At 48.8% G+C, this 71,466-nt stretch overlaps 1 protein-coding gene across 2 annotated transcripts; it reads right to left on the bottom strand.

The window, feature by feature from the left end:
- Positions 1 to 32,384: 32,384 nt before the first annotated feature.
- EDN3 (endothelin 3) lies at positions 32,385 to 57,734 on the bottom strand. 2 transcript variants are annotated; one of them, XM_012467560.2, is made up of 4 exons: positions 57,480 to 57,734; positions 56,675 to 56,963; positions 36,922 to 37,098; positions 32,385 to 34,045 (listed from the first exon to the last, which is right to left on the bottom strand). In XM_012467560.2, the coding sequence occupies exons 1-4, from the start codon at positions 57,529 to 57,531 to the stop codon at positions 34,042 to 34,044; spliced, it is 522 nt and encodes a 173-aa protein (XP_012322983.1). In that variant the 5' UTR covers positions 57,532 to 57,734; the 3' UTR covers positions 32,385 to 34,041. The 2 variants fall into 2 exon arrangements, with proteins under 2 accessions (XP_012322983.1, XP_012322982.1); XM_012467559.2 differs by having other exon boundaries at positions 32,385 to 34,041.
- Between the last annotated feature and the right edge of the window lie 13,732 nt (positions 57,735 to 71,466).

Raw genomic sequence — 71,466 nt, 5'->3', positions numbered from 1 at the left:
GCTGGAACCGCACCAGCACCAAGTTCAGAAGCTGACAGATGCTAGTCAGTGAGCCCCGAGTCCGTTCTCTGAGCCTGGCTGGCACTCAAGCTTAGGACAGCATAACTATTTAACTGATGGCTGCTGTCTTCATTGAAATGACGCTTGCCATGTCAGAAATGAATGCCCATTGACACTGACTCTGTCACTGTGACAAAGTGCACCTGTGTTTATCCTTCTGCTGCTAAGGCTGAGAGTTCAATATTTTGTCCATTTATTTGTAACACTTTTTTTTTAAGTGGGACTTAGGTGAGGGAATGAAGAGGCCATCACTTTCCCAGGACATAGCCTTTCTGCCTCTGCCCTCTCCCGGGATTCTGCTGGAAGCCTGGTTAGAGCCATGCCCCCAAAGGCCTTGCCACTCAGAGGCCATGCTCTCCCAAAGCTCTAGCTTTCTAACAGCCAGGGGACACTCCTGCTTGTGTCCAAACATGTACAGTTCTAGTAGGAATATCCCTCTGTACTTAGAAAATGCCCAAAGCTTGCCACGGCTTCCAGGCTGCCTGCCGCACCCCTCACTCAGCCTTCTTGGGCCACCAGGTACCCATTTCATGCCATGCTTTGTCCCCTCAACAAAGGTGCTCTGGTTGAACCAGTTAATTCTGTCTCTAGGACCCTCTGTCATGGCTTCGTCTTCTACAAGCTCACGCCCTGTAGGGAAGGAGAGAGTGACTCTGACATAGCCCATTGATTCATTCATCAACTCTAATAATTTCCTGCTGAGTGTCAGGTACTGGACTGGATTTCCTAGTGGGGAACCTGGTGATGAGCACATCAGATGGGGCCGGGCACAGTGGCTCACACCTGTAATCACAGCACTTTGGGAGGCTGAAGCAGGAGGATCACTTGAGGCCATATGTTCAGGACCAGCCTGGCCAACATGGTGAAACTCCATCTCTACTAAAAATAATTAGCTGGGTGTGGTGGCGCATGCCTGTAATCCCAGCTACTCAGGAGGCTGAGGCAGGAGAATTGCGTCAACACGGGAGGCAGAGGTTGCGGTGAGCCGAGATTGAGATTGTGCCACTGCACTCCAGCCTGGGTGACAGTGTGAGACTCTGTCTCAAAAACCAAAAAACAAACAAATAAAAACACTTCAGATGGAACCCTCCCCACAGGGCTCAGCTCAGTGATGGTGATGGAACAGTGGGAAGGAGAAGGGTTTCCCCAGTGCAACCAGAGCTTCAGGTGGACACCCCTGCCCTACCTCCCGCCCCACCTCGACCGTGGTGCTAGAAGCAAAATGATGCCCAGCACAACAGGCAGACAGTGGGGCCAGAGGGAAGGGAGGGCTGCTGAGGAGCTGCAGGCATTGAGCGGCTTCCCGGGGCTGCAGCGCGGCTCCTGGGCTGCACTCACACCCATGCAGCTGCTGTTTCCTGTCCTGTATCCACACTGCCAGGGCTTAGGGGCGCTCTCTTGGGGAAGTGCTCCCTGACTCCAGTCCCCCAGGCCTGGACCTTGTTTGCCCTTAACCTCTCGGGCCTCCACTTCCTTATGTGAATGACCAGATGGAAACAGCTGCCATTTTGAATGTCTCCTTGTGCCTGGCTGTCTGCTAAGCCCTCTCTGTGCCCTGTCCCTGTGGGTCAGTCACCCCAGCTGTCTGCTAAGCCCTCTCTGTGCCTTGTCCCTGTGGGTCAGTCACCCCAGCAGCCTGCGTGGCCGGCTACACCTTTGCCCCCACAGCACAATGAGCAAACAATGTCCTGCCTGATCCCTCCACCAGGATGGGATGAGGACTGGCTGAGATGCTGTGGGAGAAAGCCTGGGCTTGCCCCGGGAAGGCCCAGTAACAGCTTCCTTCCTTCCCTCCACTGGATCCGCTGGAGGGGACGTGCCCCCCTTGTCTGGTTAGCGTGAAATACACCACCGATGACCTGACCCCACAGCTCCCACCGCATCTAGGATGTGGCCTTGGAGGAGTGCCCAGAGGGCTCCCCTCTAGAATTCCAGCACTGTGCCATATGTAACCCCCAGATGGAGGTCCCCTGGATTTTCACAGAGCATCTCCAAGCCCACCCCCAGGACACCATGTGGCAGCCACAGGGGCCACCTCCACCCTCTGGAGGAAACTCCCTGGTATTTCATGGCCTTTAGTTCCTTACAGTGTGAGCCCTGGTTCCTGTGAGCAGGAGGAAACAGGGAGACAGAGAGACAGGAGAGTGGGGAGAGGGGAAGAGGGAGAGAGGCGAGTGGGAGAGAGGGAAGTCGGGGAGAGGGGAGGGAAAGAGGAGAGGAGGGAAGAGAGGAGGGGGAGAGAGGAGAGGAAAGGGGAGAAGAGAAGGTGGGGCGGAGAGGAGGGAGGGAGAGAGGAGGGAGAGAGAGGGGGAGAGGAAGGAGGGAGAGAGGAGGGAGGAGAGAGGAGGGAGGAGAGAGGGAGAGAGGAGGGAGGGAGAGAGGAGGGAGGGAGAGAGGAGGGAGGGAGAGAGGAGGGAGGGGGAGGGGGAGAGGGTTGCATTCATCACAAAGACAATGGTAAGCAGAGAAGAGGAAGCCAGGCCCAGCTTGAACTCCCACCTTCCACAGTAGCTGAGTGTGGCGGGGGAGACAGGCAGGGGTCGTTGGAAAAGCCGAGTGGCATGCCCTCTTGCTTTCCTGGATCCCAGCAGTTCCTTGGCAAATGTTCCTGCAGTTCTTGAAGCTATCCCCAAGGCCCAGTGATAACACCCGTGACAAGGAGGGTCCCTTGAGACCGCCCCCTGCCCCGACTCCTGTGCACCACCAGTAACAGTACTAATAAGCATATTAGAACTGGCCGCAGTCCCTGTGGCTCCCGTCCTGCCTAAGGCACGGTGATCATTCCACAGAGTGCTCACCTCAGCCCCACGGGAGAGGCTGCGTGGTCGCGTCCATTTTTGAGATGAGCAAGCTGAGGCTCGGTGAGTTCTGTGGCTGCCGCCCAAGGTCACAGAGCGAGGAGAGGCAGGGCTAGCGTCGTGGTGCAGCGTGGGAGCCCATGCCTTAACGCCCCCTGAGCCGCGTTCACCATCTCACTGACCGCATTCCCTCGGCCCTCTGTGGTGCCAGGCTTGGGAGTGCTGGGGTCTGTGCTCTCCGCGGTGACTTTCCACTGAGAGATGGATGTGCCGGGAAAGGCAGCAGGTGGGGCCCATCTTCTGAGAAAGGTCTGCCGCCTGCGCTAGAGCGGCTGCACCTGAAGCAGGAACCCGCCGGCTCCTGAGGCCCGAGGCCTCGTGCGAGGGAGTTACAGGAGCCAAAACCCAGCCTGTTCGGATTGGGCTTAGCTTTACCAGGTGATCCAATCAATACCTTGGTATAATTATGCTTAATTGAGGAGGAAATGGGCTTTTATTGCAAAAGGCAAAGATCTGATTTTGCTTTTAATTTAAAAAGTTTTCTTCATCTCAAAGAGCAAAACAAAAAGCCGAAAGGGGGATATTTAGGCTAAGGCAGGAGGTGGTGAGCTAGAGTAGGGGGTGCGCGCTCCAGGCAGAGAGACGAGCAGGCGGGGCCTTACCCGCTGGGTGCACACACGCAGGCCTGCCCAACGCCGGCCCTGGGCACACAAGGCAAACGAGGCACTGTGGCACCGCAGAAAATGCCCAGCATCAAGGCCACGCTGTTCCAAAGTGGGCATGATTCAGGCCTGGCCGGACCTAGGCCTGAATCCTGTGACCTGAATCCTGTGACCTGAGAAGGTCCCTGAGACCTGGTGTCCTCATCCATCAAGTGGGGTGGCCACAAGGATTCCATGAGGCACTGTGGGCCCAGAGGAAGAGTGCAGGAGAGCTGCATGAGGGAGGGGAACATCTCCTCTCCAGGCTTCCCTCCCTTCTGGCCCCACCCACCTCCCCAGGCCTCACATGTCACTGACAGTGAGAAGACGACACACACACACCAGGGGCGTGCACTGGGTTAGATTCCGTGATGAGAAAATTGCTGCCACCTTGATCAATAAATGAGGCCATGGCTGCCAGGTGCAGAGACTGGGTGACGCAGAGCAGGAGAAAAGGGCCTGTTCCCCGGGCTCTCGAGCTCCTCACAGCCAGGGAGCATCTCGGGCCACATCTCAGCGGGGCAAGAACTAAGCAGGCTCCTACTTCTCCCCTGTGCCAGCTGGATGGTACCATGGGGCTCCCCCAGGACTGTGCTGAGGTCCAAGCCGGCCCCAAAGCACAGGAGAGATCCTTATGGCGGGGGCCACCTGTCCACATGGCTCACCAAAGAGGTGTCCATTGCCCCAGTGTTGGGACCAGGCTGATACAGCTCCTACAGGCATCTGACCTCTCTCAGCCAGCCCGTCACGGTCCCTGAGTGAGGAATGAATGGCCTTCCATATTCCCCATCTTTTTCCCATCTCTGCCAAATTGCCCCCCTCCCTTTCTCCTCCAGGACACCCCACTTTAGTTCTGTAAATGCCCACAGCTAGGTGGGGAGAGTGGCAAGCAAGCAGGAACATGCCTCCTGAAGGCGCCAGCCGGTCCCCAGCACCAGCCTATTGTTGCCAGGTGAAGACACAGGACCAGACTACCTAGTTCCTTGGGAAAGTCAGGAATCCTGGGTTTTAGGTAAAAACTCTGAAATGCACATGGCCAATTCATTACAGGTTTGTTTTTCTGGAAGGGAGGAAGATTTGGTAAGTGACTTCCACCTGGGCTCCTGTAACATGCCTGCCTGGAGGTGTGGGGATGCAGAGGGGCCCAGTGAGCTGCCGGAAATGGGAGAAGCAAAAATATTTGGAAAACCAGCTTGAATGACTAAAGAAATAACCTGTCACACTATCAGGGGAGGCAAGCCACCAACGGGAGCAGAGGAGGATATGTCATGATTCGGGCTGGAGACTCCGAAAGTCTGTGAACCATCACTGGAAAGAAATAGAGCCGTCCAGGGGTGCAGGGTGAACTGTGCTCTGGGACAGGGTAAGAGGGAAAACTTCCACCAAGCGAGATGCTGTCAGCTCCACCATCTCCTGGGAACTAATTACTAACTACTCAGATTAATTCCAGTGATATCAGCCCCAGAGTCCTCTGAGATTCCACACCGATGTCAAGACCCAGGTGGATAACTAGCTCTGCCTTGAGAGGAAGGAGTCAGCGTCCGTATCGTTTCGGATAAAAGATTTTCAGAGTAGCGCCCATGGTGTTCTAGCCATGCTCCGTTAGATAAAGCAAGTTTAAACTCTCCCAAGCCCTCAGGATCATGAAGAGCTGCTGCAGTTTCAGAGGAAGATAAAGTCACTTTTTATCTTTTAGTTTTTGGGGGACAGGATCTTGTCGTGTCACACAGGCTGGAGTACAGTGGTATGATCAGAGTTCACTGCAGCCTCAAAAATCCTGAACTTGAACAATTCTCCCACCTTAGCCTCTGAAGTAGCTAGGACTACAGGCATGCACCACCTTTGCTTGGCTTTTTTTTTTTTTTTTTTTTTTTTTTTTGAGACCAGCTCTTGTTACGATGCCCAGGCTGGTCTTGAACACCTGGGCTCAAGCAATTCTCCTGCCTTGGCCTCCCAAAGTGCTGGAATTACAGGCATAAGTCACCATACCCAGCTCGTTTTTCTTTTCTTTGTTTCTTTTTTACTCTTAAATCTTCATTTTGCTTTCTATAGCCTGCACTAGAGTTTCCTTGAGCTAACAAGTTGGGTCCAAGCTCAACGATCTGGCACATGAGACCCATCCAATTTGCTTCTCCTGCCTGCTTCCCTCTAGCCAGCTACCACCTCCCCTCGGGACAACAGGCCCCTCCCTCTCCTGGGCTCCAAGATCTCTGTTAGCACCCTTAATCTGACTGGGTTGAAATACAGATATTTATTTGATTATCTTTTCCCACTATGATTAGCTAAGGATCTCCTGAAAGGGTCACTGTTGTGGACCCAAGAGCCTCATACACAGCCTTCCATCATAAAATACTTAGTGATTGTTGGGTGGATGGATGGTTTGATGGCTGGATGGAAGGAAGGGAGGGAGGGAGAAAAGATAAAATGATGGATAGACAAATGATTTATGGATAATGGGATGACCTGGCAATAATTCAGATGGGTGGTTATCACATTTAGAGTGCAAATTCCTCATCTCTAAAAGAAAAATAGTAAGAACACCTCTGAGTTGGGGACTATTATTAGCCCCACTTTGCAGATGAGAAGATGTGAAGTAACACTACCCAAGGTCCCACAGAGACTGTCTCCTGGAAACCTTCCCAGAGCCCTCATCTCTCTCTGTACCGAATGAATCCGTGTCCCAAGAAGTTCAAGTCTCACGGGGAAGGAGATGGGCGGTAAAGATACAAGCACATGAGTCATTTGTTTACGACCTGGGGTAAGGTTACGAAGGAGCAGGGCAAGATGCAACAATGGGTTTAAGATGAGAATCAACGTGGTGGGGCAGGGATGGGGTGGGTGTGGGGATGACCCAGATGGTTCTTGGACTCCACTGCCATGGTGCTCGTGTACTTTGCTTTGATTGGCTCAGAGTCACCCTGATAACTGTAAAACAGTGACCTGGTCCAGTGAATTTTGTCCACAGTATCATGCCCTGAAAGGAGAGGCTGCAGGGAGGAATTTCTATAAAAGAGCCAGAGGCCAACTCTGAAGTTGCCCATTTTTGAGTCTCTGTGTCCTCACTAACATCTTCAAGGACTGCGTTGCCTCCTGGGTGGCCCACAGACCCGTATCTTTTCTGGCATGTTAAATGGTTTCCCTGTTAAAGGGGCCTGCTTGGCCAAAGATCCTTGGGGGAGGAGAGGAGAGAGACATTCATGAACCCATTGTGAAGCTGTGCTTCTTCGAGGACAGTGATAAATCATCCAGGGCCTCGAGCATGCTACATTAAGCTCTCATCTCACCATTTCTGGTTTTTGCTTCTTACATATTTGTTTAGATTACAACATAATCCCTGGAAAAGGTAAAAGGCCCTTCCGGAGTTTGTTTTTAAGATCCACCCTTTGGCGTTCAAATGGAAAAATAGAACCTGGGGTTAATCAACTGCTTGACTCATGTTTGTTTTAACTCAGTGTCCTAGAAAGTCAGTGCTAGAAGCAGCTTTGACGATCTCTCAATCCAAGCCCTGAGCTTTACAGACGGGGGAGCCAAGGCTCCTGGACCACAGAGTCCTATGGTAAACTTGGTGTAACCATGTGGTGAGGTGCAAGAAGATGTCACTGAAGAAATACCAAAGTGTGTGAAGAGTCACTTTTTCATATGAATTAGAGTAGGCTCAGGACTACCTGTCTAAGCAAAATCATTTCCTGGAATTCCAATAGGTTCTCTTGTGAAGGAGAGGACCCGGGGCTCCAGGTGGTTCTCCAGTGTCACACACCTGACAGCTGTCAGTCAGCTGCACATGCTGGACGTCCAGCTTCCAAGGAGTCCCATCCACTGTGCTTGGCATGGAGTGAGTGTCTGAAAACATGAAGTGTCTTGCTCGAGATCACACGCCAGTCACTGGAAGAGTGGACATGAACTCCATGATGCACAGACACATTAGTGCTCCACCCACATGCCTCTGATCCCCCTGACGTGTGTCCCCCTGCCCCCCACCCCTGGCTTCTGTGTGTTTACTCCTAACAGCTCACAGTGTCAGTCTCCTCTAGAGGATGGGCTCACTTGGACTGAGAGCCAAAGTGCTGGAATTATAGGCATGCATCATCTTTGCTTGGTACACACCCTCATCCCCTCATCCCCCAGGGAAGGTCAGAGCCAAACCCTCATCCCCTAGGGAAGGTCAGAGCCAAGGACAGATTGATGCAGGAATGCAGAAGCCCAGCTCCTTTGTCTTGAGCAAGACGAACCTCAAGAAAACATTTGTGAGCCAGAGCTCCCCACAGGCTCAGGCAGAGGCTGGGACTCAGGTGAAGCCTTACCCTTCCGTGGTCTCTTCCCCTTCCCACTCCAGTTTCTGTCTCTATCTTCTATCTCTACCTGACCAGTTTTTTTTTTTGGGGGGGTGCCCCTTTAATGAATCACTTATATACAAACCCTTATCTCAGGGGTTGCTTCTCGGACACTTGACCTAAAACAAACTTCAAGTTCTCAATTTCCAGTTCCACACATGCTTCCTGGCCCACTCAGCAATAACATGTGAGCCAAATAAATACTCCCAAGATGAAAGTCTTCCAAATGTAACTCTAATACTGTAGGCCTCAGTAGACAGAGATGATGATGGTAATCATCACTGTCATTATCATCATTATCAACATCAATCATCATCATTATTACCATCATCATCGTCATCAATCATCACCATAATCATCTTCCATCATGTCCTCATTATCATCTTCACCATCATCCTCACCATCATCATCACTGTCATCATCGGTCACCATCATCATCTTCATTATCAACATCAATCATCACCATTATCATTGTCATAGTCATCATCACCAGTCATCATTATAATCTTCATCCATCGTTATCATCATCAATATCTTCATCCTCCTCCTCATCATCATCACCAATCATCACCATAATCATAATCCATCACTGTCATCATCATCATTATCAATATCATCATTGTTGACATTCCATAGGGCCCTTACTATGTGCCAATCATGGTTATAATGAAATGAATTAATTTATTGATCCTCACCATAACCCTTTAAGGCAGGTACTATGATTATTATTTCTCCATACTTCAAAGATGAGCAAATTAATGCTTGAAGGAGTTACATGCTTGGCCCAAGGCCACAGGGCTACAGTCAGCAGAGCAGAAAAAAGAACAGCTCTAATCTAGACCCTCTCCACTTTTCTGTGCCTCGACAACCTGTAGTAGACACCCATGGGGACACGTGAACATTTGCGCTAAGATGTGATGCTGGTTATGAACCTCAGTACATAGCCAGGACCCAATCTAGCCCCTTACAAAGCCCCCAGGTATTTCTGGATGACCCTGGAGCCTGCCAGCTTCAGTTCTCTCAAAGGACTCTCCCTGCTTTGCCCTTCTGTCTCTGCCTCCTCATGTGCATGCCAATGTCTTCCCTCTCCAGGAGGTGCCCAAGGGACTCTCAACGCTAGCAGGGGTGATAGATACATTTGCCAAAGGAACTGCCTTCCAGGAACCCCAGCTCCACAAATCCCGGAAAAGCAAGAGTTAGGATGGCTTCCTCTCCCCAACTTGGGATCATAATTTGTCAGCTGGGCAGAAAAATGGGGCTGCTTGAGCCCAGAGTCTTTCAAAATCCATCTGAAAACCAATGTCTTTTGTTCTTGGCATTAAAACCTCTCACCATCCAGACTTTAAATCCAGGCCAGAGGGCTAGTGAGGCACCATCAAGGGTGCTGTCATCCTCCTTCTCTCCTCTGCTAAGTGTCCCACACAGTTTACATGCTCCTTCTCCAGAAAGCCAGAGCTCCAATGCTTTACTCATAAAAAGAATCCCCCATCCCAGGAGGAAGTGCAGAAGGTGACCAGACAATCTAAATGCATTGCAAATGTTTCAGATAACCACACAGAAAGGGGAAGGTACTGACCTTAGTAACTCTGAAAATGAGTGAAGTCAGTAAGACTGAAGATAGCTGGTAAGGTCGCCTCCCACAAGGTCAAGGGAAATACCAGTGAATAATTCTGATACTAATATCTATGTTTCTGGCAACTGAATCATGAAGTAAATGGACAGGAGGCAGTGAACACCAGCTTCTCAGCATTGGAGTGAGATAAGCAAGGGGTGGAGGCCAAATGATCCATGTGGTAATGGATTAGAATTGGAGGCATCAGTGTGAACTCATATTGAGCTTTACACGGATATGAGTGGTTCCATATAAAAACATTGATATATCTGTGCATATACACGGGTTAATGTGCACACGTGGATCCCCTGTCTCTGTCAGCTGAGTGGGCCTACAGGCAACAGCATTCCTGTAGCAATGAGCCCACCTGTACCCAGATCTTGGTTTATAATATTATTGTCCAGTAAAAGGAACAAAGGCTCCTTGGGAAGTAGCTTCATGTAGGACTGGTACAAGATGAACTTGGGATGTCTTATAATGCCAGAAAGTAAGGCAATACTAAAGCAAGTAATAAAGACCCTGCTCACAATGATGATACTATGTCAGGGGGACACAGGAGCCAGCTGAAAGAGCTCCCCATGGCCAAAGTTGGGACAATTTGTGCAACAAAATACATAAAATGTTATTGAATCGTAAACCAAAGTAAAAATAAATATCCGTGAGACCATACTGATTAAATAAACGATTGAATAAGTAAACAAATTGGAGAGCAGAGATAAATCTCTCATGCAGAAGAATTCCAGATTGTTTATGTAGATACTGGACCCTCAGGGACATGGAGGATGACCGTTACTTCTTAAGTGTGGCTGCACAGTGACCTTCTTCCAAAGTGTGTAATGAAGGACCTGACCTAACGTTGGAGGATAAGAGGCTGTCTTGATACTTCAGACAAGATCTGAGGACGAGAAGGAATTAGCTGACTTGGTGCTTGGTGGTGGAGATGCAGGGAAGCGCATCCCAGGCACACGGAACAGCATGCACTAAGACTCCGAGGCAGGGAGGAAGCATCCTTTGAAGGAACAGTGAGAAAATCAGAGATGGGATTCAAACTACAAGCACACGTACACAGTGGGCACCATCCGTTAGAACAACACGTGCGTAGGCTTTCATGGGGTTCCAGAGCTCTCCAGACAGACAAGCTTTATCCATGGGTGGGAGAGGTCCTGAAGGCTCCTGGGGAGGATTGGAAGCAGGCATTTGGGACCTCAGGGTGGTGGTTATTCAATAACCAGCAGGGGAGGCTGCGCTATTCTGAATGGGGGTGGGAGAGACAGGAAATCTTTCTGTAAAAGGCCATATAGTATGTATCTTAGACGTTGTGAGTCACATGATTATTAAAACTACTCAACTCTGCCATTGTATCAAGAAAGCAGCCACAATCGGCAGATGAACAGGCATAGATGTGCTACAACTGAACTTCATTTGTGGACACCAGAATTCGAGTTGCATATCATTACTTGTGTCAAAGAATATTCTCCTTTTGACTTTTTAAAAATCAATATCACAAGCCTTATCAGAGAATTGGTCTTTTATCACAAAGGCAAGGGGACCTTGAGTGCAATTTTGGAAGCAAGCTCTGGACCCAGACCACAGGCACTTTAAGTCCTATTCCAGCCCTCTTGGTGCCAAGCCATGGGTGAGTCTTTGCCCCAAATTGTCCCTTTGGACATTCCAGAATCCCACAGAATGGCACACAGGAGGAGGGGGCTGTGCTTGTGGCTCCTGCTGCCCAGGGAGACTGGGAGAGCAGCAGGGGACCATTTGCTGCTGGCCTGGGAATTTTGACGTTTGATTCTACTCTATTAGGTTGGTACAAAAGCAGTTGTGGTTTTTGCCATTAAAGGAGTGGCAAAAAATGTGTTTTTTTGCCATTACTCAGAGTGAATTACAATTTGGTTGGCTCTGGAATGTAGCTGGGGTCTAAATTCACGTCTTTAACAGTCACCCTTCACCACCCCCACCCTACACACACACACACATCTGTTCTTGATCAATCTTGAAAGAATGAGAGAGGAGGTAATTTCCCCCCAGAAGGAAATCACCAGCCACAAAATATACTGTTTCTAAAGCACAGTTGTGGAAACGGTGCCATGGTGTGGAAATGGCTTGCCTTTAGAATGTGAAGTGTGTGATGATAAGGGCCCCCCAAACCTGCTCCTTCTCTGCACATCTATGCAGTGCTCATGGCTGTTACCCAGAAGCACAAGCCAGAATCCAGCAGCCAGGCCGTGGTGCCAGTTGTCTGGCCAAACACTCACTGAAATGTTGCGGGGAAGATATTTTGTAGAAGTGACTCACTTTTGTAATCAGTTGACTTTAAGGAGGTTACCCTCAATAATGGGGATGATCCTCAGCCAATAAGTTGGAGGCCCGAAGAGCAAAACTGAGGCTTCCTGAATAAGAAGAAATTCTGCCTTGAGATTGTGACATAGAAATGCTACCTCAGTTTCCACCCTGCTGGCCTGCCTCACAGAGGTCAGACATGCCAACTCTCACAGTTGTGGGAGCCAGTTCATTATATGTGTATATATAGCCTACTTGGTCTGTGATTTGATTTGGCTGTGTCCCCACCCAAATCTCATCTAGAATTGTAATAATCCTCACATGGCAAGGGCAGGACCAGGTGGAGATAATTGAATCATGGGCGTGATTTCTCCATACAGTAATAATAAGTGAGATCAGATAGTTTCATAAGGGGCTTCCCCCTTCACTTTGCTCTCAGTTCTCTTCCTGCCGCCATGTGAAGAAGGACATATTTGCTTCCCCTCCTGCCATGGTTGTAAGTTTCCTGAGGCCTCCCCAGCCATGCTGAACTCTGAGTCAATTAAACCTCTTTCCTTTATAAACGACCTAGCCTCAACTATGTCTTTATTAGCAGCGTGAGAACAGATGAATACAGTCTGTTTCTCTGTATTCATGGAAATACAGAGAAAGCTCTGATGATGTGGTATTCAAAGCACCACTTGGCACATAGTAGGTATTCACTGATTGACGACTATTTTTCTCAGTAAACTCAACCACGATTTATCCAGAGCCTGTCACATGACCGTGCTAAAGCACTAGGGTAGGGGAGTCTGGGGAAGAGGCTTACCATGGGCTCTGTCCATAATCACTGTCCTTGGATTCTTGTGGTCAAATGCTCCCTCCCTTTTACAATGACAAAAACAAGGCTCCAAAAGTTAAGTTACTTATCCAGGTTGACGCAACTCTTAAGAGGCAAGAACCATACCAGACCTAAAGTCCACAGACTTTACCATGATCATACACTTTTCTATAGAGTCCTTTTGTCTTTCAGGAACACTGTTCTCTTGCTTCTTTGCCTATTGGGGAAGGACAATTATGTTACCAAGGAAAAGCTGAGATCAGAGAAGTTCTGCAGGATGGCACTGAGTTCAAGCTGCTACTCGACCACCCACCTTCCCCCTAGTCCTCCGTTTGCGATGCACAGCCTTGGCTCCCTAGGGTCAAGCCCCCAAATCAGGGAAAAGCATTCACATCTCCCCCACTGAGCCTTGCCTTTCCAGAACAGCAAGATCCACCCAGCCTCATGTTCCATGAAGGGAGCTTTGCTGTTACTTCGATTAGAGCTGCTTTTGGAATCCTTGCCTCTATTGCATTTCTCTTGCCTCAGTGCAGCCCAAGATGCTCATTTCCATGAGCCAGGAGCCCCCACAAAGTGCTAAGAAATAGAGTCTGAGCTGTAAACATGTCTGGATGTTCTCTTGCTGCTCAGCCTGCAACTGCATAGATTCTGGGCCACGGGCAGTCATGATGTGAAGTTTATTTCCACAGGAAGTTTTTAAAGGTTGTTGAATTAAACCCCTTATTAACTCTGGCTATGTTATTATGGGAACTGACTTCACTAGGGTCAGGGTCTGCACTCTGGATCCAACACCGACTAGTAATGTGACTTGGAGCAAATCATCTCTTCTTTCTGTGCCTTGATGTATTCACTTGGCTTTTGCTGCATAACAAGCCCCAATCTTAATGTTACAAAATAAGACACATGGATCATTGTTTGTGAGTCTGGGGATCAGCAGGGTGGTTCTTCTAGACTCTCTGGACTTACTCATCTGTGGTCAGGTATAGTTCAGATGCACAGCTCTGCTGTACTTGACTGGGCTCTCTCTCACCTTTGAGGTTTGGCTGGCTGTCAGCGGACGAGGGTGGCCTTGACTGGGCCAGCTGGCTCTCCTCTTCCTGATTCCTCACCCTCTGCAGCCCACTCCAGGCTTGTTCTCATGGCAGCTAGACAGGGTTTTGAGAGAGAGTTCAGAATCGAGCAAGCCTCCCGATGTGTGGAACTCTAGGCTGGCTATCATTCATTCTAAGCTGGTTGTCATTCATTCTAGGCTGGCTGTCATTCATTCTGCCCCTTGACCAAAGCAAGCCCCAGACCAGCCTGTATTCAAGAGCCAGCAAACAGACTGCACTCGTTGATGGGAGACGCCACCAAGTCACACTGCTAATTGTATGGCTACAGGGGGAGAGTAACACCACAGAGACTGGTGACCAGTCTGTCTCATCTGTGCAGCAGCCATTGGCTTCTCTTCTTTGTATTTTTGCTGTTCAGCATTCATTTCCTCTTCCTCACACTGTCACACAGTGGCTGGGATGAAGAACCTTCAGCAGACATGGCTGCACTTCTGTGGGATTCTTTCCAGAGGTGAACAGCTGGAACAAAGAACACATGAACTTCAAGTCTGAGCCTCAGCTCCCGATGACAGGGGGCTTTATTCTGACTTCTGCCAGCAGAGTGTTGTGTTGCCCACGTCCCCACACTCTCATCAGCCTCTGCAGACAACTTTCTAGATCCCTGGGATCTCATCACCCTCTCAACCCCTCAGACAGCTTAGCCTGAGTGTGACCCAAGGCTTGCTTGAGTGGCACGAGGCCAGGGATGCTGCTAAACACCCACAGTACACAGGACAGCCCCACCACAGCAGACAATCTGCACAAAATGTCAGGAGTGCCGAGGCTGAGAAACTCTCACCTAAAGAAATGGCGACAAAGCCAAGCTTGTGAGCTCTCAAGTCCAAGGTCCAAAGTCCAAAATCAGCATCACCCACTTCCTCCTGAATTTTACTCCTTTCCCCAGTTCCCACACCTGCAGAAGGGAGTCAGAGATCGTTCCATCCCTGGAGGGCCGTGGTGAGGTTCAGTGAGACAGGACATGGTGAGCACACAGCCCAGGGCCTGCACGCAGATTCAGTAATGGACGGCGAGAGTCGAGAATTGCATCTCCAAGCATGTACCGGAGCGTCTACTCCCCACAGGGCTGAGCCAGCTCACATACCCAGCAAAGGGGCAACATGGGCCCAGCGCAAAGCGGATGCTGCGCCACCCTCATGGCATCCTCAACACTCCTTGTTCTCATTTCCTTCCCCAGCAGCACACCCAGCTGCCGGGGCCTGGACCAGGTGCAGATGAGAGAAGGACACACCAGGGCCCCTGGCCATCTGCAGGGACATCCAGTGACTCCTCCAAATCCAAGCCATCCTGTCATATGGCGGGCCCCTTGTCACCCTGGCTACCTGGTGGCACCTTGTTTCACAGAACAACTTGGGGCTTCCCCAAAGCTCTGCTCAGCTGAGAGGTTCTAGACTGTCTGAGAGAAAACTGTGCTCTGCTTAAGCCCAAGTCAGGAGCAGCCAAGCTCCCCCTACAAAGGACAGAGAGCTGTCGCAGCCACCAGCCATAAATCTCTTGGGAGGAGGATTTCCCTATGAGCACACAGGCGCTGCCGGAGGGCCCAGCTGGGAAAGTAGCCTCCTTCTAGGTGGCGCAGGCTCTGCACACAGCCTCTGTCCCCTATTGTCTGCTTGGCTATTGTTCTTGTGCCCAACCACACCCCCATGGTGAAACCAAATGAGGACCTGACACCACCACCCCAGCCTCAGTGCTTCCAAACCAGGTTTATTCCCTAAGGCCTGCAGAGGAAGCCCCAGAGCCTGTCACATGACTGCATAAACCCCAAACGTGCTTCCCTTTTTGTCTCCTGCTGCTCACTAATGCTAGGTTCTCTCCCCCAGCAACAGACACACACACACATGCACATGCACACACGTATGTACACAGGTCACACACACTCATGCACTCATGTGCACACACAAGCACACAAACATACACACATGCACACTCATAGAAGCACACACACATCCATGCACACACACACATGCACACACTCACACAAGCACATACACACATGCACACATGTATGTATGCACAGGCCACACACTCATGCACTCATGTGCACACACACAAGCACACAAACACACATGCACACTCACATGCACATACTCACATAAGCACATACACACATGCACACACGTATGTACACACAGGTCACACACACTCATGCACTCGTGCACACACAAAGCACACAGTCAAATACACACATGCACACTCATACAAGCACACACATCCATGCACACTCACACACATGCACTTATACACTCAGATGCACACAAACTCTCACACACAATGCACACACACACTCAAACACACCCCACCCCCAAATCCTAGCCGTGGGACCGTATACACGCTTTCCCTCTGTCTAGATGCCCCTCTGTCCCGAGGTGCACCTCCTCATCCTTTGAGGCCCTACTCAAGGGCTCCCTCCTCCAAGAAGCCTTCCCAGTGCCTGCTGGTATACTGAGGCAGAAGAGTGATCACAGGGAGCTGCACCAGCTTTTAAAACACTTACCATCTCATTGAACCCTCACAAGAACTGCAGAGAAGGAAACCAGGGCACAGACAGGTTGAATTACTGGCCTCAAGTCAAAAAGTCTTTCAGGTAGGAACCAGGGTTTGCACCCAGCACCCCTCCTCTGGGCCCCCAGGCTTAATTGCCACATGCGCTGTGGCCTCTGGAATGGATTAGCACCCTAGGGCTCCTGCAATAGCTTCTCATCTCTTAGAGCCTTGACTACCTTGCAGAAGGCTTCCCGGATGCTGCTGCCCATAGGATCAGCTTCTAGAAAGCGAGGACCATCCCCAGCGCACCAGGGCCGTGCTCCATCAGCTCTGTGTAATTGTTACCACAAGGCCGTCTTGGCTGCGGTGTCTTTTTGAGCTGTTTGAAGGACTGGCTGCAAGACTTCCTTTTCATCAGGATCCATCTCCCCAACTGCCCCCTAGCAAACACCCTCAGTCTCCCCATGCTGGGTGCAGATGTTGTTTTGCTACAAAGTGAGCTTGTCCCCACACAGCTGAACCCTGACACCCTCCCCGCTCATCAGCATCCCATCTCTTCTCTTGCAACACACCATTATTTGCAAAGACGACACCTCTGGGCCACCCAGTCTGACACAGGACATGTCCCAGTCACCCAGAGAGTCCTTCTCCAGCCAGCTTGCATCCCCGTCAAGATTTAGAGAGGCCCTGAAGTGACTTTTCCTCCACATGATGGGGCCACCGTATGGTGATGAGTGTGACACTGTTTCATGGCAGACACATGAAAAGATTGCAAGGCACACCCCCTTCTTCTTGTCTCCTCCTCCTCATTATTTTTATTGATAACACGTGCCCAGCACATATTGTTCTAAGCACATATGTGCATTATCTCATTTAGTTCTCACAGCCGTCCCATGAGAAAGTGTTATCACTATCCTTGCAGTGCAGATGGAAAAATTGAGGCAGAGATCAGTCAAAGAACTTGCCATGGCACTCGGAGGAGTGAGGCCAAGTTTCCAGGCCAGAGCACTCAGGCCTCTGCAGGCGGTGTTGGCAAAGATGGTGCCCACGCATGTCTGGGGCGAGAGCTGGCTCCTGTTAGTGGTAGATTAACGCCTCCTTGGAAGAAAACGGCAATGCTGCTTTTAAATATTAAAGTCTCTTCTGAATGATCCCAGCCTGCATGTGCAGCTAAAGGAGAGGTAACATTTACCAGACCTAACTAACTGGCTCCTCCTACCACCACCCACACAGGTAGAATCTCTGGGGCGCCCCATGGCCATCTCGAGGAGTACAGCCAGCCAGTCCACTGGCCATCATCCTCTGGTCCCAGCAGCCTTTTCAGGACAGCCTCCTTCTCCTCCTTCGAGAAATTCCACAAGAAAACAAACATGCAGAGTACAGTGGTTGCTGAGAAGGTAATGTGCTTGGGCCCCAGGCACTCTGCCTTTCTAGTCCCTCTCCTCCATAAAAAGGATTCCCAAGTCTATTTCCAGCAGCACTGGTGTAAAGAGCATACAATCCAGCTGCTTCCAAACTTGGCGCGAGTGTGGTTCCCACAGAGCCCAGGAAGGGTGGGGTGCGGTGGATGGGTCTGTTCCTGGAGTGAGCAGGGAACTCCCTCTGACCCACTGACTTCAGAGCTGAATTTTTATTAAAAAAAATTCAAACTTTTTTTAATTATAAAATAACATATGCTCATGGTAGTGCAAAACCAAATGAATCATGACTGAAGGATATTACAATAGGAAGAAAAAGCCTCCTACTTCTTTCACCCCCACATTGCATTTTCCAGAGCTTTCCCACTTATACACACGCGGTATGTTCATCTTATATTCCAGCAACTACAGCGGATCCTCCGTGTATGCCAGTCTGCACTGGATCCTGCTCTGGTTGAAAGATAAGACGGACATTTCTTTTCCCTGGTGGATCACTGGGACCTCTCTCCACATTAGCTTCCATGGGGTGGAGGAGGTCCTGTCTGTCTTGGTCCCTGGCACAGTTCTGTTTTTGTCCAGGAAATATTTCCATTGAGTGGAGGGCACAGCTCAGCCCCTGCCCACCTGCTGTGGAGTCAGAGCCTCCTCGCTCGAGGCTGGGGTGTGGGCGGCCGTAACCAGTTCTGTTACAGCAGAGCCTTGTGTCTTAGATGTGTGCACTAGTGCGCTGGGAGGGCAAATTCCTAGAAGGGCGTCGTGACATCAAAGGGTGCACATGCTTTTAATTATGATGGATGTTGTCAGGTTGCTGCACGTCTGAGGAGGCAGCGGATCCTTGACTCCTGGCACAGTTTCAGTTGTTTTTTCTCGAAGCTTCCTGTGTTCTTCCCGTCCCATCTTCTCAGACCCAGAGGCACAGAGCTGGTGAAGATCGAGGCCTCTGGAGCTGGCCTGGGGGGCTGTGAACCCAGCTTCTGTCCTTGCTGACTTTTCCCAGCCCTCTGTGTCCTCATCTGTAGAATGGGTGAATGACAGTGCTGACTTCAGGGATGGATCTGAGTCCTCATGAACTCACCTGCCAGCCACCAGCATGCCCAAGTGCACATAGGTCTAGGGAACAAGCTGTGGTCATGGGACGTGAGTGTGTTGAACTCTGGAAGGCCTGGCAGTGAGGTCTGGGGTGGCATTGCCCTTGGAGTTGTTGAGGGGTGCTGGGGACGAAGTACGGCCATGATGAGCAAGCCACCCCTGTCGACTGTCCTCTCCTCTTTTGAAGTTGCAGAGATGAGGTGGTCGTTTAATACAGACAGGCAAACAAGGGCCCAGAGAGGCAAAGTAACTTGCCCAAGATCACACAGCCCATCACATTACAGAGAAGATCCATATTCATTATTATTACAATGTTCACTTTTTTACCTGATTTTTAAAAGAAATCAAAACATTGTCAGCTGGGCACAGTGGCTCACTCCTGTAATCCTGACACTTTGGGAGACCAAGGCAGGCAGATCTCCTGAGGTCAGGAGTTCAAGACCAGCCTGGCTAACATGGAGAAACCCTGTCTCTACCAAAAATACAAAAATTAGCCAGGCATGGTGTCTCATGGCCTGTAATCCCAGCTACTCAGGGGGATAAGGCAGGTGAATCACTTGAACCCAGGAGGCGGAGGTTGCAGTGAGCTGAGATCATGCCACTGCACTCCAGCCTGGACAACAGAGTAAGACTCTGTCTCAAATAAAAAAAAAAAAAGAAAGAAAACATTTTCAGAGGACCCTAAAAGTTTCATGGTCCCTAGCCCCTGGGCTCACTGTGCCAAGCGAGGAAGCTGGCTCTGAAGCTGACCCAGGGTTTGCAGCAGAAGGAAACTTCCCTCTCCTAAACCTGACACCTGCCTCTCTCCTGCAGGCTCCATGTTGACCTAGCTGGAGGGCAGAGCGTCCCACAGTCTACCTCAATTTACCTCAATTAACCTCAGCGGCTGAACACCACAGGGGTGGACAGGGAAGGGATGAACTCTATACTGTCCTCCTCCATCTTCTCTGTCCTCTTAGGTACCCTCACCCTAAACTCTTCTAGCCCCCAACCAAAGGCCAATGGGTGTCAGCTCATGCAAGTCAGTGTCACAAGGAATCAATAACGCATCAGTTCCCAGAATCGGGCTGTGAATTCCAGGCTGGACTTGGCCAGGTGGCTATTCGCCCATCCAACATTCCAGGATTCAGCAACAGTTGGCCACTTTCATGGAGAAAGAAGGCGTTACAGAGAACCTGGCACCAGGCTGAAATTGAAACCACACCAGGGTCCTCCCAGCGCAGCCTCCACTCTGTCCCCAGCATTTCCGGAGCTCTTGTGCTCCCAGAATCTGTGAGGAGCCCCCCACTTTAGCAAACATGCTCTCCCTAACAACTTATGTGTAAAAGGAACTTCATATGAATTCTGTGTGTTCCTGAGACTTCAATCTCACATTCTTACCTGAAGATCCTCTGACCCTCAGACTCTCTGTCAAGGAGTCAGCGCTGATGCTCTGTAGATCAGCTTTGAACTGCAGAGAGGCCAACGCATACGGCCTACATGTCCTTCCTGCATGTGAGAAGTTACTTCCAAAATATTTATTCCAGGCCAGACTAGAGCCAGACAAGAAGACTGCGTTTTTGTTGCTTACTTTTTCTCACTCCAATAAAATCTTCATCGACAATCTTCAGAGGATGTCTCGAGTTTTGCCGGAAAACTTAGAAGAAAATGTCAGATTATTACTATCGTTTAAGCAACAGGTTTTTCTTTCCAGGTATTTTGTGATTTTAAGTAACATTATGGCAAATATCTTTGTAATTAAAGCTTAGGATATGAACATTTTCAAGTTCTTCAACCATTTTGACAAACTGTTTACATAATAACCATTCCACGTCACACTTCTACTGGTATGCTATGAGAATGACAATTCCTCTGTATTGTTGCCAGGTTTTAAAGAATACCAAAATTCATTTTAGTATGAAAAACTTTATATCTTTCCAATTAGGGAATAAAGGGATGAAGCGCATCAGAGACAGATGCTCACTGGATCATGGATCTCCTTGATCTAGATTACTAGATAAAATACAGAACACTGTTAAATTTGAATTTCGGATAAGTCATGATAATTTTTCAGTGACTGTCCCATTGTTACGTGGAACATACTTCTGCTAACATTTTATATATCCTTCATCTGAAATGTAAATTTAACTGGGTTTCCTGGATTTCTATTTGTTAAATTTGCCCCCAGGCTCACAAATGGGAGTTTGTACATTAGCTGTATTTTCCTTTCAAACATAAGCATAAAACTGCCTACCTTTACCATGTATGTGCACTTACTGTATGCTAAGACCATCCTGAGCTCTTGCTCTGCATTGATGCATTTCTTCCTCTGTAATCCTACATGTCAGTACCATTGTAAGTAGCGGTATTTTACTTACAGCACAAAAGCATTTATTTTCTTAAAAGTTTCTGCACGTCAAGAAATCTAGAGAGACTTAGCTGGGTGGCAGTAGCTTGAGGCCTTTCATGAGGCTGCAGTCCTCTGGTGGTCCAGCTGGCACATTGGTGCTGACTGTTGGCAGGCAGCCTTGGGTATATCATCATTCCCATTTTACAGACGGAAAAAAAGCGAGCCTCAGAGAAATAAAGGAACCAAGCAGGCCAGCTGGGGTAGAAAACAAAGCTGCCTGACCCTAGACATGCGCCCTTAACACCTGTTCAATCTCATTGCAGGTGAAGAAGTCTTGGGTATATTATCATCCCCACTTTACAGGCAGAAAAAGTGAGGCTCAGAGAAATTAAGGAACCAACCAGGCCAGCTGAGGTAGAAAACAAAGCTGCTTGACCCTAGACATGCGCCCTTAATACTTACTCAGTTTCATGGCGGGTAAAGAAGTTTTTCCAGTGCATCATAAAGGAAATAGTTGTAATTAGTTACTTTAAAGGCTACTGTGTGACCTTATGCATGACTTCAAGTACAATAAAAACTAAGAGAATGTTGTCCATCAGAAATCTGGTAGACCTGGAAAAGAACCATTTGTAATTATCCTATTAATTTATTACGTAGTAACAGATGCTTTCAAAAGGCCAGGAAAGAGTTTGTTCCTGTAAGAAGGCTGGGCACATCCCATGCAGTCAGGATTATGTTCTTAATTTGCTTTTTCACAGATAATTCAAAAAGAAGCTCCAACCCATGCCCTGTCAGAACAATTATAAACTCTGAATTTATGGAGTCCACACTACCAAGTGTTGACCGAAAACCCTGCAGGTGCAGAAAATGTGACGTCAGAGGATGATTTAATTGAGGCATCAGGGAAAACAGCACAATTTCTGCTATTCGGGGCTTTTAAAGTAACTAACCCTGAGCCTCCAGGAGGCTTCTAGGAATGAACACTCATCTCCCTATTTTTTTTCAACAAATGGCCTCCTCCCATTCTTCTTTCACACTCCCCAAAACTCTGAAGGGGAAATCGCTGGGCCTCCGTGACGAGGGTGGGAAATGTGGTCACGGCAGCAGGTGGTACCACCTGTGGTTGGCTCTAATTCCTGGCCCACAGCTGCTGCCCAGCTGCAGAGACCCAAATCCCAAGGTTTTTTGAGGATTTTCCCACCATCTGGGCTCCAAAATTCCCATGCCCAGAAGCTTTCTCGTGAGCCGGAGTGTCCCATTGCAAATGTTACCAGTGTCCTCAGGGGATCCCTTCACAGCCCTTTCTTTCCCTGAGACATTTCAAACCTCTCCACAGGGCCCCCCCACAATTCTGTCCCATCTGTCTTCCAGCAACAACTGTCCATCAAAAGAGGGGCTTCCGCCCAGACCCATCCAAGCCTGGATCAAAAAGAGCTTGGGACTCTTCCAGTCATTTTCTGTCACCCTTTGCTGTCATCGTGGTTTTACTATTCTAACTGAGAATTTAAAAAGCATTTAGGAGATCTCAGAAAAAACCCTCTTCTCATCCTTCAATTGTCTTGGTTATTCACCTGTTAGCTATATAACAACCCAGGCATTCAACATAAGACAGGAGATGAGGAAGCAGTTTTCTTCCGAAGGAGACCCCAAAAGGCTGCACAAATTTTGTGCCTTCTTTTCCTCATGGTTTCTCTGCCCTTGGAAAAGCTGGGCTTGCATCATTAATTCATTCATTCAACAAGCTTTCCCTGAACACAGACTTGGTTCTGGGCTCCAGAACCACCAAAAATAACCACACTAAGAGCAAACATTTATCAGTGTGTCTGGCCCTGCGCCAAGCCCTTGATGTGCATTGAATGCTCACAACGACCCCATGAGGAAGGTAACCTTACTATATCCAGGTTGCAAAAATATTGCCGCTCAGAGAGACTAACTCAGTTGCTCAAACAACAACTACCAAACAACTGGTGAACACCAGAGTTCCAGAGCCTGGAGCCCGAGCCCTCACTCACCAGCCTCCGAGGCTTCCAGTAAAACACCAGGGGCAGTGTGTGCACATTTATGCCACACAACTCCACGTGCTGAAGGAGCACATTAGCAAACGTGCATTTTGCATCATTGCCCTTTGACATCGATCAAGGTGACAGTGAGTATATTGCATGGAACAGACAGGATTTGGATATCACAAAGTAATATTTTCTGTGAGGGCTAAACATTTCCTTATAATATTGAAACACAAATAAATGATAGACTTGCTAGTCAGCTGTTGTAAAGATATAATTCCAATTCTCCCCCTTGTTTTATATCCACACCCTTTGTAATATGATTTTATGGCTCCCGCTATCAAAAGGTAGAGTTTATTCCCATGCCCCTGGAATCTGGGCTGCTTTTTGACTTGCTTCAAATAATAGAACACAGGGGAGCCAGGCCTCTGAGACCCTGTCTCTGGACATAACACTTTTCTCCCCACCCTGGGCCCCTCACCCCCTCCATGAGGACAAGCCAGGCTCCCCTGCAGATGAGTGACTACATGGAGCAGAGCCAAGTCACTCCGGCCAAGGCCATGCCAGACCAGCCAGTCCCAGGTCAAGCCACCAGCTGACTGCAGAGGCACCAGTTAGCCCTGCCGAGATCAGCCGAGCTCAGCCGAGCTCAGCCCAGACGAGCAGAAACACTCAGGTGATGCATAGATTTATGGGGGTGGGGGTGGTGTGGGGGAGGAGGGAGGTTATTTTTTAAGCCACTAAATTTTGGGGTGATCTGCTGTAAAGCAATCGCTTACTGATACAAAGCCTAACAAAACTTCAAGCATTTTGCTTTCTCTCTCTTGACTGATCATTTGAATTTAGGCAAAACTTGGACCCACATAGTAAAGAACCATATGGCAGCCCAGAGCTGCTTTATCAGACACTTCCTAACAGGAACAAAGCTAAGGCTTTGGAGCCGTCCAAGGGCCTATATTTGAGGGCTGAAACAAATGGAATCCATTGGCTCCAAAATACAAAGCAAAGCAAAGCGAAAACAAAAACAACCTTGCGAAATAAAATTGATAAATGCCTCATTACACACCTTCAAAACAAAACATTATGTCAACTAGTCAACTGTGACTCTATTAATATGTAACCATATGAGTTGCATACAATTTAGTGCTCACAAGCAAAATAAATAACTTCTTCTTAATGAAATCAAAAACTTTAAAAATCATAAGAAAATTCAAATTATTATTATCCTAATCAGCCGGGCATGGTGGCTCACGCCTATAATCTCAGCACTTTAGGAGGCGGAGGTGGGTGGATCACTTGAGGTCAGGCGTTCAAGACCAGCCTGGCCAACATGGTGAAACTCCATCTCTACTAAAATTACAAAAATCCCCTTGGGTCCCATTGCACCCTTAAGTCCCTGAGCTCCTGGGCCCATATCGGTCTGTTTGCTTGCTTGCCTTTTCACTAGACCGTGAGTCCCTCAAGGCAAGGACCATGTGGTGCTCATCTTCATGCCTTCCTTCACTCAACAAATGTTTATGAAGTGCAATCAAGTGCTAAGTACTTGTCTAAGTACTAAGATTACAGCAGCAAACACAACAGACATCAACTCCACCCTCCTGGGGGAGACAAACAGAGGGGACAAGTTATTTTTTAAAGTGACAAAACAAGTATGCAGAAGACAAACTACAAATTAACCATGAGGCCTCCAGCCTTGGCCCTTTCCTCTCCCCTTGGCTTTGTTTTCTGCTGCCTCACCGTCCCCACCGCCCCTAGCATCTCTACACACTGGGCCAATTCTCTAGAGCCTCTGGGAGGTAGAACTGGGGAAAGGAGCTGAGGTAAGAGGCTCTCTGGTAGGATTGTGCAAGACACTGTTAAGGAGGTGTTGGGAGAGAAGGTGGGAGAAGCTGCAGGGGTGAAGGAGGCGAGCCAGAGAGAAAATGGAAAAATTTTACAAAGCATGTATCATCTCTCCCTTTGCAGCGTGTGGGAGATTAAGTAGAGCCCTCAAGTCACCTTTTGGTTGCTGGACTGTGCTTCTGTGTGACTCTACTCTGAGACTGGACAGTGGGTGATGACCTGCCATGCCATCCTGTGATGAGTGCTATCAAACACAGAGCCATGGAGGGGCTGGACCCAAACCAGGAGGGGATGGCCAGCGGGAGTAGGGGAAGGAGGAGAGGAAAGAAGAGCATTCTAGGCAGAGAAACAGCCTAAGTGAAGGTCACGAGGTGGACAGGAAATCCAGCAGCTGCAAAGAGCCTTGTGTGGCTGGAGTTTCAGGGACAATGGACGCCATGAGCCCATAGAGATAAACAAGGGCCAGATCATAGAAGGCCTCATCGCCTGTGATGGAGTTACCCTCACTTTGACTTAACCACTTGGGAAATAGGAGATTCTTAAGAACTGGCTTTTTTTTTTTTTTCAAATGCTGACTTAATATTTTTACCAAGAGAAAAAGCTCACCCACCACAGTTCTAAACTCAAGTCGTATCTAAAACAGCCTGAGCCAGTAGGAAGTGCTCTGTTATTCAATCACTTTGGAGAATGTCCAGTAGCAATTCCAATGCATGCTGATGTTTCCTTATCTGAAACCTAGACCTATAAGTAGGACTCCCTGATTCTGGGTCCCAAGGTTAGTCAATTAATTACCAGGAAGAAGGTTCCCTGGGTTTTGATCCTGGCAACTAAATGAATGCATACTTAAGATATTTAAGGTTGAACTTCTGAACTCCAGATACACTGACCTCAGGTATGACTGGGATATGGTTGTGATAATAATTTCTTGGGCATCCCTGAAATGACATCACTCACTCACTGGTCGCTGGCTTATCGTTGCATTGTGATTTGGGAGAAAGTCTCCTCTGACACTTCCAAAAACAGAACGCAATTTTCCCATTAAATCATCTCTTTCCCCTATTTATAACATTAGGCTGTTTCCTGGACCACAGGTTATAGAGAGAAATAAAGGAAGATGTCACTGGGTCTTCTCTAGTGAGAAACACGGACAACACATATGGTTGGAAAGAAGTATCTGAATAAGCCTGTTGAGATGCCTTTCATATTGGAGGCTGGAACTTGATGGAAACTATGCATGACTCCTCTTGGAAGAAGCATTTAATCCATGTAATTCTAGACAGGCACACTGTCCTTATCAAGCTCTTAGGTTACCAGGTATCTCCCATGGGCCTTTGATGGGTTTTGCTGCTCATTATTGATTTTGCCTTCCTCTGGGGAAAGCATCCAAACTTCCTTTGGGTCCAAAAGCTGAGTATCAGAGCCTAGCCCACTCTTTACATGGTAACCTTCAAGCCCAGTGATTGGCTCAGGATGGACACAGGACCCACGCTGGCCCAATCACAATGGAGCCAGCACTTGCACAGGAGTAGGGAAAAACCTCTCTCCCTGGCCTTGGAATTTCTGTTCCATTCCCCTGACCTCTGGGCTTGAGTTCAGTCACCAATGGCCAATGATTTAATCTATCAGGCCTAGGTAATGAAACCGCCATAAGAAGCCTTAAGTAAGTTCAGGGAGCTTCGGGGTTGGCGAACACATAGATGTACTGGAGGCTGGAAACCTCCTCTCCCAGCACCTCGTTCCCTGCCTGTCTTCCATGGGGCTGTTCCTGGGTCCCATCCTTTGTAGTAAAGCGGAAGTTGTACACACAGTACTTCCTTGAGCTCTGGGAATTGTTCTAATGAGTTCTCAAGCATGGGGGTGTAGCTTAGCTTATGGAACCCCCAAATTTATAGTAGGCTGGGAAGAAATGTGGATCAGCTGGGGACCCCAGTTGTATGGCTAGTGTCTGAAGTAGGGGCAGTCTTGCCAGACTGAGACCTTAACTTGCTGGCTCTGATGCTAACTCCAGGTAGAGAAAGTCAGAGTTGGGCTCAGTTGTTGGACACTCAGTTGGTATTGTAGAATTGGATAACTGGTGTGGGGAAGCAACATGTATTTGGTGTCAGGGAAAAAACCCAGACACTCAGTGGCAGACGTGGTGTCAGAGGAAAACAGTGCTATATGCTAACTTGTGGGAGAAAGTAGTGAGAAGTGTTATATGCTAACGTGTGAGGAAATAGTGAGAAGCAAGACTACATGTTCCTGTTTGCTCCTACTCACACAGTGAAAGCTGAAAAGGCAGCCCAGACAGTAGTGACAGTGGTTATCTGGGGACGGAGGTGAGGCAGGGTAGACAGGACAGGGAGGGGGCAAGAAGTCCTTACATAGAATGTTTTCATAGTTTCAATTTTTCAATCAATGAATTTTACTTGTTCAATGTTTTTGTTAAAAATGCCTTCTCCATAGAGTTATTATCAGCCTTGTTTCCTCACCATCACCTGCCATTAACTAATTATACAGTAGTACAGGAGAGCACGATGTGTTCAGGTGAGGACCAATTCCTAGCTATGTGGCCACAGGCTGGTAACCCCTCTGTGCCCGGTTTTCCTCATAATCGGTAAAATGAGGACACAGAGAATACAGACATCATGGAATTATGTTGAGGGCTTAAAAAGATGTCATACACTTTGAACAAATTGGAGACTTATTAGTGTGTGTTCTGGGCACCTCACACACCTGGTGCAAGGAGAGGTCGGTCCTAGGAACTACTGTGGATTGACTGACAGTCAGAAACAAGCTTTCCAGAGCAATGCACCCCTCCGTAATCCACAGCAGTCTCTAATGACAGCCCCGGGTGTTCAACACTAAACTCAGACTCAAAAATAGGGGAAAAAAGAAAATATCAAAATACGCAGGCAAAGGAGAAATGGCGAGAACAAGTCCTTTAAGTAAAGTTTAAACAGGCACTCCAGAGATGCCAGGGAACAGTGGAGTAGCAACGCTGGAGGAGAACGCTAAGTCTTCCAGAAACGAGTGGGAGAGAGAGGTCCTTCAGTTGAAAAGTCAAACCAGTTCTAACTGGTATGAATTGAGTGGAGAGATCCCTGCCTGCACGCCTTATACTGAATCTGCAGAATGTCTAGGATAAAGAGAAAAACATTCAAGCCATCAGAAATTAACCCATGAAGGAAAAGTGGTCTTAGAGAAAATTTCTAACCTGCAATAACTGACCTCCAAAGACGATGAAATAACATCCTCCAACTAAGGGGCTACTACTGTCAACTTAAAATTCTAACCCCAGAAAAACTTACAAATTTCAAAATAAAGATATTTGCAGAAAGACAAAGACATAGAGGATTCACTACCCCTGGCAGAAGTTGGCGAACTACAGCCCACAGTCAAATCTGGCCCACTGACCCTTTTTGTAAATGAGGTTTAATGAAACAGGATTACTCCTGTTTATGTTCACATTACCTGTGGCCTTTTTCCAGGCACAAGGGCAGAGCAGCTGTAACAGACACCATGCGGCCCATAAAGCCAAAAATCTCTTAATATTTATAAAAATTATAAAATATTTACTGATAGTAAAATAGTATAATTGTGCCAATCTCCATTCCATAGCTTGTTTGTTTACGTGTGTTTGTTCATTCAACACGTGTGTGATAAACATCTTCTGTGTGTAGTAGACTCAACCCATGGTGAGATGAAGAAAGTCAAGTTCCTGGCCCCAGAGGACGAAAGCCTTTTTGAGGGTTCAGCTAGATGGTTGTTCCAGTTTTCTGCAAGATGGTGCTGGGAAGAATGTCAGGAGGCGTAGTAGTATAGGGGAGTGTCTAAAAATAGCAAAACGAAGAACCTGTCTCCACATAGACAAGTCAGTTCACTCTTTGATTCACATTTGTTTGAGACAAGGAGCTTGTTTGAACCCTGCCCTTGCAAGGCATGCAAAATGGCTCAAAGGTCACAGGTTGGCTTCAGTTCCTTGTGTTGTGACCTTGGTCATCTATTCCTTGTGGCTCTGGCTTTCAGTCTACATCTTCCCTCCTCCCATCGGGCTCTGCCTCTCACCTGTCTTTCCCGAGATCCTGAGCGTGTTGGCTTTCCTTGAGCGCAGAGCTCTGCTGCCTTCTTCTCCAAGCCATTGCTCAGGAACAAAGCTCGTCCCTTTACCTGGATGTCCTTCTTGCATTGCTTGGCTTGGCTTGGCTAACTCTTACTCATCCCCTCTAAGAAGTCTTCCGACCACCCCCAGACTGGGCCAATACTCCCTGTCTTGCTACAGCTCCATTTCATCTCTTTATATGTAGAATTATAACACAACAATTGATGGTCTTCTATTTGCAAGGCAGCATGCTAGACACTTATCTCTCTGTTCAGAAGGGGTTTCGGGGTTTTTTTCCTACCTCTACCCCCTTTCTGGAGCTAATATTAATCTAACACTAAAATACCCGAAGTGGACATTTGCTATGCAAGTGAAAGTAGAGGAGGAGGTAGGGACCCTTTTCGGGTACACCCCTTCATGAAATAAGCAAAAAGCAAGCCCATGAAAAGGTCCAATGGTCCTGCCAATGGTGCAACCCCCCAGAGCCAGACTTGATCCTGAAGGTTCTTGCCAATCATATAGATAAGTAGGAATGTACATAAGGTAGTTTCATGATGGTGGTTGTTCAACTAAGGATGGAGGAGGAGATGGGAGAGAAGAGGAGGAAAGGAAAAGGGAAGGAGGAAGGCAGAGAGGAAAGGGGGCGGGTTCGCTGAATGCCTTCCCTGTCTCATGGGATTCTTTTTCTCTGTCATGAATTCCTAATCCCTCTGCCTCTTCCATTTATCACCCAACTTTTTGTCGCTTACTCTGTACATGGTTCTGGAATGCTGGAAGGATTAATGAGACACCCCTAGCAGAAGGGTGGTTGTGTTCATTTATTCTGGCCTCTGACAGGGAACTAATTCTTACAGTTTCCTCACACTAGATACCACCCAGATCTCAACAATTCTGAGAATTCCCTGCCAGCAGAGAAAAAAGAAATTGCATATTCAGTGATGGAGGAGCCAAGCAGACTTATAATAGTCTCAATAACAGGTAACTTGATTGGCTTAAGCTTTTAGATACTTAAGAATTTCCATAGAAGAATTTTGGGATTTGAAGAACATATGTCTTCCAGGGGGCAGAAAATTAACTATCCTGACAATTTCTATAAATCAAATTGTATTACTCTGAGGTATATTATAAATTCAAAAATGTGCCTCCATGAGAAATTTCTAGTTAAAACAAGAATCTGGTGGCTACTTCAGGGCAAAGCTTGAAGACTTGACCTCTTGATACTGCCATGAAGTTGGCAGAGCCATTACCACACTCATTTCATGAATGAAGAAACAGGCTGTGGCGTCTGGGCATGGTGGCTCATGCATGTACTCTCAGCACTGAGGGAGGCAGAGGCAGGAGGATCGCTTGAGCCCAGGAGTTCAAGACTAGACCAAGAAACATAGTGAGACTCCATCTCTACAAAAAAAAAAAAATAGCTGGGCGGAATGGTGCATGCCTGTAGTCCCAGCTACTCAGCAGGCAAAGGTGGGAGGACGGCTTGAGCTTAGGAGTTCGAGGCTGCAATTAGCTGTGAATGTGCAAGTGCACCCCAGCCTGGGCAACAGGGTAAGACCTTGTCTCAAAAAGAAGAAAAGAAAAAAGAAAGAAACTGAGGCTGTAGAGTTTAAGGCTGGTTTACCTGGAGAGGGTGGTGTCAAATCCAGGTCTCCAGACTCAACAGCTTTTTTCTGGGCTTAATGTGCTGGCAATCTTCCCAGGTAGACAGGATCCCATGCTCAGAAGGGCTTGATACTCATGGTTTAATACGCCATCTGAAGTTCTTACTCCTTTTAAGCCAGGGGCCCTACAATTTCTGTAGCCAAAACTGGTCACAACTCCATCCTGCCCCTCCATTCCTCCACCCAGATGCTAGAAAAGCCTGCGACGTCTGGGCCTCGGACTGCCCATGACTTCCGGAAGTTCTTGGCTGTCCTCTGCTTGGGGCCTCCGTGGCACCTGGGCGGGCTCCTGGACCCCAGGTCCTGTCAGTGCCTCCAGTCAACACTGCAGTTCCTGCTGTGTGCTGCCCCACATCCCGCAAAATGAATGAGCACCCCACTATCTCAATACATCAAAGTCAACTCTCTAAAAGGAGTTTAATTAAAACAAGAGGCTCTTGCATTTTCTCAGATCAGGTATCCATCAAAACTACTGCTCTTCTTGCATTTCTCTTTGCTCTTTGGCTGGACCTTTGTGCAATTCCCCGCTTCCAGTGGTCTCTGATTCTTGATTCAAAAGGCAGCTGGGGAAGTTAGGAAAGGAAGAAAGAAAGAAAATGAAGAAAATCACACTCCTTCCGAATATCCCCAATCTTCTCTAACAAGCCTTAAAGGTTTGCAGTTGTGATCATTTCTGCCTTCTGTTTGTCAAGAACTCTGAGCAGTCACAGCCTCTCCCTAGAATCCTGAGCCCCCAGCGGCGCCCTCTCCCTAGACTCCTGAGCCCCCAGCGGCGCCCTCTCCCTAGACTCCTGAGCCCCCAGCGGCGCCCTCTCCCTAGACTCCTGAGCCCCCAGCGGCGCCCTCTCCCTAGACTCCTGAGCCCCCAGCGGCGCCCTCTCCCTAGAATCCTGAGCCCCCAGCGGCGCCCTCTCCCTAGACTCCTGAGCCCCCAGCGGCGCCCTCTCCCTAGACTCCTGAGCCCCCAGCGGCGCCCTCTCCCTAGACTCCTGAGCCCCCAGCGGCGCCCTCTCCCTAGAATCCTGAGCCCCCAGCGGCGCCCTCTCCCTAGAATCCTGAGCCCCCAGCGGCGCCCTCTCCCTAGAATCCTGAGCCCCCAGCGCCGAATCCTGAGCCCCCAGTGGCGCCCTCTCCCTAGACTCCTGAGCCCCCAGCGGCGCCCTCTCCCTAGACTCCTGAGCCCCCAGCGGCGCCCTCTCCCTAGACTCCTGAGCCCCCAGCGGCGCCCTCTCCCTAGACTCCTGAGCCCCCAGCGGCGCCCTCTCCCTAGACTCCTGAGCCCCCAGCGGCGCCCTCTCCCTAGACTCCTGAGCCCCCAGCGGCGCCCTCTCCCTAGACTCCTGAGCCCCCAGCGGCGCCCTCTCCCTAGACTCCTGAGCCCCCAGCGGCGCCCTCTCCCTAGACTCCTGAGCCCCCAGCAGCATCCTCTCCCTAGAATCCTGGGCTGCACAGCAATCTCTGTCAGGGCAACAAGGAAGTCTCCCCATCGCTAGAAAGGCAGGAGGGTGCTGGGGGAAAACCCAGCTCTCTCCCCAGGTTTCTCTCTCCCTTTCTGCTGTGAATGTTTTATGTTCTTGGAATGGTCCCAAACCCCACTTCTTCCTTAATATTCAGGCAGCCCCTCATCTAGCTCCATAATTGACTTTAGATGGATTCTGCTTCCCAAAACACGACTCCTTCCTGTCCTCTCCAGAGGTCCATGAAAAGTTGATGCGCAACCATGCATATAAAGATGGTGAGGGAAATACCCACAAATCAGAGCAAACTTTTAGATTTTTTATTATGCTTTTGACAGTATTTTCTGAGTGTTCGAGCAATGAATGGGTTTCTCTGAGATGCCATCTTGCCACGGTGCCAAACAGCGCATATGCACTTTAAAAATGTAATTTAAGCTCTAACGAATATGAGTTTGGATTCAGAATGCAATTTAAAACCTACCTACCTATCTACCTGTCTATAGGTATATACAGTGACTACTTTGAACAGATCCACATGAAGGAGTTGGAGAACAGTTTCAAAATAAATAATTGCTTCTCTAAACTGTACAAAATCCTACCAGCAAATCAGCGACTTTCATTTCCTCATGATAGGTCATCACTTTTATACCTGTAATAACTTATGAAATACACACAGAGAATTTAATTTGGTCAAGGCCAATGCTCTGTCATACACCATCTTAAATGTCTCCATACGGGGCCCTGGACACCCACTCAAATGCTGGTTCTTATCTCTGCAGCTGGGTGGGGAGATGGGCGACCTCTCCCCTGCGCAGGCGACTTCACATGGCAGAGTCACATTTCCACACTCACAGTAATAAGCTCAGCTTGGCGGGAAGAGTGCAGCTGAAAGAGATTTTGAACTGTCAGGCGATACAATTCCCAGTTGTTGCCAATTATATAGATAAATAGGAATTTACATAATTTACAAAGAATTTGTGTTCATGGCTTATTTTGAAGCCATTCCCCAAAGATCCACATTTATTCATGAAAGCAAATATTCAACCTAATAGCCTTGAGCTGGGGCTGTCTTTCCCGTCGGCTTCCTGCAAAGAAGGCCTGGGAACTCCATTGTGTATTGGCCTGGTGTCCACAAAGAACACAGAGGGTCAGTCACTGAGCAAGAACGAGCTCCGTGTTGCCAATACTCTCCTTTTCTTGTCACAAACATCAAGGTTCCTTTTTCCTTCTTCCTTCCTTCTTTCGAGACGCATTCTTTTGGTGGGTATCAAGCACAGCTGAAAATTTCTCTGCCTAAATCCCATAAGCTTCAAATTCATAAACTCCCGTACAGCTATGATCCGTGTCTAAAGCCAACGCCTCGTGTCCCTCACTGACTTACGCCATGCAGCCTATTCTAGGTCTGACTTTCAGGATGTGAAAGTCACATGCTCCTGCTGCATGGGCATTTCGCATTTGTTACAAGATGGACACATGTTTACATTTGCAGAGAGTTAGCTTTGGAGTCCACTTATTCTCCAAGAGAAGTCATGTCAAAAGCCAGTAAGTGGCTTTCCAACTTGCCAAACCTCTCAAACACAATTTCCTGCATGAAACCGGAGCCGCGGGCGTCATGGTCTGGAGCACATCTGGGATCATTTTACCCATTAGGAAAACTGGGGTCATTTGGATTTGCGCATTCTTGTAGTAGGGGGGTATTGTTAAGTGGAGACTCTTTGGGTGGGTTTCCTGCCCTAGGCAAATTCACTTCTTGTCCACAAAGAGGTGGAAATCTGAACTGTGTGCGAGCAATGAGAGAAGCCTCTCGAGACCAGGATGCTGCAGGCCTGTCCTCCTAAGGGGCTCCTTGCTGAAAGAGGCAGTGGGGGCAGGTAGGCGGAGCGAGGGTGAGTCCACTGCTGGGCACGAGCTTTGGATGGTGGAGGTCTAAAGCCTGCTTGCTTTGTCTGTCCTTGACTTCAACCTATCTTGAGGAAAGGGGGCAAAAGAAAAAAGAAGGTATGTTATGAAAGTGTAGCTCTGTGAAACTGAAAATGGAACGTCTTCCCACTGCCTCTCCAGCCTGTTCCCTGACTGGAACTGTACGTACCCTCTTACCAGTGCTTCTCAGCAATTCCCGAGCCTACCACCAGACTGGAAAGGCGTGAAAAGAATAACAGCAGCAGACACGGCTGCTAGGAGCCCTCCCGCAGCCTGGCCCCATCTTTGATTATCACAAGCTAAGGATGGCGGCAGCTTCCACTCTGAGAATAAGAGTCTAGGAATTACTAACTTGAATCTTGTAGGAAAGCAAGAACATTGGCTTCATAAAAGCCTTTTTCTTCCCAAGTAAAGCTTCTTACAAGAGCTTTACATGAGTCATAGAGACCTGGAAGAACACTTTTCAAGACGAGGCCACATCAACCCCATCTCGAATTACAACCACCCCACACTGCCTACCCCTGCCGTGCCTTTCTGTTATCCTTTGCAATCTCACTTTCTATTGTATATACTTGTTTGCTGTCTGCATCCCCTACTAGTTGAGCTCCATAAAAAAGATCCTGTGCCTTGTTCCTGCTGTGTCCCTAACATCCAGAATGGTGCCCAGCCCCTAGCAGGTGCCCAACAAGTCTCTGCTGAACGAATGCATAAGTGAATGAATAAATGATGCAATGGATGGATGGGTTTAATTACATCCTGCCCTCACTGAGAGGAGCTTTGGTTTGGGGTGAGGAAGAGAAAAAGAGGAAAAAGAATGAAGAGGCAAAGTGGGACCATCTGGGTCTGACTCACGCTCTCCCGGGCTCTGTCTCTGCCACCTCGGCCCTCCTCCTCCCGCTGCATCTTTATTATGGATGCTGACAGATCCCTCTCTGGACTAGACTGGAAGCGATCTGCCACCAATTTGGAAAGCCTCCTGTATACTGAGCATGGTTTCATCTTCCCTTGATCAGTCCCTGTAGAAACCCAAGCCACCTCCAGGCCGTTATTATGAACATAAATTCCCATCCCATTGCAGATGTGCCGCTGAGTCATTAATAACGACTTCTGATTGATGGAATGACAAAGAAAACCAGTCTGGTTGCAGGAAACCCTCAGGATCTCTCATACGAAAAAGACAAGTGGGTTAAAAAAAATGATAAAATGAATTGGAGAACCAGGGGCCTGCTGCCAAGCTGCTGTGATTCACCTCTGTCCAGAACCAGCTGCTGAAAAGAAGAAATGATTTTTTTTGAGGAGAAAGACCACATGTTGCTAAGGAAGCAGAGGCAAAGCGTGAGCCTGGGTAGAGCAGCCTGTGGGGCCTCTGAGAGCAGTGGTAGGCCAGCTTTCTCCAAGCCAGGTGAAATCCAAGCAGGATGTCACTGCCCAGAGCTACGAGGGATGCAAGGGCTGGTTCCCAGGACACAGAGTAGAGTGGCCAGGGCCAGGCAAGTGACCACGATCATCCACAGCTTCAGCCTGCTCTGCCCCCAGAGATGGCCCACCAAAGGCACCATTGCCTGTGGGTGCAGCACCCCATGAGATCTGGGGTCCCCACCGGACTAGACCAGATGCCACCCCCTCAAAACACCCTCCCCCCCAGAAGGAATGACACGTGACACCTTCGCCTCCTTTGACACAGGCCTCTGTTGGCACCTCTCACCTTCCCTTCCTCTTCTTTGTCTGTTTTTTCTGCTGTCCTTGAATTACTGTGGGGAGAGAGCTGGTTTTAATGCATCAACCTGCCTTTTCATGTGGCTGGTTTTTCAGTGTCAAATTATGACTTCCTATTCTCCACCAACGAGTACATTAGTGCATTCCCCAAGGACTGCGTCTCAGGCACAGTTTCTGAAGGCTGAGCGCTCGGTGGGTGGATTTCTACCAAAGTACAGAATATACTCACCACTCGGTTATTCATCGGATGTTTAAAAGCCCAGAAGGAGGAAAAAAGCACGCAGTTCACACTGGGTTTCGCAGGCTGCAGACCCTGGGGTCCTGTGTGCTATGGTGTCTGCCTTGTTGGGAGCCCACCCCTGTCTATGTCTCTTTTGTACGCATCAGGGCAGCTCACCTACGCCTGCTCCAGGAAGGGTTTTGAAAGGGCTGCTCTGCCTGGCTGCGTTCATGAATCTTGGCCCAAAGTTAAGAAAGAGAGGAGTAAGAAGCTTTAACAGGAACACCTGTTCAGTGAATACCAGCTCAAAGCTGCTGGCTCAAACATGGAGTCTGCTTGTTGGTTCCATTCAACATGATCGACAAGCCTCCCTAAAGCAGCCAGGACAGACCACAGGGTCCCAAACTTGGGGGCCTCCAAGGGCGACAAAGTAAGATAAATGCGTAACACAGGTAAATGGATATTACACGTCCTACTCAAACGTGAGATGCCCCCACTCAGTTCCAGCCAATAGTGGCCAAAGCGATAGGGGTGCTCTGAGGCCAGATGGTCCTACGTGCTGGGTTTTTTTCCCCCAATAAACCTTTTGCGCTCTTATCATGTGCTGTTTTCAAAAAGGCTAAAAATATGTATTCGGCGGGGGTTAATTCTTCCATCTTTTAAGTGTTGGCAACTTATTCAGATTTTCACAGTGTGCTGTGCAGGCCAGAAAAGCAATATGTCTGGAGAGCAGACTCAGCCACGGCCACGGTGAAGCCTCTGCTCCGAGAGGCAGCGAGTGGGTGGGGACACTGCGCCTCCCGCCCTCCTGATGCTGAGGACCTGGGTCTTTTCTGGGCTCAGCACCTCCTTTCTCTGGCCCATAGGATGACAGTGGTCAGGCTATAACTGAACCATCCTACACGCTCCTTCTAGAAGCCCCTGGCCTGGCCATGTCAAGGGTTGATTCACGTCTGCAAATGAGTGAAACTAGAGGAGGTGTCATACCTGCTGATGTCCAGAGTTTGGGTGCAAAAGTGCAGGCAGGCCTTGTCATATTTCCCCGCACAAGCGCAGCGCAAGTGCGGCCGCTGTGAGAGCGGCAGGCTCCCCGGAAGCAGCCCCGCAGACCTCTTGCCCCGGAAGCTTCCTCTGTGGTTGGACAGTCCATAGGGCACAGTCCGTCTGCAAAGCAAAGGGTAATGTTAGGTGAGCATGCCCAGGCCTCCCTACTCAGGGGCCCCCAAGGGTGTGGAGTGAGAACTGCCACCTGGCTGAGAAGGTCTCAGAAACTGGTGTTCATGCCCTCCCTGCTACAGTTCTGGGTCTTAGGAAGGTTCTGGAGGGAACCGTGCACCCTCTGCTCCCCACAACCCCCAGGAAGAGAGTTGGGACTGAGGGCATGGAAGGACATGGAGGGTCTGGTTATCTGGGCAGCAGCCAGCCTTCTCGGAGCTCAGCAGGTGCCTGGGCATGTGTGCCCGCCCTTTCAAGGCCCTCAGCCTCATCGAAGGCACCGGCTGCAGGTGTGACCTGAACACCCTGGGGCTCAGCACTCTGTGCACAGAGGTGGGCTTTCAGTCTCTTCGAGACCAAACCATGGCTGGCGTAGCCCCTCCAGGGCAGGTTTTGCTCCTTGGCTCTGGAAGTACCACCTGGGCCTCCACCTCACCCCCATGGAAAGCCAAGAAATAATTAAAAACAATTATAGCACCCTGTCCAGAGGTTTTTCTTCCTGTGCCAAGGGCATTTGGGACAACCTACATGCTGGTCTGGGTCTTCGCCCTAAGCAGACCACCTGCCTACCCCGCAGCCCGAGGCCATCCCTGGGTCTTGAACTGGGTTTCTTCTGTGTGCACAACAGGGCTTGCAGTCTGTGCTAATGAGGATACAGCCATCAGAGATGCACCCTGGCCTCTGCAAGTTGCTTCCTCAAAGACACAAACATCAGAAGGAGCACTGCATGCCCTCTGAGAGGCGGGCGAGAGCCCCAGCCGTGCAGCTGAAGGGGGAGCCAGCCTCAAGACGAGCCGCACTATAAAGAAGTCTTGAAACCGTTGACCAGTTTTGTTCATGGTTGGCTTCGGCTGGAGGAGTGTGATGGCGTGGCTCAGAGCAAACCCGTGAAACCTGGTTTTAACAAGTGTGTGCCTCCAAACCATTGCTCCCCAGAGAAAAAGGAGGTACCTGCCAGGCAGTTCAGTGGGAAGAAGTCAAAAGCAGATGCTTAACTCATTAGTTTTATTGGACTTGATTTGAGGGACAAATTACTAATAGCTAGAGGAAACATATGTGGCCAATTCCACTTTCCCAATAAGCCTTGGTTTTTCTGCTAGTCCCCAAAGAGTAACCACCTTGGTTTCTATTAACCCCACAGAGTAACACCAATTATCCATCTCAAAGGGAGTCCTGATATCCCCTTTTTTCTTTTTTAGACGGAGTCTCGCTCTGTCACCTAGGCTGCAGTGCAATGGTGCGATCTCGGCTCACTGCAACCTCTGCCTCCCGGGTTCAAGCAATTCTCCTGCCTCAGCCTCCCCAGTAGCTGGGATTACAGGTGCATGCCACCATGCCTGGCTTTTTTTTTTTTTTTTTTTGTATTTTTAGTAGAGACAGGGTTTCACCGTATTAGCGAGGATGGCCTCCATCTTCTAACCTTATGATCCGCCCACCTCAGCCTCCCAAAGTGCTGGGATTACAGGCATGAGCCACCACTCCCAGCCACACTCTGCATTTTTAAAATCAAATCAAATTGAATTTCTTTTCATTTGAAATACAAGCCATGAAGCCTTTTTGAGGCAGTGAGGGCAAATTGGGCAAGGGTGCCCCACAGTGACCCAATGCTTGGAAGGAACCCCCCACTGCCCCCATCTCCTAGCTGGGTTGGACACAAGAGCCCAAAACTGCCCCCACCCTATTCTTCCATTTTTGTTCTCCCCCTTAACTCCTTCCCACCGAATTTCCTCAAGAAACAGAGGTGATGGGTTCCCTCCAGGCAGAGGCAGGCTCCGCTGATGAGCCGTCTGTGCCCAGGAAACGGAGACGGAGGGCAGGATCCAGCCCTGTACTGAGCTGAACCCTCTTTCAAGCCCATTTTTTCTCAAGAATGGGAAATGGGCATGAGGGGTGCAGCAAGACAATGTAGACATTGTTTTAAGGCAGGGTTTGGCTAAAGTTATACTTTTCCAGTAATAGGGCCACATTAAATTTCTAAGTGTTGACATCAAATTCAGCCCCCCATTTCTTGGTGAAAATTACACGCAAGGAATAACAACGCTCCCATTTTTCCATCAGCAGCGAGATCTGCAATTTTGAAATTGCTGTCAGCTGATTATGCATTTGCACATGTAGAGCCACTCAACTTGAGCAAAAGCACTCTAAAGTGTTTTACGTAAGGAAGGAAACAAGGCAATGTGGTATTTGTTAATAGAGGTAGGTTTAGCACTTCCCCAGCCACCAAGAGCAAAGTGGTGGTATGCAAATGAGCCCTGGTGATTTCAGAGAAAGTTTAGAGATGCAGGGCCCTCTCCCGTCCTCTCCCCAACGGCCTTGAGGCACAGAAACCCCTCCACCAAGCCTTGGGCCTTCTGGGCATGTACTCTGCTGGCTGACCTGTGTGGGTATGAGGAAAGCTGATGGCCCAGCAGGGCCTGCCCCTGACACTGTAGAGTCTGGAACAAGAGTTCACAATGGAGACCCACCTCCCACAGGGAGGTTTCAATCAACTTGATAAGCTCTTAAACGAAAAAGTGTTATGCCCCCTATCTGGACAAATGTGGCTTCCAAATGCCTTGCAGATCCAACCTTGAATTTAGAGTCCTGGGCACCTGGCCATTCCATATCGGAATGTGGTGGAGATCCAGTGCTTTCTCCGCTACCCTGCTCCATCCAACACCAACCTGCCTTCAGCCATTCCCTGTGGATGCCCAGGCTGCTTCCTCCAAGCTCCTCCCCACCACATCCTGTAAGCAGCTGTCACCTGCAGGCCTGGGGATAGGTACCTGGAACCCTGCTCATGCCCAAGTGTCAGGCCCTGGAGGATACCTGTGCAGGCCCTGGAAGTGGTCTTGGGGATGAGTGAGTAGGGAATTTCAGCCCCTGAATACCCAGAACATGGTCTTGAAGAGGGTACACGTGGCTTTGAGTCCCACAGACTCTTGCATTGGGGTGGGAGGCATGGCCAGAGTGGCATCAGAGGCAGTCCTCTAACCCACAGAGCCCATGGTTGGGGTGTTTCTTACCCATGTCTAAAGGCAGATTACCAGATCCCCAAAAGGAGAGGGCAAGTCTTTTATTTCTTTTTTACCCACCATGGGCTGCACACAAGGCCAGGCAAATAGACTATTGACTGAGCAATTGCTAGTTCATGCTGAGATCATTCTAGTCTGGCCAGACTGGATTCTTTTCACCCTAAGGAGTTCAGTAACCACAAAAATCATTGCAAAGAATCTCCAACATTTTTAAACATCCACTATATACATAGTAACAATGTAAGTGTCACAGAGACACAGAAAGGCATATCCCTATGTGTCCATGCCTTCAGGAGTTATATGCTGTTGGACTATGGAAACAGGAAAAGGAAAAAAGGCCAGTAGGTACAGGTATGTGCAAGGTACACACAGGACACATGACCTGCTAATACTGCTCTTACGTTATATGATGATCACTTTGCCCTCTCAGCAACTTCCTGGTTGACAAAAGGGTGGTTGGACAAAGCAAAGGAGATACTACATGGAAAATATCTAGCAGAGAGTCAGCTGTAAGCAAACAGTAGCTACTGCTGTTATTTATTTGATCTGGGAGGTCAAGTGAATTGTATCAGAAAAGTCCCATCTACTAAGCCTGCATTTGAGATGTTTGCCTTAGCAATAAAGAAGGGTAATAAAAAGCCCAAGGCCACAAGTTCCCTCCTTTGACACCACCTTCTTACCAAGGTCTGCGGGCAGATTACCAGCTCACGAGCACTTATACCCATATCTAATGAGCATTTACATCTCATTTGTGTCCTGCTTCCTCACTGGCTGCTTACTGAAGAGTGAATAGGGAAGACCTAATGGTGGACCGTGGATGTGAAGTTCAATTGGCAGAGAGCCTTTGACCAGCATGCCCTGACCAGTGGTTGTGGCCTGCTGTCCTATAACACAATGGCGTCTTCAGAATGCAATCCTTTATACAAGTAGGCAGTTCTTCCATCTGCTACTGTCCCAGTTATAAACACTCCATGCACGGGCTCCATGCAAAAAAGCAGGTGAGAAGATTAATCCAAATACCCTTAGGGAAAACAAAATACCCTCCAGCACACCTACATTTGCAATCTCTGGTGGTGTGTGTGTTAGTATAATAAATTACCACTCAACTTATGTATTCAGAACATTCATTATTTGATTGGCGTAGTGGCATCAGAGTCTTATTTGTGAAATGTTTCTTATTTGTCAGGTTTTCCCAAAAATCATGTATAAGTGTTATGAAATATTAAATTCCCAAATCTCCCATATTCATTCTTCATTTGCAATACCACACTGAAAACATCTTATTTCACTCTACAAGAAGTTTTTAAATAAGGAAAGCTGACTTTTGTTTTAAAGATTCTGTTTTTAAGTTCTGTGTTGCCTTTTCATAAATGAATTAACAATCTCCATCTTTCTGATCAGGAAACTGGCCTCTATATCTGAAATTTAAAGAAGAGACACAGATATTCTCAAAGGCCAGTCAAGAAACAGCAAAAGGAGCTTCACTGGCCAGATTCTAAATTCTTAGGAAAGCTTGTCAAACTGTCATTCCCTATTGAAAACGCAGTTTTCATTCCAGCCCCCACAACTGAGTAGCATTCAACAAATATTTGCTAACTGCTTTTCAACATGCAGGTGCTGGACTAAACTCTGGGTGAAACTTATAAAAAGGCAGAAAAGGGGCAGGGCCCTGAACACACACAGTTTTAATCCAGTACCGAGGTTAGCAAATTGGCATTTTTGTCAGGTTTTTTCTGTCAATAGTGTTTTTTGTTAAATCCGGAAATTTCACATAAACATCCCAATTTCCAGCTTTTCTTGAAGAGCTGGAAGTTGTGCTTATACCAACCTCATATTCCAGCATGGCAGCCGAGTAGTGATGCCAGAGACTGGGCGTAAGCCCTCCATTCTGCCCCAGTGCCCACCATTTTCAGTAATTTTATACCTGGCCCCCTTCACTCATCTTTTTTGTGTGTCTGGCCCTCAGGAGCATCTGAGTTTACAACTCCTAGTCTAGTGGCTTATTCCATAAAGCGAAGACAGATAGGTCAGATGACACATGAACAAAATTAGTACCTGACACTATTTTCCCCTTTACAAATAGAGGTGTTGTTGTTTTCATTTAAATAGCCCAGCTGGTCGCTTGAGTGTCTCTCCGACAAACAGAATGTGTTCATGTCACACTTAGGATACATGTCAAGTTGATGATCTACTTCCTTGGTTCGAATTTTTCCTTCTGAACTGGGAAGGCAGAGGCAATATTGTCTTTCAGCCTAAGGGACATACTGCACAGAAGACGTGGCTCTGTGACTTGTCCTGTGGCCAAGAGGGGGAGAAACAACTGTTTCCCACTGGCAGACAGTCAGGAGGCAGCCCCCAGCTGCCAGGCACCAGCAGTCATTGGATACCACCTCCTGCCATTCCCTGGAGAAGCAACTTTTAGACCCTCGCATGCTTTCTAACTGCAGCTCAATTTCAGATTTTATTACATTCCCTAGAAGGCACCACTCATCAACTCTCCCAAGCTTAGAAATGTCTGCCTTGGCAGGGAGGAAAGTGTCAATCACCTTCATTTATTCTCTGTAATCTGAACCAGTTTGAACGTGGCTCTAATGAGTAAGACAGAGTGAAGTAGGAAGATTAATCCAAATACGCTTAGAAAACAGAATGCCCTCCAGCAGCATACCCACATGTACGGTCTCCGGTGTGGAAGTGGCTGACTATTCAAAGGCTCACGAAAGCGACCCTTCACTTCAGCGAACATCCAGCGGATGCTGCTACGCATGAACAACCAACACTTGGAGACGAAGGGGAGAGATCGGACCAGGAACAGCGGCACCTGCGCTCCACGGACTGAGAAGCAGGCAGTTCTCTGGAGCGCGAGGCCAGCATTGGTTATTTTTGTCTCCTAGGATCCAGTCTGCCATCTTCTCTTTGGAGCATTATCCCCCTCACATTGTGTGAGGTCCCTGGGGGACAGTCAATCGCCAGGCCTCACCCTCCTCTGCCTGAGGACTGGTCAGGAGACCTAAACTGGGCCAGTCGGACCCCTTCTCTCCCAAGACTCCTGAGAGGAGCAACTCAAGATCAGAAAACACTCTAAAGCTGTGGTTTGCCAAGGGCCCTGCCCCACCTTATCCACTTGGCGCACCCTCAGGCCCCCAGTCCTAACCTGGCACCTCTCCTTTCAGAGCCTAGGGCTTCTTTTTGCCTCCAGTCTGTGAGCTATCCTGCATCCTTCCAATGAAGTCCTCCTGCGCTTTGCCAGCTAGACTAGGTTTCTGTTGCTTGTGACCAGTGAACTCTGGCTGACCCTGAGCCTCACTTTCATGACATGGCAACCACGGTCTCTTGAGTGTAAGAGGAAGGCTTGTAGTCTCTCCAGCTGTTGAGGACAAAAAAATAATTTTCTTCACCGCCACAACACACAAGAGCATGTTCAGAATCAGGGCAAACCCAGCACACTAAGCTGGTTGTAGTCCTTTCCCCCAGGTGTGCACACTGTGAAATGTCTGTCCTCCGCAGGTGGAAGCATGACATGCCCCTCCTTTCCCCCAGGTATCCCCAGTGTCTGTCCTTCAGCAGGTGGAGGCAGGCATGCTATCCCTTCCTTCCCGGGAGGCTCAGAGCCCACCCCCAACACTCATTTGACCACCTCAGAAGTTTTGTTCTCTACTGAACTTATTCCTTGCCCACTTATCAAATGCTTATGAAAGTCTGCTGTGGGCCAGGCCTTATGCCAGACAGCCCATGGGGTGCTCTTCCAACCTCCAGGAAAGAAAACAGGCCAGGAAACATAGCTCCTCAGTGACCTCATTATACAAGCAGAGAACACACACAGGCACTTTCTGGTTCTAAAGACTATTATACAAACCTTATGCTTCCTAAGCACTGGAACAGTGAACCGGCAATTCATAGCTTTACTTCTGCTGCAGAAAATTCTCACGGCTTCAAGTTGGGAGGACCCAAGGCAGACCATTCATCCCACCACCCCACAAGGTGGGAAGTCCATCTCCTGCAGCCCTCAGAAAGAGCCCATGATTTTATAGTATTTGGAAATGTCAAAAGCAGTGAGCAATGTGCTGTGGGTTAATTGTTGCCTTTTTAAAAAATATGCTCTATCCTTCTCCTTTCCCCTCAAAAATCCTTTGGGATTATCCAGGACTTGACTGTTTGAGAATTTTAACAGTATCACACACATTTTCAAACAGAATATTGAGCACTGGCCCCTACCAATCAAACCTAAGAAAGAGGGCCAGTACCTTCATTTCATTTAAAAGATGGGGTCTGGCCCAGGCACAAGCCCCTGGCTCAGCAACAGCAGGACCTTGTCCAGCCAGCTCCACTGGTTGTGTCTCCCCTATTCACCTCTCTGTCCAGGGCAGCTGACACCATGGCTGGCTCAAAATAGGTGCTCAATCAGGTCTCAATATCTCAACAACAAATATCTGTTAAATGAATGAATGAATGAGGTCCACATAAGCCGTCACTTCCCGGTCCTACCCAGTGTCCCAAACATATGACATTCTTGGCTGACTCAATGGATCTCCACTTATTTTGTCCTTACTCAGCCAGTCTTTAAGGAGTTTTCCTAGAAAACCTTCTAGATTACTTGTGGCCTCTAGATTACTTGAAGTGGAAGAATTATGTCTTGCCAATAACTCCTGCAGGCCACATCAGCACCGTGGTAGACAAACCAGGCTGCATAGATGGCTAAGGTAGCAGAAGTAAAACAGAGGCTTTACTAGGCTGACAGACCCAGGCTTCTAGGCCCAATGACCCACAGGAAATGTGGGCACCTTTCCTCTGGTTTTGAGAAACAAAAGGGCTGGCTGGGTCTCTACAGGGTCCCTCTGGCTCCAAACTCCACTCAGAGATTGTCAAAGGCCCTCACCATCCCTTGAACATCCTCAAAAAGCTCAGTTACTGCAGAAGGCCTTAGACGTTTGCCCCAACACTAACATCACAACTCAAAGTGGGGTTCCCCACCCCACCCAAGATAAGTGGTTCCCAGGATCTCATCGACTGCATTTAGAAAGCCTTCACCCAAACTATTAAGGTGGCTGGAGTCCTTTCCCCCAGGTGTGCACACTGTGAAATGTCTGTGCTCCACAGGTGGAAGCGGAGGCAGAAGACATTTTCTGATCTTGAGTTGCTCCTCGTGTTCTTCACCATTGCACATTCTTCCATGGCCTATTATCATAAGGCTGAGTTTTAAAATAATCTCAAAGTCACAGAATTTATCAGACCATCAGCTCATTGGACCATAGACCTATTCCTCCCCTAACACAGGTACTCATACACTTAAGGATATTTGGAGGAAGCATTAGGGGGTCAAAGGAAAGGAGAACAACAGAAAAATACCTCTGTTTTTGTTATATGGTGTGTGATTCTCAAGACTGATGGCTGAAAAAGAAAAATTAGAGAAAGAAACTCCTCCAAAGCATGGGGAATGAAGCCATCTATGGAATCCTACAGATTAGCAGGTTTCCCTCCATCTGGTACAACCCAAATGCATCAAATGAGTTAGGCTAGAGTTTCTCTCCCCAGCCCCCAGTGACTCTGGTGAATTCCAGGCTGAAGTAGGCATGAGAAATCCGTAGCTGCCTGGCCCAGCCTCATTATAACTTTATGCAAAGCTGCAGACAGACAGGGCTCAAAGTAGTTCCCAGCAGTGGAAAGAGAAGAGGGGAAACAGGGAGCAAGTATTTTTGTAAGGATGGATGTATCTGCAGAGGGATTTAAAAAAATGCCAACACCATCATACACACCTTTGAATAATCTAAAGAAAGCAAAAGACACCCTTGCTAATTTTCAGGAGATACCAGGTTAAGGATGGAAAAGATATTCATGAACAAGACTTATGCTCACCATCACAATGGCAGTAGAGATGCTCTCATGCTCCACCTAACCTAACTGTCTATGTCCTTGCATAATGCCCTTTCGGTAGCTCTGTCAGAGGTGTTGGAACCAGAGCAACTCCATCTTGAATGCGGGCTGGGTAATATGAGGCTGAGACCTACTGGGCTGCATTGCCAGAAGGTGAGGCATTCTTAGTCACTGGATAAGACAGGATGTCCACACAAGACACTAGTCACAAAGACTCCCACTAATTAACAGGATGTGGTTAAAAGAAAAGAAAAAAAAAAAGATGGCCAAAATCCACCAAAACCAAGATGGCGGCCAAAGTGACCTCTGGTTGTCCTCACGGCTCACTATATGCTAATTATAATGCATTAGCTGCTAAAAGACACGCCCACCAGTGCCAAGACAGTTTACAAATGTCATGGCAACATCAGGAAGTTACCCTTTATGGTCCAGAAAGGGGGAAACATCAGTTCCAGGAATTCATGAATAATACACCCCTCGTTTAGCATATGATCAGGAAATAACTGCAGTAGACTCAATCAAGCAGCCCATACCACTGCTCTACGAAGCAGCCATTCTTTTGTTTCTTTACTTCTCTAATAAATTTGCTTTCACTTTACTCTGTGGACTCGCCTCCAATTTTTTCTTGCTCGAGATGCAAAAACACTCTCTTAGGGTCTGGACCAGGACTCCTTCCCAGTAAAAGCTCCAATAGATTTATCAATTACCTCAAACTACTGAGTCTCTGTTAGAGACACAGGCTTTATCCTCAAACAAGATGCCAGGGCTGGGATTAGGGTGAGGCAGGCGAGGCAAGCGGAGCAAGCTCAGGGCCAGATCCTGCCTTTATTAAAAATAATATTTGGTCGATTATGAATTTTTTGCACTCATTTTGGTTTTCTGAAAATAGTGCATTACATTTTACTCATTTTTTCCTACTGAGTTTTTGGTGCCTTCTGAAAGTTTGTACCTGAGGGAGCGCCTCATTTACCCCAGTCTATTCTCAGCCCTGCAAGAAACCCATGGAAATCAGATTTCTAAAAATCCAGAAAAGTTACATGCACCTCTGCTGTCTCATGTAGTTGCTTCTGACTCTCAGCAGAGCTTTTTTATACTCCCCAAGCCGTGGTGTGAAAGTGTCCACCAGCAGGCCAGTCATGCTATTGGCCATGTCTGTCGGCACCTTTCTCATCAATGCATATGAAACTAAGCTGTTTCTGGTTTTCAAATTACTGAGCCAGGGAACAGGGCTCCCTGACTGTTCTGCTCCTGAGTTACTGTTTATTAAGAGCTCCCACCACATGTGCCCTGAGAAGGCTGTAAAAGAAGGGGAGGCCAGTGCTTCCAGGCCCGTGAAAGTCTTCAAGTTCTCCCAAAGCTCTTAGCCTTCACACTCTGAGGTGGGGCAGAGAAGAAAGACCTCCCATGCTTCGTCCTGTCGGTCTGTTCTTGGGAGGCCTGGTGGGCGAGCTGGGATTCAGAAGCACCCAAAGCTATGCTGGACAAGCAATTCATGCACATGTGTCCGTCCTCCACTACACTCAGCCATGCTCTGCGATTTATTTTCCTTCTGCGTGCAATCAATTTCTATCCCAAAAGGGGTAAAAGTGCGTGTATATGTGTGTGCCTTTCTGATTTTGAAGAACACTGTTTCAACTGAAATACGACAAGGAAGGAGACCAGGCCACTTTCTCATGCAAAACAGAGACCACCCACTTCCTATACGCTGGAACTCAGGGCGGTGGCGGAGACAGGGTCACCCTTTGCAGCTCCCTCTCTGAGGTTTGGAGCTGGAATTATAAAGCAGAAGCATTGTTTGCCTCCTGGCTTCCTTTGTTTTAAATTCTTGCAGGAATAAACATAACCAGACACATCAGCGCCTTTCATCTGCCTTCAGATTTAAGGCCAAGTTTCTCACTGCAATGGCCCTTTCATCTAGCAGAAATCCAAATTCTCCCTCGGGGTCACAAAGAGTCACAACCTCTTTGTACCAAGTTTTCTTGCTACAAATCAAACTGCCTTCCAGCCTCAAGTCCCTCTGTCTCCCAAGTGGAGATCAGCTGCATTCCACCAAGCCTGTTTTTATTCCTGGACCACTCACCCCTCATGCTGACACTGGGGCAGAAAATGGGGCTTTCTGCCTGTGCATCCCCAACAGAAAAGTCCTCATAGGGCCGACTTTTCCAACCAACTGCAAAATTTTGCCCTAAGTCCCTCCAATTTTAAAGAAGTATTGGCCGGGCGCGGTGGCTCAAGCCTGTAATCCCAGCACTTTGGGAGGCCGAGACGGGTGGATCACGAGGTCAAGAGATCGAGACCGTCCTGGTCAACATGGTGAAACCCCGTCTCTACTAATACAAAAAATTAGCTGGGCATGGTGGCGCGTGCCTGTAATCCCAGCTACTCAGGAGGCTGAGGCAGGAGAATTGCCTGAACCCAGGAGGCGGAGGTTGCGGTGAGCCGAGATCGCGCCATTGCACTCCAGCCTGGGTAACGAGCGAAACTCCGCCTCAAAAAAAAAAAAAAAAAAAAAAAGAAGTATTTTGCCGCCCCGTGTTCTAAGAAATATGCCACTCCAACCCAAAACGGGTACCAAAAGTGCGCTATTTTCTAAGGAAGAGATAGAAATGGTTACGTGAGGGGGAAAACCCCTGAAACCATCAGTCAGAACCTCAAGCTCAGGATCCCTTTTAGTCTGGCCAAAACTCTCTTCTTTCACATGCCGTCTCAAAAGCACATCGTGAAATGATGCTTTATAAATGGATGTCTGTGGGATTTCCTCGATTGCTTCCTGGTGACTCCCGGTTGCTGACACCCACTTCAGGTCCTGGGCAATGCTGGATGAGGTTGGAAATGAGGCCCCTGGGGTCCCATGGGGTCCTCAGCTGCAAATTACAAGGCATTATATCTACTCTGCTGGACACACCAAGGACAGGAGGGCCGCAGATGCCTCAAGCAGCTCTTAGCATAGGTGTTTAACAAAGAGGCACAAAACAGATCATTCCTACTGTCCTGAACTGACACCCCAGTCACCCCAGTCACCGCCCCTACCTCCTATTTCACCAACATAGCCCCAGACCCATGCCCTCAAAGAGCGCCATGTCCCAATCCTGAGAAGTTCCAATGATTTACCAAGGGGAGAGGGAAGCGATAGGAAGCAGAAAGGAGGGGCTGAAAGCACAGGACTGAATCTCAGCCCAGCCCAGCAACCTTTGAGTCTTTATCAGGCTGCTTATCGGCGACAGCAGACAGCCTGCCACACCTTCTCCCAGGGTCTATAAGCCTTCTGCTAATTGAGGCTAACAGACCGTCCTGCAGGGGACAGGGTGTACAAGCTTGCTCTGGGGCACTCCAGGGGCTAAAATCAGAGTCAGACAGTCCGAAGAGGTGGACCCCAGCAGCACTTGGGAAAGGACTTTCTACTCACCAGCCAGCATCCTCCAATCACAGAATGGGATATGGCAGGAGGACTGGGTCTGGCCCAGGAAGGGTTTCTGCCGGGCTGGAGGTTGTGTTGTTATTATTGTGGCCACTGTCTTCAGGACGCTGAGTGTTTACTAGACTGTAGGCACTGTGCTAACCACGCCCTGTGTACTTTCTTGTGTCATCCTGAAAATATCTTTCCTCATAAAGTGCTATCTATTCCCCGACTCTCTAGATGGGGACACCGAGGGTCTCAGAGGCAACATAGCCTAAGTGGCAGATCCAGATTCCAGCCCAGGTATTTGAGCCCAGAATTTGAGCTCTTAACCCCTACAAATGGATCTGTTTCTCCTCCATGTGGCAATTTGGATGAGTGGGCCCCAGGCCCTGTTTCTCTCTAAACCCCAGGAGTCTCTGAACCGAAGTTTGAAGCTGGATCTTCAAGAAGAGATGGAGTTGAGCAGACCCATCTCCTGTGTCTGCCCTGATCCCGTAACCACACCAAGAAGCAAGAAGACAGGAGGAGGCATGGAGCAGCAGCCAAGAAAAGAAGAATCCTGCACCAGGAATAGAGCTCATGGCCTGGGAGTCCCTCGCCTTCTCCCCCAGACTCAGCCCCCTCTGCCCCTGCATCTCTGACATTGGGACAGACCTTCTGGTTTGCTTGGAGTGCACACTCAACCAGCCCCTCTTACCCACAGAGAAACCACCAAGGCCCTGGTAGGCTAAAGGAGAGTCATGTCCTTCTGTGCAAGCCAAGGCTACATTTCCAGAATAAAATTTAGGACATGTGATAGACCAAGGACTTGAGCTTTGCCCATGTGTTAACATATGTCTACAAAAATAATCTTGCAAAAGGGCAAATATATGATTATATAGAATTATCTATACAAGTCATCACTATCAAAAACAATGAAACCCCAGCCCTGACAATAAAGCAAGACCCGATCTCTACAAAAAATTTTTTTTACAAAATTAGCCAGGTGTGGTGACATGCATCTGTGGTTCCAGCTACTCAGGAGGCTGAGGTGGGAGAAATGACTGAGCCCAGGAGCGAAGGATGCAGTGAGCTGTGACTGCACCACTGCACTCCAGCCTGGGCAACAGCACAAGACACCGTCTCAAAAAGACGAAACCACCCTGAATCAGTCATGGTTGGGGAACCATGTCTTTTATTCATTCTTCATCCCAGAGGCCCACCCAGTGCTGACCCAGGTGAGGCATTCAAGGAAAACATATTGAATAAATGAAAGCAGGAGTCACCTAGGATGGCATATTAGTCACCTAAGAAGCCCATATTGGGAACGTGCCCTCAGCAGGAGGCTCACGGGGCACGCGTCAGGGCCGAACTTCTGGGCTGGCCACCCAGTTCCCTACTCACAAACTCTGTAGCCTTGGGCAAGTGACTCAGCCTCCTGGGCTCAGCTTCTTCCTGTAAACTACAGAGACAATGGCATCCAACTAATGGGGCTGTCGTGCGGATGCCATGAGATGATGTGAGGTCACGGTCATGGTCGACATCCTCACCATCCATGCATGGCATCATGATTAGTAGCAGATTTCCAAAACCGTAATGGCCAGAAGAGTGGCCCTCTGCCTCAAATGGCCACATCTCCAACAACAATACTGCCAGGTGTGGCTCACAGGTCAGGGTGACTTTTTTTTTTTTTTTTGAGACAAAGTCTCTCTCTGTCACCCAGGCTGGAGTGCAGTGGCGTGATCTCAACTCACTGCAACCTCTACCTCCCAGGTTCAATCGATTCTCCTGCCTCAACCTCCCCCGTAGCTGGGATTACAGGCACCAGCCACCACACCCAGCTACTTTTGTATTTTTAGTACAGACAGGGTTTCACCATGTTGGTCAGGCTGTTCTCAAACTCCTGACTTCAGGTGATCCGCCTGCCTCGGCCTCCCAGAGTGCTGGGATTACAGGTGTGAGCCACCGTGCCTGGCCCAGGGTGACTTTTATCAGGATCCCAAAACCATATTGTGGTGCACAGTTGGCTCAGCATGTGCAGGAAGTTGGGGTTCCAGATGCAACCATTCCATAGGAATGTTCTAAAATGTGGAATAGCTCTTCTGGAGACCATGCCAAAATGCCTTTCCTGAAGAACACAGAAGTGAAAGCCAGAATCTGAGACGCTGCCCTTTCGCGGTAGAATACATTAAAATACAAGTTTAAATGTTTTGTTAATTCTTCTTTTTTCTCTCTCTTTACGACATTAGAGGAGAAAAGAACTCAAAACAAAAGCCATTCCTGCTGGATTAAGTTAAGTGTGGCTTGCTATGGGGCAGCCTGGAAAGCCGGGCTGGGCATCTTGGTAGGAGCTGACCAGACTGTTGGGATTAAGAGAGACCTGGCAGGTCGCTGTCCTGGAGTGGCTGATGTCTGCATCTGCGGAGGGGCACAGAGAGGCAAGGGCACCTCCTGGCCCGAGGCCACACAGATAGTCATGACCAGGACTCAAGGGCAGCACTCCTGGGTTCTGGAGTCTTCTCCACAAGTGGGGACTGCAGATCCCAGATTTTCCACCAAGGTCAAGGTTTCCAACATCCTGCCCTGTTCTTTTCGTAACTGCATTCCTACTCGCCAGCCCACGTGTGTCATATTTTGGTTTGGAAAACACAGTTGTCACCCAGCATCGCAATGCCTCCCTCATATGTCATTAGAGGGATGAACAGACGGCAGGACCTCTCAGCTCATGGGGTGGGAAGGAACACAGTGGGGCCCTTTGCTGGGTGCCCCACAGCTCAGTCAGCCATTGGATGGACAGGTTTTCAGCCTTCAGCCAGGCTCTGAGGGGCTGCTCCGCTGTGAAATGTGGTTCAAGCTGATATCCCTGTTATGGGTCACTTTAGGTGTCAACTTGGCTAAGCTACTGTGCCCATTTTTGACATGTGATTAACATTTAAATCAGTAGATTTTGAGCAAAGCAGCTGACCCTCCGAAATGTAGTGGGCCTCATCCGATCTGCTGAAGGCCTTCACAGAAAAGACAGGTTCCCGAACAGAAAATAATTCTGCATAGCCGGGATTATAGGCACGCACCACCATGCCTGGCTAATTTTTGTATTTTTAGTACAGACGGTGTTTCACCATGTTGGCCAGGCTGGTCTCGAACTCCAACTAATGGGGCTGTCGTGCAGATCCCATGGGACGTCCCAAGGGACATCAACTCTCTCGGGAATTTTCAGCCTGCTGACATGCAGATTTCTGGCCTGCTAGTCCCCCTAGTCGTGTAAGCCAAATTCTTAAAATCTCTCTCTCTCTCTCTACATATATATACATATATTTCTGGAGAGATATTGCCCATAACTTCTGTCTTATCCTCCAAAAAAAGCCCATGGCCCCCAAAGAGCAACCAAATATTTCCTTTGGCAACTGTACTTCTGATACATGCATAATCTGCACACACACACACACACACACAGACACACACACACCCCCTACTGGTTCCGTCTCGCTGGAGAACCCTGACTCCTACAGTCCCAAGCTACGTGGTAGAGCATTCTGTTTCTTCAGTCTGCTCACAGAGAACAGCCACAATGTGCAAGGACATCAGCACACGGACCTCTTGTTCACCACCTGTCCCCTTACTATCTTATTCTTGGCAAATTTTCCACGACAATAGGATGGGATATGTTTTTCTCTTATTTGGGACTCTGTTTTTGTGGGGATGGGTGGGATGGCCTGGGGACTCTGGGGGGTTGGGGTACCTAGCACAGTCCAGGAAAGGCAAATGGAAATCACACCCTCCCATTGATGAGCTGTGACCCCAGCAGCCTTGACAGGCCAAACATAGATTTGGTTCCTCTTTGGGGCCATGGAGTTTTTGGAAGACATCACAGAAGTTATGGGCAACATCCCCAGGAAGAATTCTCCTGCCCATACCCATCTCCAGGGATGTGCAGGTCCCCTGAAGAGCAGTCGTGCACCTGGAGGAAGAGGCCTCCTGTGTGGGAGAAGGCACTGGAGTTTTAGGAGCTCAGTAACAGCAGAAATGAGCCAGAGTACCCAGGCACCAGGACTTAGCCAAAAGTCAACCAGCATTTCCTGAGCATCTGTGCCATGCTGGGTGCTGACAGAAAAGGGCGACCAAGCTCGGGTCTGGAAGGACAGAGGCAGGGAAGAAAGAAGGAGGGAGGGACAGCGAGGAATCTGACCTTCTTTCCAAAAGAGACTTGAGACCAAGTAGTCTCTTGAGACTGAACTAGACAGTTAACTTTCCTTGGGAGCTGCGGAACAGGTCTCGGTAGTAACTCCCGGCGTTACTCCTCCAGCATCTCAGCTCCTCTAATGTAGCATAAATGACCGTACTCAGAGAAACTTCCACCAAAGATAAAGCAGGAGTGTTGAGTCTATCTTCACGCAGCTGGATGGGCCATGGGAGGAAAGACGCTGAAAGGTGAAAATCACCCAAAGTTCAAGACCCCCGACGGAGGCACAAGAATGAAGGCTCCTTCAGGTGCCCAAAGCAGCCGCCACTGGGACAGGGAGAAACCACAGCTGGTGGAGCAGCTGGGAGAGTAAGGCCAGTCCTTTAACGAAGAGGGCATGACAGCCAGGAGGCAGGAACCGCGAGAGGTGGGGTTGTGACCAAATGGTCACATTTCTAGAACCGCTAGAAAAGACTGTGTCACCTGCTTCCAGTGCCTCTTTTGCTCAGTTCAGTCACTTTTTTAGATTCCTCCAAGTCCCTCGAGGTTCAGGTTCCCTGTCACTACAGCCCATTTTCTCAAGCTGCAGTCTTGTCTGAGGTATTTTAAAGATGGCAAATAGACCTATCTACACTTCTACAGAGTTTCAGGAAGGAAGGGAAGAAGGGGAAGAAGGGAGGGAGGAAGGACAGGAGGAAGTGTGGAGGGTAAGAAAGAAAGGAGGGAGGGAAGGAGGGAAGGAGGGAAGGAGCGAAGGAGGGAAGGAGGGAGGGAGGGAGGGAGGGAAGGATGGAGGGAGGGAGGGAGGGAAGGAAGGAGGCCATTCGGTAAATTCTGCCTCATAAAAATTATTCTGCCTGTCTAATTTCAAAACGCTCAAGTCTGGCTATTGTCATTTTTGTTTCCCAAGTAGCTCAGGAGACGCACAAACTCCAGATTTAATCCTTCTTTCTTCGTGTTTAAATTGAACCAGGGTGAGGAAGGAGGGGAAGAGGTAAATCATACTTTAGGGGGAAGTTATCAAGTTGGTTGTCCTGGAAAAAGCCAAAGATCCACAGCTTCATTTCAGGACAAACGCGCAATCATGAGACAGGACTTCAAACAGATTGCGGGGTGCGTGAGACAGAATTGCAAACAGATCGCAGGGTGTTGGTGAGACTCAAGTCATCGCTTCCTCCCCAGCCAGTGCTCCAGGGCTTGGGGAACAGGCAGCGAATGAGATGGTCTCCAAATCCTCTTGTGCTGCCCACCACCCCAGGTCCCTGCCTGTCATTCCATTAGCTTTCTTCTTTCTCCTTCTAGAGTCACAGCTGGGGATTCTGGCCAAGACAAGAACTCAGTTCCTGGTGACTGCCCAGTGCCTTCCATTCTATGAAGCAAATTTGGTCAGAACACAATGCCAGTGGGACAAGAACCAGAAAGGGCGGTGCCAAGGTGCAGGGGCTATAAGGAAAGGTGACTCCCATCACTGTCTGAGGACAGGGGACAATTGATGATGGCCCAACATGCATGGCTTCTACCTACCCCACAAAGGAAAAGAAACCAGAAGGCACCCTCCATCCTCTCTGTTGCGGGTGAACGCAGCCCAGCCAGCAAATCTGGCTATCACAACCATCTACAGAGTGGAACGCAGGAGAAAATGCAAATATGCAGCTCTTGGTTCAGAAAGTATTAAGGATTTCAAGACAGTGACAGCAGGACATTAAGCCAAGCCAGAGTCCTTCTGAGTGTGGGACCCTGTGCAAGTGTCCTGCTGGCTCAATGTGAAGCCACCCTGCCTGCCCTTCTAACATGATGGGGCAATGTTCCAGACCTATCCTGGATGTGATTAGAGGTCTTGTCCCCAGGTCTGAAAGACTTTCCACCCCTCAGGTTTACTACCCTCCTCTGCACTTCATTTTTGAGGTGCCCACGACACAAGGTAGGTAAGTGAGCTGCATGAAAGCTGCCACCGAGGGCTCAGAGTACTGGGCTTGTGGATGAAGGAACCGTGAGGAACATGAATCATGGTGGCTCTGGACACAGTGGCAGAGTTGCCTTTACAGGCTTCCAGGGGTTGGCATTCACAACCATCTCTTAGTTCCCAGCTAAGAATCCCTAATAGGGTGCAAGCTGGAGTCCCAAGAGATCCCACAAACACCCAGGGAACAGAACTTAGAGGCGTCTGGTCCAAGTCCCACATCTTAGAGATGGGAAAGCAAATCCCAGGGGGTCGGTGACCCAAGCCAGGTCAAGCCCTCTGTATGGCTTGCAAGATGATGTGTCTACAGAAGGGGTTCCCTGAACACTGGGAGTCACCAAAGCCCCCCCATGTCACAGCTACACTCCCTCCACATGACCCCAGGAGAAAGCTGACTTCCCTACGGGACAAACCCCAAGCAAATTCAGGATGGTGCAGTCTAAGTCCTAGGATAAGAGAGTTCCTGAGGACTGCAGGAGCGAAGGGGAGGCCCTCTGTGGCCGTGGCAGTGGGCAACCAGAGCCAGCTGCGGAAGGTCCTGGACGAGCTGATGGGAATTCACCCTGCCTTGGCACCCAAATGGGCCTACCAGGAGGAAGGAGCCTGTCCCTGGGGAACTTCCCCCCCGAAGTGGACTGCGCAGGTTCTATCAGGCTCAGCTAAAACCGCCCTTAGACTCCCTGGAAAGCAGTATGCTTTCAAGGGATTTTGAACCCCTTGGATCCTGGTGGGGTCAGCAGCAGGTATGAGCCCCCTTATCCCCTGGGGAATGAGATAAACTTTCGGGGCTTCCTCTATCTCAGAAAAGAGGCTCAGAGAGACTTCTCAGGTATCTAATCCCCCTGGTCAGTTCCCTTCACTCAGAGGGAGGACTCCCCCTTCCACAGGATCAAGCTCAGGATTGAGTTTCTCTTGGGTCAGGCCCTCGGGGGGGATGTAGGTCATACGGATGACATGCAGAAGGGACCTGGGCTGGCAGGAGGCCCCAGCAAGAGCTAAAGGCTGTGCCAGAGCAGGCTCTGGGCTTACTAAGCAGGGCTGGGGTGGAGTGAGGTCCTCCTGGGAATGCACAGATGTGGGCCGGGCGTGGGAGCCACGTTCCTCACCGTGAAAGGCTGACTTACCCGGCTGTGTTGATCCAAATGATGTCCAGGTGGCAATAGTAGACACACTCCCTGTCCTTGTAGGTGAAGCACGTGCAGCGCCTGGATCGGTGGTGCTCAGGGGTCCCCTTGGCAGCCTGCTCCTGCCCAGGGCTTCCAGGACTTGGACCCTGCAGAGCTGTGGGGGCCAGAGTCCCCTCGCCAGGGCCAGCCACAGTCTCTTTACAGTCCCCCTCAGATCTGGCTGCAGTGGGGGCCTGGGACACTCCGCGCCTGCCAGCATCCCCAGACTGGGAGCAAGGCACCAATCCTGTAGGAGGCAGATTGAGGGGCTTCTGAGCTGAGTGTGCAGACCCCTCAACACCCGCCACCCCCAAACACCTAGGAGGAGGGTGGAGCAAGCAAAACGTCTGCAAAGTTTCCAAAGTTCTGTGCCGTTTCTGAAAAATTTCCAAGCTATCTGCATGTTCTGTGAAAAGCTTGCAAGCTCTTTGCACCCGTTGAAAACTTCGCAAGCGTTTTGCACAGCCTCTCAACAGTTCGCCAACTTTCTGAAAAGTCCCCAATTTCATGAAAAATTGACGAAGTCTGCCCAGGCAGCAGGTCTCCAGCCCGTGAGCGAGCTGCAACCCCCAGAGCCTGTGGGGGTAGTCGTTGCGTGCGGCTTCTGCTCCCCAGCCCGCCCCCAGGCGTCTTCAGGAGTGCAGAGCCCGGGCAAGAGTTTGCTCCCTGCAAACACACATCTTCTCGGTGCCTTGGATCCCCCGCCCTAGGTCCTTTTGTGTGCACTCGCGCCAGGAGAGGCGCGCCCGCCCCGCGCACTTACCTGCTGCGGAGGTCACGGTGAGACCAAAAAGGAGCCACAGCCCCGGCTCCATGAACCCAGATCAGGCGCCGGAGCACCGTGCCAGAAGGACGGCCGCTTGTGGCAGCGAAAGAGCACTGGGGCCAGGCACAACTGGCCTCGCCCTCCAGCCGCGGGGGTTCGAGGCCGGCCGCTCGCTCGCTGCGTCTCCAGCTCCCGCCAGGAGTTGACTGTGGCGGTCACAAACTTTCAGAGCGCGCTGCCCATCCCTGCGCGGAGCTGGCCGGCTGTGGGCCCGGGCTTTTCTGTCTCCTGCACCACCCCCGTCGCCTCCCCGCCCCCGAGAGGGGCTGGAGCTGACTTGCGGGGCCTTTGAACCCGGGCACACCGGGGGTCGCCTTCCAGGCACTGGGGGGAGTTGGCCAGGAGCGCAGCGGCTCAAGGCGCACCCAGGACAGCGAGGGGCGGGGGCGGCGCGGCGCGGCGCGGTGCGGCTGGGTGGGGTGGGGTAGGGTGGGGTGGGGGCCGGGACAGCTGCCAGCTGCCGGAAGGCCACGAGAACGCGCGCACACGCACGCGCACACTCACAGGCGCACCCCCGCCCGCCAGTTCGCTGCTCCTGAGTAGCAGCCCCCGCCATCCAAGAGCAAGAACAGATGAAAGAAGGCTGTGCAGAAGGGGGTGTTACTTTTCTATCAGGGGCTGAGGGAAAGACACATTTCTGTATTCCCCGAGTGACACCTTCCCCTCAGAGAGCCTGCTTGCCAAGGCGCTCAGTGTACTTTACACTCCTGACTCACGCCGGGCAGGCTCCCTACCTCTCCCAGGAGTTCAGAGCCTGCGGGTGGGGCAGGGGCCCGGGAGCAAAGTCAACAAAGATCCTGGGTTAGCGGTCCTGTGGTTAGGTGTCCAGGGCTTCCTCAGCCCTCTGCACCGGTGAGGTGGCTTCAGGTGAGTCAGGCTCCTCTCCCTAAAGGCCAAGTTCATTCACACAACCGTCCCCACCATGGGAGATGGCCTCCCAAGAGCCCCCTATTTCCTTCATAGCCTTCTAAGTCCTATGTGTGGGTGGCTGTCCCCATCTCCACCTCAGATAAAAAAATCTGAGACTGGGAAGTCCTCCTCACTTCTCAGGGCACTTGTGTTCAAAGGACCCTCCTTTCATAACAGATGGGCTTGGGGTTAGACTGGGGGTGGTGACTTACATCTGTAATTCCAGCTATTTGGGAAGCCAAGGTGAGTGGATTGCTTGAGCCCAGGAGTTCAAGACCAGCCTGGGCAACATCGCAAGACCTCCTCTCTAAAATATGGGGCTGAATCCTGTCCTGCCCCCTACCAACCTTAACAATCAGCTTCTGCAAACTAGAAAGCAGCTGAAGTAACTAGAGCAGCTTCTGAGGAGAGTCCGGAAAAGTACGACAACATGCACGTGGCTCAAAGGCTCGGGACACCTGTCCTCTGAACACAGCTCCCGTGGCCGAAGGAAGCCCTAACAAGCCCACTTGGAGAGATCACGTGGAGAAACATACGTGGAGAGAAACTGAGGCCTCCCAGCCAATGCCCAGTGTCAGCCACTGACCTGTGAGTGAATGAGCCTTCAGATGATTCGGGCTCCCAGCCCTCAAGATTTCCAGCTGAGGAACAGCAGTCCCACTGCACCCTGTCCAAATTTCCCACCCACACAACCCATGAGCATGATAATGGGATAATGGTTGTTTTACAGCATAAACTGGGTAATTGGTATGGAGCTGGAGTTACTACAGTAGCACTCGAGCTTACAGAATTGATGCTGAGGCTGAAGGTTCTCCATCCCCCCACTCCTCTCCCATCCTGCCTAGCCCTTGAATCCAAGTCAAGGTGCTGAAAGAAGTGGAGAGTGAAGGACACCACCTTTTAGGGTTACTTCCCACCAAGCAGGACAAATGCTCTGGGGAGGGGAGAGGTTGCTTTATTTATTTATTTATTTGTGTGTGTGTGTGTGTGTGTGTGTGTGTGTGTGTGTGTGTGTACTTCATGCTTTGAAAATAAGAAAAAACCAAGACTCACAGTATGTTCTGTTCCTACTGGGCTAGAATTTGGATCACTTTAGTATGATCTTTGTTTGTGCAGGCTACTGTAACAAAATGCCATAAACTGGGTGGCTTGTAAGCCACAGAGTTTAATTTTTCACATTTTTGGAATCTGGAATGCCAAGGTCAAGGTGCTAGCAGATTCGGGCTTTAATGAGGCTCGATTTCTGATCATGGATGGTGACTTCTCACTGCATCCTCAGATTGTTGAAGGGTCAAGGCAGGTCTCTGGGGGTCTCTTTTCTAAGGACACCAATCCCATTCATGAAGACTACACCCTCATGACCTAATCACCCCTCAAAGGCCCCACCTCCTGACATCATCACCTTAGCAGATAGGATTTCAACAGATAAATTTGGAGAGGACAAATATTCAGACCATAATAGTTATTATCTCCTTCCTTGGAATTAAAATTTCCATTTCCAACAAAATAAAAAGTTCTTGGATTGGGGGATGGCTGGAGGAATAGAAAATATACTAAGCAACTAGAAAGAGAAAAGGAGGAGAAGGAGGTTTCCAGGTACCATGTTCAGACACAGGCAGTATCATGGCTGCTTAGACCACTCTCTGGGCCTATGGCCTTCAATAGCTTGAAGCCTACCACCACTTGTCTTCACAGACACTAAAAATCAACAAACCCTGGATGAGCCTCTCAGGCACCAGGAGGTGCTGGCCAAATACCAGGACACAGCTGACCCTGCCCTCAGGGTCTTCTACTCTAGTTGAATTAAGGAAGTTCAGGGATAGATCACCGAGGATCCAGGATGCTGAGAACATAAAACGCTGCACAGAGCTGAGAGAAGACAGTGTGTTCAGCTGGATGGTCAGAGGAGGCAGCATTTTCCTTGGTCCCTAAAGCAACACGGGCGCCATGATTTCAGGCAGCAGCCTTCAGTGACACTCACCAACACCAGCTCTCAAACGAGAGAGCTCCCTTTCCTGCTCTTCTTCTGGCCTTTGACTATGGCCAGGACAATGACTCCATCAGATGTGTCTTTAACAGCTCTCTAACAAACTCCCGTTTTGTACAAAGGGATAGCAGGCCACAGGCTTAGAGCCTTTGTCAGACTATGGAATCGAGCTTACTGTGCATGGTAGTGATTGATATAAAATTCCTTTCTAAATTAATATACTTAAATCAAGAAAAGGTAACCTCAATTAAAATAGGAAGTAGTTCATTGTAAAGCCAGCTTGGAGACTTGGCAAGATCACAGGACTCCTGGGTTCCAGGCTAAGCAATGTGCAAAGGAAACATACAATTCATGTAACCCAGTGGCAGGCTGGTGGTTTCCATCACTGTGTGGTGACAACTCAACAAAATTTATACTAACATTATCCCCATCTCACAGTTAAAAAACTAAGGCTCAAAAAGGTCAAAGTAACCAGCCTACAAACATGCATCTATTAAGTGGCAGTCAACCAGGATTCCAAATTGACTCCACGTGATTCCAGGGACAGAGTTCATAACCCTTGAGCAGTGCTGCCTTTGGGACCCATACCCAGGGTTTTAATGGTTCCCATTCTCTTCTGTGTATCATTGACAAGTCACTGCCTCTCCATCTGTCTAATTTCCATCCCAGAATCTCTGATGGAAGGTCATGTAAAGGAATGATGACCTCTGGAGAGGACACGAATGAATGGGCACTCTTCTCCCCAGAAGTCTGCCAATATTCCTTGATCCCCCTTCACTGCCTCAGCATCCAGTGTGCCTCTAGGAGAAGTCATGTATCAGGACACCGCTGGGGCTTGGCCAAGTGCACGGCTTGGTCATCGTGTTTATTTTTTCTCAACTTTTTCCAAGTCAGCAGATGTGCGACTGTTACTCTGAGACCTTACCGCTTACATTTTGACTCAAAACCCAGCCGTTAAGAATATTGCAATTTATCTCAGATAAGCATCCCCTCCAGTTGTCTCTTTATGTGCTTTATGATTCTTTGAAGATTGTTTTTCCTTTAATTTAAGGGATTTAAGGGAGAGTAACATAATATATTATGTAGTTTTCCATCATGCTGGAATTTCTTCTCCCCACCCACCTACAGCAGCAGGAACTCTGGACTTACTCAGAAATCAAGTAATTAAGTGCTTTTCCATGTTGTTCCACTCTTAGCTGTGCCTTGCCTCACTGGCACGTGGTTCATTCTAAGATGCACTGGAGGAAGCGCCAGGCTCCAAATCCCTTTCTTTACAAATGACATACATTGTGTATAAAACTCCCAGTGAAATAAAATGATCACAATGCATTCTGAACTTTAGTGCTGTCAATAAAATGTGCTCAATGCCTGAAAGAAATCAGGTGATCCCAAAAGGAACAAAAATTATTCAAGAGAGTCCTAAAGTGTTTTCCTGCGTTTTCTGCTGTAGACATTTGCTGTTGTTGGCCTGCCAGCATCCCATCCCTCCAGGTCTGGTAATGGGCCACATCATCCCCTGCGGAACTGCCCCTCCCCTTCTCTGTCCATGTGGCTTCAGAGGGTGCTCCGGGGCCAGGCTTATGACTATGGACTAACTAATCAGACCATCACATCATCTTTGAGATGGGAAGAATAATGCTACCCAAAGATGTCCATGTCCTAATCCTCAGAACCTGTGAATATGTCACCTAACTTGGCAAAACAGATTTTGAGGGTGTGATAAAAGACACTGAGATGGAAGATGACCCTGGACTATTGGGGATGGGGGGAGGGGTGCACAATGTAATTTTTTAAAAATGTTCTTATAAGAGAGAGGGGGAGAGCTAGAGTCAGAGAAGATGTGACAATGGAAAGAGAAGTTGGTGTGGTACAAGGCTATGAGCTGAGGAATGCAGACAGTGTCTAGAAAATGGAAAAGGCAAAGGAACGAATTCTCTCCTTCAGTGTTCAGAAGGCATATAGCCCTTCCAACCCATTTTTAGATTTCTGACCTCCAGAGCGATAAGATAGTAAGTTGGTATTGTTTTAAACCACGAAGTCCATGATGATTTGTTACAGCAGCAATAAGAAATTAATACAACTTTAAATATAGAGATCGTCCAGAGACAGGCCCATGAGCCAAGCCAGGCTGCTCAGGACCCAGGAGATTCAGTTCTGGGACTTCGAAAAGAGGCTCTTGTGTTTTTCTGGGGAGCTGCTGAGAAAATCAGATGGAAGCTTGAGGGTGCCAGCAGTACTTGCCATCATGAGGTAAAAAGTCTCTCTGGGAATGCTGCCAACACAGAGACATCAGTAGAAAATAGAAGTGGGGAATCGAGGCTAAGTCATAAGCCCTGGACCCAACATGGCTTCCCGGACCTTTCACCTACATCAGCCAAGACATCTCCATCTTCGCTGATGCCAGTTCAAGTTCGGTTTCTTCCACTTGCAGTCAAAAGCATCCCGATGTGTTTTGTCTCAACTAACTGTGATAGTGGAAGAGGTTGTCAAGAACATGGATGCTGCTGATGGTAATTGTCTCCAGAAGCAGCCGCAGAACGGCTATGTTAGTTCATTGGTCAGAGAATGAGAAGAGCTACTGAAATAAATAACTTAAAGTTTTTCTAGAAAATCTGAAATTTCACAGTTCTAGCAGGCAAGACCAAGTGCTTGTTCAAAACCATGTCTGGTGGGAGTAAAACCTATGCAGGGAAGAGAGGAAGAGTGGCTGTTTGGACCCCGAACCATCTAATGCAATGCTAACCTGGAGCCTCACACCCATGGACAGACCACTTCCTGATGGAAGGGCACAGAGATTCCATCTCTCAGCAGCACCCAGCCCTTGAGGGAAAAGTGTAAAGGAAGTCGATTTGTTTTTGGAATCTCTTGCATTTTGGTATTTCAGCAATGCCTCTAACTCATACCCTTCTCATCCCTCCTAGGAGCCTGACTCAGACTACGTGCATGCACACACACACGCACGCACACACAAACTTATCGCAAACAACATGTGTGCACTTTAACTGGAGCCTTCAATGCCTCAGCTAAAGGTGGGAATTTCAAGCATTTTAGCAGATAAATGGGATAGATGCTTTTGAATAAGTTAAGTCAACATCACAAACACACCTGCGTGTTTTACTAACCTTGAAGTGGCCTTGACTTTTATCAGAGGAATTTTTCACAAGCTGTATCCCTTTAAAGTTCATATAGTGATGCGTTCCTGTGTCCACCAAAGGCAGCCAATCACTGGATGTGGAAAACTTATTTCCTGCAGCTGCCAAATACCTTGATCTGTTTGCAGAATAAAAATATTCACATAAGCACTCCTTCATTCCCACCTCGTTGCACAAAATCCTGACCAAAGCCACTTTAAATCCCAGATCAAACGCTGCCCCTTCTAGCAAGTTCTACCTGATTTGCCTGTTTAAGAAAATAATACGTTGAGATCCTCTTGTAGCTGCTAAGATATTTAGACTTGCAGAAAAGCATAATAGCCTCACTCGGCTTTGAAGTCAAACAGACAGAGGTTAAAATCCGGACTTCCCCTTGCCTAGCTGTGTGACCTTGGGCGAGTCACTGCACCTCTTTGAGTCTCAGTTTCCTCATCTGTGAAACGAGGATAAACATTGTTGCACAGATTAAATGACAGTGAATCATTGAATATAGGGCCTGGAGCAAAACAAATAAGCATTGAAACGTGTTACCCAGCAGCAATCGTAGCTGTAGTAATTATAGTTTCGTGCAAACTTTTGTCTCTCACCAAATGGGAAGTCCTTTGAGGATGGTGCATGAGTTATCCATTGCCACATAAGGTGCATTACAAACATCCCTCAAACCACAAAGCATCTAGTGACGAGGCAGCTGTGTGATCCTGCTGGACTTACTCATTTGTCTGGGGTAGCCGCTGGAGGATCCGGTTGACCTTGACTGAGACAAAGAGAATTACTCGCCTCTACTCCCCAAGGCTCTTTTCCTCCAGCAGGCCAGCCAGGTATACCCTTCTCATGGCAGGAGAAGGGGCTTCAGAGATGAAAACCCCAACACACAGGCCCCTTGCAAGCTTCTGTTGGCTCCACGAACACCCCAGTGGCCAAAGCAAGCCCCATGGCCAAGCTGCTGTGACTCAGGAGGGCACATCACAGCAAACAGCATGTGTAGTAAGAGCGGTGTGAAGAACTGGGGCTATTTGCAATCTACCACAAGCAGGAAATGAAGTCCAACAACAGCCTAAAGTGCTCTCACGGTCCTGAGAAATCCATTTGTAAATGTTGGCTGAGCTGAACGTGAATTTGGGCTCCAGACCTAAGTTGCCGCTATTAAACACCAGAAGCAGTGGTTAAAGATAGAGGAATTTATAGAGTGCAGGTGATTCATTGTCGTTGCGGTTGTGGGTTCCTCCACCAAAAGAAACGAGCTTTATTTCCTTACATGAAACTATTTAAAGTTTTGTTCCCAGTGTCAGAGAAAAAAAGATATTAAATGTTCTGCAATTCCCTGGTACGTCACCTACTTTTCCTCCTCCCTCGCACCTGGGAACAGTTCAAACTTGAAAGAGAGATAAGAAAATGATTGGTGAGAGGGCAGTGAAACCCAGTGGGCTGGAGGAGAAGAGCACTGTGGGTGGGGGAAGGGAGAACAGAAATCAAAGCAGGCTGCCTGATTCTGGAACTTTCCAAATCTAGAATAAGCAATGGACTTCACAGAACTTCTCAAGCTAGGGCACAGATGCATTTTCTTCTGAAAGAAATGTCACGATTGTGTTTTTAATAAGCCAAAGCCACCTTAGCAGGACACAATTAAACCAAAGAGTAATGGAAGCGAGCCCAGAAGTCACAACTCAAATTCAGAAATGCAGGAGGGCAGGATTTGGTCTGATACCTTCTCAGAGATGTAGAGCCCAGAGACGGCAAAATCTCCTGCCGGAGGATGCTGATGGATTGGGGAGGAAATGAAAATGGTTTGGCTTAAAAAAAAAAAAAAAAACCCTTAGGGTTAAACTCTTAGTTACTGAGATGTCAACTCGTATCACTGTGAAAATCCATGTAAATGGGTTTTATGTTTGTCCCTTTGTTCTTTCAACTATTTATTAAGCGTCTACTGGGAGTCAGACACTTTTTCTAAGTACTAAGATTACACCTGAGAACAAGATGGGCCTCCACGATGCCTCCAAGAAATAAGACAAAACAAAGAATTAACAAATATGACATTGGGCTGGATAAACACTATGAAGAAAAAGACAGGAATGGAAGGGACAGAGAAAGACAAGTGGGGTGAAGAAAGTGACACCGTTTTGAATGGCATGAAGAGGAAAGCCATTTGAGCAGAAACCCAAAGAGGTCAACAAGTGCAGTCACGGAGAGCGTTCCAGACGGGCGGAATCGCACGGTAGGAACGGGCTTTGCGGGTTCTGCGTTCCAGACGGGCGGAATCGCACGGTAGGAACGGGCTTTGCGGGTTCTGCGTTCCAGACGGGTGGAATCGCACGGTAGGAATGGACTTTGTGGGTTCTGGGAGGAGCAACAAGACTAGTCTATGAGGGACTCTTCGCTGCACCATAAACTCCCTTTTCAGATTACAGGTCAAGGACAGCTGCTTGGGGAAAACTCTGACCCCTCAGGCGAGGTTGAGTCACCCACTGCTGATGCTCCAGGAAGACCCATGACTTCTCCGTAGAGCACCCTTCAGTCTTCTGAAGATGCCTATTTCTCTGATCCTGTTTCTGGGCTGATCTGGAGCGTGTCTGTCTCCCCTGCAATATTACTAAAAGCCTCAGGTCACATCTCCTGTCCACCACTGTGGCCCCAGGACCTAGACCGGGGCCTGACACAGGGTAGATGCTCTACAGATGTGTTCGCTGCCTCCCCCGCATTCTCTCGTTTCATTCCCACAACTCTACCTGTGTGAGTGCTGCCTTTATCCCCATTTCCTGAATGCAGAAACCAAGACTCAGAAGGGGAGGTAGCTTGCCAGAGTCACGCAGGTAGGCAAGGGGTGGGGAGGGTGGTAGGAATCATGATTTTAACCCAGGTCTTTTTGGCTCCAAAGCCCAACCAGCATGCCTCACCCTTTGGACAGGTGTTTAAACAGGCATGAGCACATCACCCAGTCAGAGCCAGTGACACATCAGCAACATTGGTTGGAGCTTCCAGGAAAGAGATGCCATCTGCCCTGCTGGAGAGCCTCAGGTTGAAGGCGAGGCTGTGGAAGATGGATCAGAGCCCGGAGGGGACCAGGCCCACAGGGGCATCGTCGAGGGCACTGCATCACGCCTCACCTGAACCAGACATGCATCCAGACACCCCAATCCCTATGTTCTAAGCCCATTTCCACCTCTCTTGCACTTGGAACAACAATAGTTTCTAATTGATACAACATGTTAGTGCTGGTCATTGTCCTCAGCACCGGGGTGGTTGTTTTTATAGAAGAAATTAAGGCATGAAGTAGGTTAAAATATGGATGTACTGCATATGTGTTACCAGAGCTGCTTATACATCAGTGTCCTAGAAAGGTGACCCTTGGTTTTCTCTTCTGCCCTAGGTCTCCGGTCTTCTCCATATGTAGCTCAGCCACCCTGGTAGACCAGCTGTCCCCACTCCCTCCTGTGGCCATCAGGACCCAAGTCAACCCAAGAGGAATGAGGTGCCTGGCGAGGCTTATAACCAGAAAATTCTAAGCCCACATCTGCCTTTTCCTCAATACCATGAATAAGTAATTAATTCATGCCAGACGCTAAAGTCAGGCATATGATGGCAGTTAAGCCCACAAGAGATGACCCATCAATCACCAGCAACTCAGAACAGAGTGCTTGGTGCCCAGGGACACGCAGGAGTGTGACCCACTCTGCACTTTAAAAGCCTGTGGTTTGTCAGAGAGATAAAGGAAAAGGCATTGTCATAGAACAATGCAAGACAGATACAATCAGAGGCTAGGTGGTGCTCCCAGCCACGTCAGGATAGTGGCAACTCGGTGGATCCTCAGAAGTGGGGGGACCTGTTCTCAACAGCTTCCCCCAGGCTGGGTCCTACCGCTACCATCACCCTTTCCACCACCATGATGTCTGGCACAACTGGGTATTACCCCCGCCATTATTCACTTAACATTTTTCTTTTACCCGAAAACATTTTTTCTTCAAGATTTTTGCTTTAAAAAGAGACAACATCAGTTACCCAAACAGAAACCATGTGCTATAAATAGAAAGTATTAATAATTATAAAATTAAACAAAGCCAGTCACAGTGGCTCATGCTTGTAATCTCAGCACTTTGGGAGGCTGAGGTGGAAGGACAGCTTGAGGCCAGGAGTTGGAGACCAACTTGGGCCACATGGCAAAACCCAATTTTTATAAAAAATTTAAAAAATTAACCAGGCGTGGTGGGGTGCACCCATAGTCCCAGCTATACAGGAGGCTGAGGTGGGAGGACCACTTGAGCCCAGGAAATTGAGGCTGCAGTAAGCCATGGTGTGCCACTCCACCCTGGGCAACAGAGTGAGAACCTGTCCCACAAAAATAAAAATACATGTAATGGAAGCACAGAACACCATCATTAACATTCTAACATGATATGACTGTGGGCAGTGGAGATCCTGGCTGGCCTTCTCTTTCTGTGTTGGGGAGGTGTTAAAGACATGCTGTCATCAAAGGGGGGCTGTCCTGGGGGCAACCGGGGTTGGAACAGAAGGAAGCAGCAGCCTTATTATTATGTGACTTAGTATCGGTGTCATGTCCATGCTCCTTAGAACATTATCTCAGGCTCCACACCTGAGCTTGCCTGCAGGGTAGCTGGCGGCAAGGGCCTGTGCATCTCAGCTTGGGTTCAGATGCCACTCAAAGTATTCGCTGTGAGCACATTGCTTAGTTTCTTCCTTGCAAAAATAATCACCATAATGATACTAGCTAGCTCACTAAGATCCTCTTTGGAGGATGAGACGCACAGCCTAATAATTCCACAAATAGAAGCCATTATTATTTTTGTTACAATGATGATGATGATAAAAATATTTGGAGACCCACCCAGCCCCCACCACCCTCATTGCACCTGACCGAGTGGCTGGCCCTAGTTCCGTTCTGTGGCTATGCATCCAGCAAACACTTGAGCGCCTCCTTGGTATCAGGCATGATGCTGACAGGCCTTGCCTGTAACCTCCAGGAGCTTATAGTTTACTAGGGAGGCAACATTTGTCTGGCCAAGGTAAAATGACAAATGTGACAGTGACTGGAAGGACAAGTCTAAGGTGTTACTAAAAGCCTCAGGTCACATCTTCCTGAGGAATACAACCTTGGTCTCTGAGGAAGTGCCTGGTGCCGAGAGGTGAAGAAGAGAACAGGTAGGAACATCCCGCTACACAGGAGAGCAGCTCTGGGCAGCCAGTGGGAGAGCAGCTCCCAGCACCTGGCTGGCTGGTGGGGCTGCTTCCGAGGCAGGACCCAGCTTCAGGTCTGAGGATTTCCAACCAGTGTCCCTCCACTCCGGCGAAGGCCAGGCAGGTCTCACCAGGCCCTGGTTGGTCACAGTTGAGGGTGTGGTCCACCTTTCAAAGGGCTGCCTGAGTGCTGCCCGGCTGCTGCCCCAGTGACGCGGTGAAGCGCTGCCACCACCCCTCCGTTCCCATTGCCCCACAAAGCTTCCTTCCCCCAGCAAGAGCTCCTTGCTCACTGCAGAGCAACAGAAGCTGTCAGGCATTACTAGAGATTAACTCCAAAGCAACCCTAGTTTGCAAAAAAAAAATCACTACTTTTGCAAAGTAGAGGAATTATTTATATAATGAAAAACTTTGTATCATGTCTGCTGCAAAGAGACCAAGAGTCTGGAGGCAGCTCTGGCAGCAGTTTTTCTCTCAGCCACGAATTGTACTTTGGCTCTCGAAGGACATCTCAGGAGCACCTTTCCACCGCAGTGATTCCTGAGTGCGACGCAAACACAGGCAGGACACAGTTTACCGTCACATGGCCAGATAGGAAACACAGGAGGTGGGTTTCTGCAGATTTATAGATGAACCACAACCTATTATGTTTAAAAGCCACAATATCTTGAGTCTCCACTATGTGCCAGGAACCACACTAAGCTCTTCCATGTCTGATCTCATTTCATCTTCATGTCGACCATTGGATAGGTACTCTTACCATCCCTTTCTGCCATCTGGGGAACTAAGGTGTGGACAGATTAAGTACCTGACCTTAGGTCATAAGGCTACTTAAACGAGGGTGTGAGGGCCAGAACTGAGGTCTATCTGATACTGATTCCAGGCATTTCACCACCATCTTGTGTTCCCTCCTCTGTGGTAGCATGTCATTCCCCTGGCACATCTCCTGATGTACATGCCCTCAATACCCTCATATCCTCAGTATCTTGCAGTACATGGCAGGTGTTGGCACCCAACTGAAGCTCATCGATTGAGTTTGCTGAACTGAGCAAACATCTGCAAACATGTGAACAAGAAGTGGCTGGTGTCAAGATGTGCCCTAATAAATGAGGTTTATTTTAAACAGAAGTGAACCCAGCCCCTTCTCTAGAGGAGAAAGCAGGAATCCCCTGCCTTGGGGATCTGTGTGCCCGTCTCTACCTGAATAACCAGAAGAAGAAAGAATAGAGCCCAGTGAGGGAGTAGAGACTCTACTAGCACCTGGGGGTCCATCCGGGGTGGTGGTGGGGATAGTGTGAGCTCTGTTCCAGTCTTGCTGATGGTCTTCAGCCCATTTCTTCCTCTGTACACAAAGTCAAGGGAAGATGCATTTTGCAAAGAGGGAGGCCTTCTGGCTTCATTCAATCAACAAATTTACTAAAGACCACATCCCATCCGTGAGCCAGGTCCTGTTTTTGGCACCAGGGAACAAAATCTAAGCCCTTGAGATGTTTATGGTTTTGGTTGGGGAAGAGCAGCAATGAACAGATAAATAACATGGTAGAACAAAACTACAGACTCTGAAAGTTTCCATAAAGGAATTGGACAGGGTGAGGCCACATGGAGTAACCAAGGGAGACCGTTTACACTGGGTGGTCTGTGAAGGCCTCAAAGGTGGTTGAGCAGGTCCCAAGGATGGGGGGAAGCCAGGCATTTACATCCCTTGGGAAAAGGTGTTCCAGGCAAAGGAGACGGCAAGTGCAAAGCCCCAGGCAGGGTTAGAATCAAGCTTGACATTTGGCCTCCCTTTTTAGGCTGACGGGGAGTGTGTTAGCGTGGTTGCTACAACATACTTTCACAAAGTTGCTGCATTCAAACAGAAATGTATTCTCTCACAGTTAGAAATCTGAAATCAGGGTGTTGGCAGGGCTGCACTTGCTCTAGAGACTCCAGGGGAGAAGGCTTCCTGGCCTCTTTCAAGTTCTAGTGATTCCAGGTTGAGGGCAGCATAACTCCAATCTCTGCCCCCATCCTCACGTGGCCTGCTTGTCTCCATCCTTCCTCTTTCTCTTTTCTTCTAAGAACATTTGTCATTGGATTTAGGTCCCTCTCCTACCCAGAATGATCTCATTGCTTAGTTTAATTACATCCACAAAGATCCTTTCTTCAATTGAGGTCACATTCACAGATTCCAGGTGAAACCTGTCAGTATCTTGTGGGGACCACCCTTCAATCCTCTAGAGTCTGCTCTCTGGCTTCCCAAAATTCATGTTTGTCCCACGTGCAAAACATCCCATCCCCAAAAGCTCAACCCATTACATCATTAACTCTATGTCCAGAATCTCATCTAAATATCATCAGGTCAAAACTGCCAAATCTCTTCATCTAAATCAGTAAGGATGAGACATTGGGTACAATCCATCCTTAGGCAAAATTCCTCTTCATCGCTGCACCTGTGAACCTAGAAAACAAGCTACCTGCTTCCAAAATACTGTGGTGGGACAGGCAAAATGCAATGATAGGATAAGACAGACATTTCCAATCCAAAAGAGAGAAATTGTACTAAGTAAAGGGGTCACTTAGCCCAAACAAATTAGAGATTCAGCAGGACAAATTTCAAGAAGTGGCAAGGACTTGGAACAGCACTCTGTGGTTTTCTGTTCCCTTGCCTAGGCCAGGTTCCACCCCTTTAGTCTCAGCTCCGTCCTTT

The sequence above is a fragment of the Aotus nancymaae genome, unplaced genomic scaffold (assembly GCF_030222135.1).
Source record: "Aotus nancymaae isolate 86718 unplaced genomic scaffold, 86718_ANA_hifiasm-v0.15.2.pri h1tg000029l, whole genome shotgun sequence".
Classification (NCBI taxonomy): Eukaryota; Metazoa; Chordata; class Mammalia; order Primates; family Aotidae; genus Aotus; species Aotus nancymaae.
The sequence above is the reverse complement of the archived record's forward strand: the minus strand, read 5'-3'. Positions and strand labels throughout refer to the sequence as shown.

What these genes read in the sequence shown, in the direction of transcription:
- EDN3 (XM_012467559.2), bottom strand. Translation starts at nt 57,531, where the DNA reads ATGGAGCCGGGGCTGTGGCTCCTTTTTGGTCTCACCGTGACCTCCGCA. An exon ending in CACCGTGACCTCCGCAGCAG is followed by an intron (nt 56,964 to 57,479) that starts GTAAGTGCGCGG and finishes TGCCTCCTACAG; the next exon opens with GATTGGTGCCTTGCTCCCAG. An exon ending in CAAACTCTGGACATCAGCAG is followed by an intron (nt 34,042 to 36,921) that starts GTATGACACCTC and finishes TCCTCAAGATAG; the next exon opens with GTTGAAGTCAAGGACAGACA.